Genomic DNA, 72,089 nt, shown 5'->3' on the forward strand with positions numbered 1-72,089 from the left:
CTTGAGGGAGAGAATTCTAGATAAGGCACACAGTTCTCGGTATTCTATTCATCCAGGTGCTACGAAGATGTATCGTGACCCGAGGCAGCATTATTGGTGGCGACGAATGAAGAAGTACATAGTTGAGTATGTTGCGAGGTGTCTAATGTAACGACCCGACCGGTCGTTTTGAGCCCTGGCGTGTCATTCGGCGGTTCAAGGCCTTGAGTATCTTCACATTAGGTGCTATGACTAGTACGTGTGGTCGGAATTTAATTTCGAAAAGTTCAGAGTTGGTTGGAAAGAAAATTCTAAATTTGAAAGCTTTAAGTTGGAAGAGTTGACCAAACTTTGACTTTTGAGTAAACGACCTCGGAATTGGGAGTTGAAGGTTCCAACGGGTTCGTATGATAATTTCAGACTTGGGCGTATGTTCAGATCGGGTTTCGGATGAACCGGGAGCGTTTCAGCGCCTATTGGGGAAGTTGGCATTTTGGGAAGGATTTCATAAATTTGGGTTGAAGTGTATTTAAATGTTATCGATATCCATTTGAGATTCCGAGTCTGGGGATAGCTCCGTATGGTGATTCTGGTCTTAGTCGCGCATCTGAATGTTAATTTGGAGGTCCATAGGTAATTTCGGAGTCATTTGGTGAAAGTTAGAAATTTAAAGGTTTTTAAGTAGTTTTACCAGGAGTGGACTTTTTGATATCGGGGTAGGATTCCGATTCCAGAAGTTGGGGTAGGTCTGTAATATCAATTATGACTTGTGTGCAAAATTCGAGGTCAATCGGATTTGATTTGATAGGTTTCGGCGTCGAATGTAGAAGTTTGAAGTTCTAAAGTTCATAAATCTTGAACTGTGATGCGATTCATGGTTTTGATGTTGTCTGATGTGATTTGACACCTCGATCAGGTTCGTGTTATGTATCGGGACTGGTTGGTACGATTGGGCGGGGTCCCGGGGGCCTCGGGTGTGATTCGGGGTGGTTTCGAACCAAGTTTGGGTATTTTGATGCTGCTGGTTGCTGGTTCTAGTGTTGTTCTTCGCGCGCGAGGAGCCTCTCGCGTTCTCAAAGAAGGATATTGCTACTGGGACTTTGTTCTTCACGTTCACGAAGAGGCTCTCGCGTTCGCGAAGAAGGAATTATTGTTGCCCATTGTCTGACTTCGGAAGCTTATATCTCTCAATCTATAACGAATCTCGAGATGATCCAAAAATGAAAGTTGTAGCCCTTGGTGTCTAATTTTCAGAAAGGTAAACTATTTATCATTTCGAGTTGTGTACAAATCGTTATGGTGGCTATAGTGCAGACTATCCGGGAAGTGTTTGGAAATCTCTGCTGCACAGGGCTGACATTGAAAGCTTATATCTAGCAATCTATAATGACTTGGGAGAAGATAAACATATGAAAGTTATAGTTCTTGATGTCTAGTTTCCAGATTGTCAAAACATTTGTGATTTGGAGTTTTGTACAAAGAGTTATGACCATTATACTGGAGGATGTCTGAGAAGAGTCTTAAAATGGCTTTTAAGAATTTTGTTTGTCGCGAACGTGATGGGGGGCTCGCGAACGCGAAGAAGGGTCTCCTGGACAGTGTATACATTTGCAAAAATGGGTTTGGCTCATTGCATCTCATTTCCTCCATGGGAGCCGACCTAGGAGCGATTTTGAAGCTCCATCTTCATCATCAATGTCAAGGTAAGTGATTCCTACCTATTGCAAGTTAAATACTTGGTTTATATACGAATTTAGGCATGAAAATTAATGGAAATTAGTAGAAATTTGGGATTTTGAAGAAAAAACTAGAAATTGGTATTTTTGGATTTTGACCACGAATTTGGCCATGGGATTGAGAATAAATTAGATATTTGAGTTCGTAATGCTATGGGAAATGTTTATCTTCGAAAAGTTTCGGAATTCGGGCACGTGGGCCCGAGGGTAATTTTAAAGACTTTTCGAGTGAAGATTGAAATTGTTGTAAATTGAATTATAATAAGTATTAGAGCATATATTTATGGGTTTGCACACTTATTTGACTGGTTTTGGAGCGTTATGCATCGGTTTGAGGAATAAAGAGGCTTTGGAGCCGGTTACAGAATTTCGGAGCGAGGTAAGTCTCCTTTCTAACCTTGTAAGAGAGAATTTACCCCATTGGTGAAATAATTTAATATGTGCTTATATATATGGGGGTTACGTACGTACGAGGTGACGGGAGTCCGTGAGTAGCTTCTATTATGCTTATGTCCGGGTAGTCTAGGACCCAAATCACGCTATATTTATGATGCTTGCATCCTACTTGTTAATTTAACCGTTTATGGAACTTGATAAAGGAATTTCAAAAGGTTAAATTTCACCTACTTGGGTTTCGGACGGGTCACTTGACCGTTAATGAGAATTGATATTTCTTTGAACATCAAACCTAAATAAATCTTTGATTTGGTTGTTTGAATGTGTTTATCTTTTGTGGAACGGGCCGAACGCCTAGGCAGATTAAATAGATGCATCTATGGTTCGCGCCATTCGCCCCTCCGGTAGTGCACAGTTTAATATAATATTGGATCGGGCAGCACGACCTCGGCATGATTTGCTCATGATTGAATTGATTGCTTTGGAATTTATAATAAATGATATTGCCTCTTTGGCCTGAGATAAATTGTTAAATGATGAGAAATAAATTTTGGAGATTTCTTAATTATAAAGGAATTGCTTATTTACTTCAAAATATCGAGCTTACAGCCGTTTTATATAACTCATGTTTAAACTATATCACTGGAAATTTATTTATAGCCCATAGTAAGTGTCAGAGTCGACCCCTCGTCACTACTTCTTCGAGGTTAGGCGGGATACTTACTTGGTACACGTTGATTTACGTACTCATACTACACTTGCTGCACATTTTTGTATAGGTGCATATATGTCTAGCAGCCTTGCGGTCGCAGAGGTGTGGTAAATGCGGAGACTTAGGTGAGCTGCATTTCCATCTACGATCTGCAGCCAGCAGAGTCCCCTTCAGAGTTACTTATGTATTTTCCGTCTAATTTGTATTCTGGACAGGTGTTGTATTTTATTTTATCTCCCTAGTTGATGCTCATGCACTTGTAACACTGGGTTCTGGAATGATTATGGCATATTTAGTGATGAAATTGGAAAACATTATTATGATTCTTAAAGTCCGTTTGTTACTAGTTAAATTGAAGCAAATTTATGTTTTCAGAAATACTAAAATGAGAATTTAATTAACTAATTAGTGTTGGCTTGCCTGACAGTGGAGTCCGGTGCCATCACGACCTTTAACGAATTTTGGGTCATGACATCTAAATTGCCAGCAGGTTAAGTATGAGCACCAGAGGCCAGGTGGATTACTCCAGCATATGACATGAGAGAAGATCAACATATGAAAGTTATAGCCCTTGATGTCTAGTTTTCCGAAAGTCAAACCATTTGTTATTTGGAGTTTTGTACAAACAGTTATGACCATTAAACTGGAGGCTGTCTGAGAAGAGTTTGAAAATGGCTTTTGAGAATTTTGTTCATCGCGAACGCGATAGGGGGCTCGCGAACGCGAAGAAGGGTCGCCTGGGCAGTGTATAAGTTTGCAAAAATGGATTTGGCTCATTTCATCTCATTTTCTCCATGGGAGCCGACCTAGGAGCGATTTTGGAGCTCCATCTTCATCATCTATGTCAAGGTAAGTGATTCCTACCTATTGCAAGTTAAATAATTGGTTTATATACGAATTTAGGCGTGCAAATTCATGGAAATTAGTAGAAATTTGGGATTTTGAAGAAAAACCTAGAAATTGATATTTTTGGATTTTGACCACGAATTTGGCCATGGGATCGAGAATAAATTAGATATTTGAGTTCGTAATGCTATTAGAAATGCTTATCTTTGAAAATTTTCGAAATCCGAGCACGTGGGCCTGAGGGTGATTATATCGGCTTTTCGAGCGAAGATTGAAATTGTTATAAATTGAATTATAATAAGTATTAGAGTATATATTTATGGGTTTGCACATTTATTTGACTGGTTTTGGAGCGTTATGCATCGGTTTGAGGAGTAAAGAGGCTTTGGAGCCGGTTACGGAATTTCAGAATGAGGTAAGTCTCCTTTCTAACCTTGTAAGAGGGAATTTACCCCATAGGTGAAATAATTCAATATGTGCTTCTATTTGTGGGGGCTACGTACGTACGAGGTGACGAGAGTCCGTGCGTAGCTACTATTATGCTTATGTCCGATAGTCTAGGACCTGAATCACGTTATATTTGTGATGCTTGCATCCTACTTGTTAATTTAACCGTTTATGGAACTTGATAAAGGAATTTCAAAAGGTTAAACTTCACCTACTTGGGTTTCGGACGGGTCACTTGACCGTTAATGAGAATTGATATTTCTTTGAACATCAAACCTAAATAAATCTTTGATTTGGTTATTTGAATGTGTTTATCTTTTGTTGATTTACGTACTCATACTACACTTGCTGCACATTTTTGTACAGGTGCATATATGTCTAGCAGCCTTGCGGGCGCAGAGGTGTGGTAAATGCGGAGACTTAGGTGAGCTGTATTTCCATCTACGATCCGCAGCCAGCAGAGTCCCATTCAGAGTTACTTATGTATTTTCCAGTCTAATTTGTATTCTGGATAGGTATTTTATTTTTTTTTATATTCCTAGTTGATGCTCATGCACTTGTGACACCAGGTTCTGGGATGATTATGGGATATTTAGTATTAAAATTGGAAAACATTATTATTATTCTAAAAGTTCGTTTATTACTAGTTAAATTGAAGAAAATTTATGTTTTCAAAAATACTAAAATGAGAATTTAATTAACTAATTAGTGTTGGCTTGCCTGACAGTGGAGTCCGGCGCCATCACGACCTTTAACGGATTTTGGGTCGTGACATCTAAATTGCCAGCAGGTTAAGTATGAGCATCAGAGGCCAGGTGGCTTACTCCAACATATGATTATACCTGAGTGGAAGTGGGAGCGTATTACTATGGACTTCATAGTTGGGTTGCCGCGGACCTTGCGGAAGTTTGATGCAGTGTGGGTCATTGTTGACGGACTTACCAAGTGATCACACTTCATTCCGGTTGTGACCACGTATACTTCAGAGAGGTTGGCCTAGATTAATATTCAGGAGATAGTTCAGCTACATGGTGTGCCTGTTTCCATCATATCAGATAGAGGCCCTCAGTTTACTTTGTATTTCTGGAGGGCAGTACAAAGTGAGTTGGAGACCCGGGTAGAGCTCAGTACAACATTTCATCCATAGACCGACGGGCAGTCGGAGCGGACAGTTCAGATCTTTTAGGAAATGCTCAGAGCGTGTGTGATTGACTTTGGAGGGTAGTGGGATCAATTCTTGCCATTGGCCGAGTTTGCTTACAATAACAATTATCAGTCCATCATCGAGATGGCTCCATTTGAGGCTTTATATGGTAGGCCATGTCGTTCTCCCATCAGATGGTTCGAGCCCGACGAGGCTAAATTATATGGTACTGATTTGGTGAAAGATGCCTTGGAAAAGGTAAAGTTGAATCAGGAGCGACTTCGCACCGCACAGTCCAGACAAAAGAGTTATGCGGATCAGAAGATACGTGATTTATCCTTTATGGTGGGCGAGAAGGCTCTCTTGAAAGTCTCATTGATGAAGGGGATCATGAGGTTTGAGAAGAAGGGCAAGCTGAGCCTAAGGTGTATAGGCCCATTTGAGGTGTTGAGACGAGTTGGGGAGGTTGCTTATAAGCTTGAATTACCTCTCAGTCTATATTCATCTGGTTTTTCATGTGTCTATGCTCTGGAGGGATCATGCCGATAGGTCACATGTGTTAGACTTCAGTATGATTTAGTTAGACGAGAGCCTGGGTTATGAGGAGGAGCCGATTGCCATTGTTGATAGGCAGGTTCGCTAGTTGAGGTCCAAAAGGATTTCTGCGATAAAGGTTCAGTGGAGGTGCCAACCAGTCAAGGAGGCGACTTGGGAGTCCGAGGAGGACATGCAGAGCAAATATCCACACTTATCCAGCACTTCAGGTATGATTTTAGACCCGTTCGAGGATGAACGTTTGTTTAAGAGGTGGAGAATGTAACGACCCGACCGGTCATTTTACTTTTTAGAACTCCGTTCCCCCAAATAAGACTCCTCGTACGTGCTTGTACTGTTTTATGACTTGCGGGGATGGTTAGTTCAGGATTGGGAAGAGTTCGGGTTGAAATCGGAACACTTGGTTCCATGGTTTGGCTTTAAAAGGCTAAGTTTGACTTCGGTCAACGTTTTGAGTAAATGACCCCGGAATCGGGATTTGACGGCTCTAACAGGTTCGTATGATGATTTCAAACTTGGGCATATGTTCGGATCAGGTTTTGGACAACCCGGGAGCATTTTCGCACCTAATAGTGAAAGTTGACTCTTTGAAGGTTTTAAAGTTCTTTAAATTTGGTTTGAAGTAGGATTTGGCATTATCGAGGTCCAATTGGAATTTTGAAATCGGAAATAGTTTCATATGGTGATTTAAGACTTGCACGCAAAATTTGGTATCGTTCCGAGTAGTCTAAGTATGTTTCGGCACATTCGGAGTAAGTTGGAAGAACTTGAAGTTCATAAGTTGATTCGAATTGGTATAGGGTGTGATTCTTAGTTTTGATTTTGTTTTACGTATTCCGAGGGTTCAAGCGAGTTTATTTTATGATTTCAAACTTGTTGGTATATTTGGGCGGGGCCCCGAGGGACTCGGGTGTCAATCGGATTAGGCACGGACCAAATTTGGACTTGGAAGAAGAGCTGAAATACCAGGTTTCTAGTGTAATCACACTTGCGGAGGGCTAGCCGCAGGTCCAAGCTCGCAGAAGCGAGCCATGGATTGCAGAAGCAGGGCATCCCAGGCTGCCCGTGTTCGCAGAAGCGGAAAGGTGACCGCACCTGCGGATGCGCAGGTGCGAAGAGGGGGTCGCAAAAGCGAAAGGGGTCGTAGGTACGACAAGCTCACCGCAGAAGCGATCTCCTGCCCGCAGAAGCGAAACTAGCCAGCCTTAGGCACCTCCGCAGAAGCGGACCTTGGTCCACAGAAGCGATGCCGCAGATGCGGCATAGCGACTGCAGGTGTGAAATCGTTGGAGGTAGTGTGGTTCTTTTAAAACATGACTTAGACTATTTTGAGTGCATTTATTGCACACTTGGGCGATTTTGGAGCTTCAAAAAGGGGAATTTCAACCTAGCTATTGAAAGTAAGTAATTTATATCTAATGTGAGTTTAATACATAGATTATGGGTAGATTTTGACATGCAAATTTGTGGAAAATCATGGGTTTAGATGAAAAACCTAGGTTTTTGATAAAAATAGGATTTAACCACGAAAATAGTTATGGAATTTAGAGAAAATTATATATTTGAGTTCATGAGGTTATGGGTAACAACTTTCTTCAAAGATTTCCGGAATCCGGGCACGTGTGACCGGGGGTAAATTTTAGGAATTTCTTCAATTAGGCTTGGGAAATCACTTTAATAGTTAGGATATGTACTTTTGAACATGTATTAATTATTTTATATAACATTTGAGTAATTTCGAGTCGTTTGGCACCGCGTTGAGGGTTTAAAGCATAATTGTGGATCGGAAAGTAAGCTTTGAGACGAGATAAGTCTCTTTTCTAACCTTGTAAGAGGGAATTAACCCCATAGGTGAATTGAATTAATATGTGCTTCTAATTGTGGGGGCTACGTACGCACAAGGTGACGAAAGTCTGTATGTAGCTACTAATCATGCTTATGTCCGGATAATTTAGGACCCAAATCATGTTATACTTCCGGTGTTTGCACCCTACTTATTATTTAAGTGACTAAACCATATTGGAACTTGATAAAGGAATTGTAAAAGACCGAATTTCATTTACTTGAGTTTTGGACGGGTTACTTGACCGTTAATGAGAATTTATGTTTTCTTTAAATATTAGCCTCTTAACAATCTTTGAATCGGTTGTTTATAAAGTATTTTCTCTTCTTGTAGAGCGGGTGGAACGCCTCCGTAATAGAATATATGCATCTATAGTTCGTGTCGTTCGACCCTCGGCAGTGCACAATTTATATATTTGTATGTTGGATGGGGACGTACGACCTCGGCATAATTCGTGCGCTAAAATTCTTGGAGCCCAATTGTAATTGATATTGTTTCATTGACTTAAGAGATAAATTTGTTAAATGATGGAAATTAATTTGGGATTTACTACTAGTGAAAGAATTATTTATTTATTGGTGTATTTCTATAATCCATGCTTAATTATAATTTCGGTATTTATTGTTAGCCCATAGTAAGTGTCGAAGTCGACCCCTCGTTACTACTTCTTCGAGGTTAGACTAGATACTTACTGGGTACATGTTATATATGTACTCATGCTATACTTCTACACTAATCGTGCATGATCTGAGGCAGGTGCATCTGACTATCAGTCTGGCGCGCATCCTTGATTTTTTCGAGACTTAGCGGTGAGATGCCTTCCGAGCCCGTTCTGCAGCACCCGGAGTCTTCCTTTTGTTTTTACTTTCTGTCTATTTTACTTCAGACAATAGTGTAGTATTTTTTTATATTCTACTAGTAGCTCATACACTTTTGGCACCAGGTCTTGAAAATTATGCTAGTAGACACATGATGATTTTTGGATATTTACTCATCTCATTTGCTCTTAAAATTATTTATCTCTCATTTTATTTAAACTTTTATTTTCTATTTATGCACTAAATAAAAATCAGCTATTTTTAAAATGTTAAAAGAAATAATTTACATGGTTAGTTTACTGTTGGTTTGCTTAGCTGTAACGTTGGGCGCCATCACGGCATACAGGAGGAATTGGGTCGTGACAGTTACCTTAGCAATAAGGCACATGGACATGTGCGTTGCAAAACTAAATAGCTGCTCAATTTTCTAAAAACTTCACTGTCATCGTTGATCTTTACAAACTGAAACCATACCGAACCAACAACAATAACAACAATCCAGTATAATCATACAAGTGGGGTACAGGAAAGATAGTGTGTACGCAGAACAGTGAAGCCATATCGAATCGAATCCATACCAAATTAACTTTGGTACAGACGTACAGTATTTAGTATATATAATTGATAAACCGAATACCAAATTATTGAACCGAAGTTCTTAAATATTGAACCAAAGTACAGAACGCTCATCCCTAGTATATCTATTCATTTATAGAACTATTCTTGCACATTTATTTCCTTATCTAGCCAGATAGAAAGAAAATTACAATTTAATTAGGGGTGGGATAAAGGGATTTTACGTACAACACAAAAAAAAAGGAATTGTGTCCTAATAATCACATTGTTTATCCCAAAAACGGATAACAATTGAATTTATACGCGGTTTTAAGGATACGTGATATAACTTGGCACAAATTGAGAAAATATATATATTAATGTTAAAATTAACCGTGAAAGAAATAAATGCAAATATATTAATGTTAAAATTGACTGTGAAATAAATAAATGCAAAACAAACGAATCGAATAGCCTTGACCCTCAAGTTTGATCACCCTCAAACCAAGTGAAGATTCAACTGATATAAGAACAGAGTAGCAAGATATTGAAAACTAGAAGAAGGCATTAGATTGCTTTGTATTGCATGAATGTGATGTGTCTTACAAATGATCAGACCCCCTTTATATAGTAGGGGAGTCCTACTCTTGATACAATTCTAAATACAGTAATGAATCTCATGATAGGCTAATTAATCGGCATCTTCTTGATACGTGCCGGAATTTCTGCCGTGATCCTGGCCCGATTGCGGATATTTAGGCTTTTCGTGCCGGAATTTCTGCCACTACCGGTTCTGAACAGTCACCAGTACCGCAACTTTTGCACCAAAATATTTTTAATTCTCATTCATCTGCATACTATCTTAATTCTCTTTTCTCCTGTTCTTCAATGGCGAAAACTTCTAAGACCGTACCGCAAAATTAAGTTGCTTCTTCATCACGGCCCGCCGGCGGTGAGGCTGCGGCGGAACCTCACCTCGAGGAATTCGTTCCGGCAGGGTGCCCGACTGTTATTGATTTTAGGGTCAAAAAGACCTCCTCGGTACCGGGCCGATGTGAGCCGGTCTCGAGGTACATATGCATAATCATCGAAGACCTCCTCACTAGGGTTAAACAAGACCGCAACTGGTGAATAAGCATGTGGTGGTTCCATCTCCCGAGGAATCGATCACTACTCACGTGGAGGGGTTTCTAAGTGTTTACACTTACCCCTTTACGTTGGGTCCCTTAGACCCCATCATCATTGCCTTTTGCAAGAGGTATGATGTGACCCTCGGCCAGATCCACCCCTCCTTCTGGAGAATAGTGATTCTCCTCCGATATTTTGTAAGCAAAATCGAGGGATGTTCCTTTACCCTCGACCACCTTATACGCCTCTACAGTCCCCGACTCTATCGAGGGGGCTGATCAAGCTTGCTCGCCGAGCCAGTAAGGCTCCATTATTGAGCATAGATGAAGCTCGGGACTGAGGTTGGATGGGCCAATTTGTTCGAGTAAGGACTTTGGACCTGATCCCTGCTAAAGACATGTCATTTCTCGAGAAATAGAACATGAAACCTAAGTAGTACTTCGCTTTGAAGGTTTAATCTCGTTGCTTTTCTTCTTATTTCTTTCTTCATTGATGTTTATTGGCGTCGCAGCTGTGGCCCAGATGTCAGACCCAATTTCGAAACTTGAGAAAATGGGTTGAAGGCCTCGCGTTACAGAGGCTGTACTCAGAGCGTGCTTGGATGGAGTTATCGAAGGGTCGATGAGAGGCCCGCAATCATGGTAAGTTTCTTTCTTAGAACGGTGATCGTTCAGGCTTCTTCTCGAGCTTACTCATCTTTTTTCCTTTGTAGGCCTCGGGAAGGATATTGCAATGAGGACCCCATCTGGTGAAGAAGAATTCCTTCCCCACCCACCTGCTCTGAAACAAGCCAAAGAGAAGAAGAGGAAAGGGGCTCCGAGTTCCCCGGGCTCGGAAAAGAAGAGACCGACGAGGAGGTCTCGCAAGCCTAGGGGGCACGCCGGTGCTATGTCTTCGGACTCAATCCACCGATTAAGGGATGAGTACGAATAAGAAGAGGAAGATAATTCCAAACTGGTGGCCCGCGTGCGGGCCTGTGTCACCGTACAAAAAGTTCTCGAACCGACGAGCGCTGAAGTTGAAACATCCCAACATGAGGAGGTCGGTGAGAGAGCTCTAGCTGAATCTTCCGAGCCAAAAAGGGTCGAGCCCATTCAGCCCCAAACTAGGGGGGTTGAGAGAGAGACCGGGGATGACGGTTCACGAGCTGTAGAAAGTGCCCCAATAGACAAACTTGGAGCGGTCGACATCAGTGGGTCCCCTCAGATTTCGGATGCCATGATCTGTGAGGCCGGTATGTTGATTCCTCAGGGGGTGATTGATATCCACGGCTTCTTGGATGGGGTTGAGTCTGCTACTTTGGAAGACGTCACCGGGCTTGGTGACCTGCCGGTACCAAGGAAGGAACTGTCGTCGGGTGCCACCGGGTCTTCATCGGGCCCAAAGCTGGTGGATTGATTCCCGGATCCAAGTGTTAATCCTGACCGAAGACGATCAATAGATTTTTTTATTCCAGAGGACGCCCGGGTTTTCTCTGCCCCTGTGGGAGTCGCTAGTTAACTTCGGTGTTTGGTGACCGAAGAAGATCAGGCAGTGATGGACGAGGTGGAAACCCCCTGCCTATTCAATGAAGCTCAACAAGCATTAAATCGGGTAAATTCGCGTGTCTTTTCTTTCTCATATATTCTAACTTTTAAAGTTGTAAATAACCATAACATCTTCCATTATGCTTGCAGGCTTCGGTGCTGCATCACGAGGCTTTCCTCCGATATCGGGAGGAATTAACTCATCATGAAGCCGAGGTCCGGGACCTCATTGAGAAAAGTGACACCTACAAGCTTCTCAGTGAGAAGCTTCAGGACGATTTAGTAACGGCTCAGGACGAGCATGCCAAGATGACCGAGCAGGTATTATGAGTGCTTCACGATAGTGAAGATGAATTGGAGATAGTAATTAACTATCCGATCCTGCAGGTCCGGTAGAGGCTCGAACAGATCAGGGAGCTTCAGAAATAAGTAGATACAATACAAGTCGAGGCTGAAGAATTCAAGAAGAATATGGATATCTTAGCCTCGAAAAAGGAAACCGTCCAAGCACAACTGGAGTCGGTCGAGACCCAGCTCCAAGTTACAAAAGAGAAGGCCTCGGTGTAGGTCGAGAAAATCAAGGAGCTTCAATCTCAGTTGGACTTGGCTATTTCGGATAAGGCAAACTTAGCTAATGAACTCGAAGTGGCCAGATCTGAGGTAGTCGTGGACAACACCAAAGCTGATGCTAAAACGGCCCAATTTAAGGTCGATGTCGAGGCCATCCAGGGAGGGAGTTCATGCTCAGGGCTTCGATATTATGGCTGAAATAGGGAATGCCAAAGTAGAGGAAACCAGGGCCCAGAAGTTGGCCTTCCCTGAGGAAGACTTCAACAGCTTAAGCGAGTCTGAAGACGGGGAAGATCCCGAGGATGGAGATGTTACACCCAATGAAGTCCAGGCCACTTAGGCATTTTTGAGGCCGTTTTGGCCGTTGTAAATTTTTGTATTAGGCCGATCTGGCCTTTATTATATATAAGGCTTTTCTATAAAAAGATTATTATATGTATAAGGCTTTCTTTCCCTTTCGGCTCTCAAATTTTTTCTTTGCTTTATTACTTGTATTCACAGAGGTCGAAATGCCTTAGCATGAAACAACGAGGTTGTGTTCAAGGGTTCGAACAAATCTTACTTTTATTGCCTTTCTGGGTTAAGGCGTTATTGGGGTTCTATGTTACCGAAGATTATTCCCCGAAAATATCGTAAGTTTATGATTTTGTCGAGGGCAGCCTTTAGAACTGGTTGTGAAAATTTTTCTCTTTTTCAAAGGCCTGTTTTTTGTTACGGGTTTCGGAAGTCTCTGAGCCGTGTTAAATTGGCGTAGCCTTTTAGTTTGGGAACTGCCCATTGGGCTTATTTTCCCAATTCATCCGGACTTGCCCTAGATAACAATTCCCTAGTGGGTTGGTCGTGGCCTTTAGAAATCGGGGAGTTGCCTAATAGGTCTTTTACCCCCGAGGCCCGATGACTTGGGCTGTTTGAGTTGGATGGCAGTCCCCGAGTGAGGTGGTGTTCGTTCGCATTCAGGTTATGTATTGCCCTTGGGCTTGTTATTTTCGGAAGTACGAAGCTCTTTAAGGGGATGTAAAGAGGAAAAATTTTAAAACATAAGATGATTGCAAAGAAAGTACTTCTCTTTATTCTCTATCGAAACAATCATACATGCGTATATATTTTATGCCAGGGCTCGAGAATATATATAGGCACAGTTCGTTTTGACCGTTTGGCCCTTACAATAAATCCTATCTATCGAGACCCTTCCTTTATGAAGTAATTTCCTCACTAGAGTTGATATTCGAAGATAATGCATATCCGAGGGTAGCCCCCCAGTATTCGAGGTTGATTGCAAAGGAACCTCGGATATTGTTGAATTGATCTTCGGTGCCGATTCGTAATCGGGCTTGATTCTAAGTTAGCACGATTCATTGTTGCCTCATTAAAATCTCGCCAAAAAACCCATTTGGGACAAAACCAGTCTAAGGGAAAAAGAGTGTAACACGTGCTTTCAGACCTAAAGACTTCATGCTGTTCGTCAAAATATCCATCGTCGTTTCTTGTTGACCACCTACAAGTGTTAGTCTGAAATAAAAGGGAAATGGAAAGGGGTCGTACCTTAGCAGTAATACCGTTTTAGGTGAGATATGTTCCAGTTGCTCGGTAGTTGTTCTTCATTCATCATTCCAAACGTGTAGGACCCTTTACCGGTGACCTTGAGAATTTGGTACAGTCCTTCCCAATTCGGACCCAATTTTTCTTCATTCGAATTTCGGGTGTTGAGGGTGACTTTCCTTAGCACTAAGTCCCTCACGTTAAAATATCAAAGATTGGCTATTCGATTGTAGTATCTCTCGATCCATTTCTTTTGGGCGGCCAATCAGACGAGGTCGGCTTCACGCCTTTCATCCAATAGTTCTAGACTCGTATTCATGGCCTCGTCATTTGATTCCTATGTTGCATATCGGGACCCAATACTCGGCTCTCCGACTTCGATCGGTATTAGATCTTCGGTGCCATAAACTAATGATAATGGGGTAGCCCCGGTACTGGACTTCGAGGTTGTGCGGTATGCCCAAAGAACTTCGGGCAGAATTTCCTTCCACTTTCCTTTGGCGTTGGTTAGCCTCTTCTTAAAATTTTGGATGATGGTTCTGTTGGTCAATTCGGCTTGACCGTTCCCGCTAGGATGATAAGGTGTTGATAGGATTCTTTTGATCTTATGATCTTCGAGAAATTTGATTACTTTGATGCCGATGAACTATTTCCCGTTATCACACACAATTTCGAATGGCATCCCGAATCGACATATGATGTGATCCCAAATGAAGTTGATGACTTCCTTATCCCTAAGGCCTGTGCTTAAACCCACTTAGAAAAATAGTCAGTCATAAATAAAATAAATTGAGCTTTACTTGATGCCCATAGAAGAGGGCCAACGATTTCCATTCCCCGCCTCATGAATGGCCATGGTGACAAGACCGAATGGAGTAGCTCCCCGGGTTGGTGAATCATTGGTGCATGTCTTTGGCATTTGTCACATTTTCGAACAAACTCTTTCGCATCTTTCTCCATGTCGATCTAGTAATAGCCGGCTCTGATTACCTTTTGAACCAATGATTTGACACCGGAATAATTTTCGCAAGTGCCCTTGTGAACTTCCCTCAGAACATACTCGGTGTATCTAGTCCTAGACATATCGCTAGTGGACCATCGAATATTCTTCTGAACAAGGTTCCGTCTTCGGACAACGTGAATCATGCTGCCTTCGTGCGCAGGGCCCTCGATTATTTTGGATCTGAGGGAAGCTTTCCGGTTTTCAAATACTCTATGTATTTATTTCTCCAATCAAGCTTGTGGAGTTTATCTCGGTGTGTCCTTCTTCGACCACTGACCTCATGAGTTGCACGACGGCCCCCGAATTGAGCTTGTAGTCCTCGACCAATGACCCTAAGTTTGCGAGGGCATCGACCTCACTATTCTGATCTCAAGGCACATGTTGCAAAGTCCACTCTTTAAATCGGTGTAAAGTTACTTGTAACTTATCTAGGTATCTGTACATTCGTTCTTCCCTAACCTCGAAGGTTCCGTTAACCTGATTCACCACGAGTAGGAAGCCACATTTGGCTTTGATCACCTCCGCTCCCAAGCCATTGGCTAATTCGAGACCTGCAATCATGGCCTCATATTCGGCCCTATTGTTAGTCAATTTCACAATTCTAATAGATTGTCTAACCACGTTGCCTGTGGGTGGTTTTAGTACGATGCCGAGTCTGGACCCTTTTGCGTTCGAACCACCGTCCGTAAATAGGGTCCAGATTCTCGAGGATATACCGAGTTTACCAACAACTCTCTTTCAACCTCAGGTACTAGGGCCGGCATGAAGTCAGCCACAAAGTCTGCCAAAACTTGAGATTTAATGGCTATTCGGGGTCGATATTCGATATCATACCCGCTGATTTCTTGGCCCATTTGGCCAACCTCCCCGAAAGCTCGGGTTTGTGTATGATATTTCGAAGTAGATAAGTTATTACAACACATATGGGGTGACATTGGAAGTACAGTTTTAGTTTCCTAGAGGTGTTTATCAAAGCGAGCGCCAACTTTTCTAGGTGGGGATACCTAGTTTTGGCCTCATCTAAGGTCTGGCTAACGTAATAAATTGGAAATTATGTACTTTATTCTTCCCGAACTAGGACTCCACTTACCGCTATCTCTGATACTGCCAAATATAAGTACAATTGTTCGTCTGCCCTCGGCGTGTGAAGCAGCGGCGCGCTCGATAAGTAACGTTTAAGCTCTTCCAAGGCCTGCTTGCATTTCGGGGTCCATGTGAAGTTATTTTTCTTCTTCAACAACAAGAAAAATCGATGGCTCTTATCGGAGGACCTCGAGATGAATCGTCCCAGGGCGGCTATGCGCCCGGTTAACCTCTACACGGCCTTTACGTTATCTACTATCGTGATGTCCTCGATAGCTTTGATCTTGTCGGGGTTGATCTCGATTCCTCGGTTGGATACCATGAATCCGAGAAATTTTCCTGACCCGGCCCCGAACGCGCATTTTTCCGAGTTCAGCTTCAAGTTGTATTTCCTCAATATACTGTAGGTTTCCTGCAAATGCTTCAAATGGTCCTCTGCTCACAGGGACTTAACTTATTTTTTAAACCACTCCCAAATTAGGAGGATCTATAGTGGTTCCATACTTCCCCTCCAGCGTGACTCGAACCCAGGACCTAACGGTCATGGGTGGAGGTACTTTTACTAACTAAGCAAGCCTCACTTGTCGCAGGGACTTAACTAACATATCATCAATGTACACTTCCATCGATTTTCCTATTTGTTCTTCGAACATCTGGTTTACTAGGCGTTGGTACATGGCATCAGTAGTTTTTAATCCAAACGGCATTACGTTATATCAGTATGTTCCATATTTAGTGATGAACGAGGTCTTCTCCTAATCATCCGGGTTCATTTGTATTCGGTTGTACCTGGAATAGGTATCGAGAAAGCTGAGGATCTCATGGTCGGCCGTGGCATCGATCATGCGATCGATATTAGGCAATGGAAAAGAATCCTTGGGCATGCTTTATTTAGATCTTTGTAATCTACACACATTCTAAGTTTGTTTCCTTTTTAGGGACTACCGCTACGTTTGCTAACCATTCGGTGTATTTTACTTCCCGGATGGACCCTATTTTAAGAAGCTTGGTTTCCTCGTCTTTGATGAAGGCATGCTTGATCTCGGACTGGGGTCTTCTTTTCTGCTTCACCGGATGGAACTTCGGGTCCAAGCTTAGTTTATGGGTGGTGATTTCCGGTGGGATCCTTGTCATGTCGAGATGCGACCAAGCGAAACAATCCATGTTAGCTATAAGAAATTGAATAAGTTTTTTTTTGAGCTCGGGAGTTAACCCCGTGGCCAGGTATACCTTTCGTTCCGGTAGATATTCGATTAGTATGACTTGTTCCAACTCTTCGACCGTTGATTTGGTGGCGTCGGAGTCATCGGGGATTATAAAGGATCGAGAGGCCCCATAATTATCATCTTCGTCAGTCCCCTTCTTCTCTAGTTGGGTCGAGGCCGACGACTGTGGTTTATATTTGGACTCCTATTTTTCCTTCGAATTTGACCCTTTCGTCGATGAGAGTGCCGATACCGGAATAACTTCATCAACAGCAAACATTTCCTTTGCGGCGGGTTGCTCCCCGTAGACTGTTTTGATTCCCTCTGGTGTCGAGAATTTTATAAGTTGGTGAAGGGTCGAGGGCACTGCCCTCATGTTGTGGATCCATGGTCTCCCGAACAGGGTGTTGTACCTCATGTCGCCCTCGATCACATGGAACTTCGTCTCCTGGATGGTCCCGGCCACATTCACTAGAAAAGTTATCTCGCCCTTAGTAGTTTCACATGCCATATTAAATCCGTTTAGCACTCGGGCCGCGGGCACAACTTGATCCTGTAGGCCGAGTTGTGCTATGACCCTTGACCGAATGATGTTGGCCGAACTACCTTGATCAATTAACACACGTTTAACTTGAGTCTTATTCATGAGTACAGATATTACCAGTTCATCGTTATGGGGTTGCACGATCCCTTCTGCATCCTCGTTGTTGAAGGACAAGGTTCCTTCTGGTATGTAATCTTGGGTTCGCTTCTCCCTTGTGATCGACACCTTGGTGCGTTTTAACACTAGCCCTTGGGGAACATCGACCCCTCCGACAATCATGTGAATAACGTGTTGCAGTTCTTCTTGCTCGTTTTGTCTATTGGAATCTCTATTTCTGAAATGATTCTTGGCTCGATCACTTAGAAACTCCCGAAGGTGCCCGTCGTTGAATAACCGGGCTACTTCTTCTCTGAACTATCTGTAATCTTCCGCTCTGTGGCCATGGGTGCCATGATACTTGCACATTTGGTTGGGATTTCTCTGGGTTGGATCGGTCTACAGAGGTCGAGGCCATTTAGTATCTTTGATATGTCCGATAGCCGATACGATGGCGGATGCATCGAAATTGAAGTTATATTCTAACAATCGTGGTGCTTCTTTATGTCCGGTATGCCTATCGAAACCATTCTTGCTCATGAGCCCTCGAGAGCTCTGGCCTCGATCATTTCTCCTTTTCAGGGTTGCGCCCATGTCTGTTGCTACTATGATCTCCATTATACGGCTGATATCGATCCCTGTTCAACCTTGGTTCTCAATCAATGTCCCTTTTGATCCTGTCAATGGGCCTGATAGGATAAACGGACCCGGAAGGAGCCCCCAGCTGTTCGTCTTCGATTCTAATCTTCGATTGATACCGATTATGCGCATCGGCCCAGGTAACAACCAGGTACTCAATCAAGTTCTGCTTCAACTGCTGTGAAGCCATTGAGCTTCGTACATTTAGTCCTTGAGTGAAAGCTTGAACGACTCAATCATCGGCGACCGGTGGTAGATCCATTCATTCCATTTGTAACCGAGACTTAAACTCTCTGAGCATCTCGTTATCTTTCTGCTTTACCTTGAAAAGGTCCAACTTCCTAGTCTCGACGTTTATGGCTCCGGCGTGTGCTTTTACAAAATAATCAATAGAGTTAGGCGGTAAATTATGTTACCATATCATCGCTCCCTTTGACAAGGTCTCCCAGAATTTCTTTAGTAACACGAATTCAATCTCGTCGTCCTCTAAATCATTCCCTTTAATTGCACATATGTAAGAGGTGACATGCTCGTTCGGATCGGTCGTTCCATTATACTTAGGAATCTTGGGCATGCGGAACTTTTTGGGGATCGATTTGGGAGCCGTGCTCGGGGGGAAGGGCTTTTGTACGAATTTTTTTGAATCCAAACCCTTCAATATTGGTGGTGCCCCCGAGATCTGATCAACCCTGGAGTTATAGGTTTCCACCTTCTTGTCGTTTGCTTCAATCTTCTTTTCCCCGATTCAACTTACTTCGTTAGTTCCTCGAGCATCTTCATGATTGCAGGATCGTTCCCCGATTCATTTCCATTCGATTTTTTTGACACCGATTCGACCCTGTGAATAACTTCCTGGGATGGCTCGAGCTCGATCCTGCTTGGTGCATGGTTCTGGTTTTGGAACTGTGTTATCGCAGCTTGTTGAGCTTGCAACATTTCGAAGATCATTCATTGGTTGATCCCGTCTCCTTCAACGTTTTGTGTGTTCCGAGTCACTGATCTGGCTCCACCACGAATGTTATTTTCGAGGTCGGTAGGTAAATTTGCATCGACAGCCACATGCGAATTAGCGTCGATCGGATCTGCGATCGGAATTCTAGCGGGATCAGCATGCGGTATCTCGTTACTAGACGCTATGTTGTTATTTTCACCTTGGTGACCGGACTCGTTGTCAACATGTAGAGGTGTTGATTGAGAGTTTGACATTTTTGTATTTTAGCCTGGAATCAAAGATACTCACAAGAACAAGTGTAAAATAGTGTGTGTTATAAAAGTTAGTACCAGGCAATCACTATTATAACAAATCAAAAACGGATAATAATTGAATTTATATGCGGTTTTAAGGATACGTGATATAACTTGGCATAAATTAAGAAAATATATATATTAATATTGAAATTGACTGTGAAAGAAATGAATGCAAACCAAACGAATCGAATAGCCTTGGCCCTCGAGTTTGATCATTCTCAAACCAAATAAAGATTCAACTGATATAAGAACAGAGTAACAAGATATTGAAAGCTATAATAATGCAGTATATTGCTTTGTATTGCGTAAATGTGATGTGTCTTACAAATGATCAGACCCCCTTTATATAGTAGGGGAGTCCTTCTCTTGATACAATTCTAAATACAGTAAGGAATCTCATGATAGGCTAATTAATCGGCATCTTCTTGATATGTGCCGGGAGTTCTGCCGCGATCCTCGCCCGATTGCGGATATTTTGACTTTCCGTTATTTGGCTCGATAAGCTTCTCTCGGTCTCACTCGATCTCTATCTTGCTCTGTCTCGATCTTGGCCGATCTCGATCTTGATTGGTCTCTGGGTCACGACGCAACCTAACTCCGCACCATGGTTAGATATAATACGAGGTTGAACCTTGACCTATCATGTTCTAGTTTCGATTAGTCATACGAAGGGCAAATCCGATTTTAACAGTATATAATTCTATTCTAATCATCCAATAGGGACATAATATCGTTCATATGCATGTGCAGCTTGCTATTGATATTGACATATTGATAGGCAAAGGAGATAGGGCACGTAGCCAACAATTACTTGGACAAAAATGGTTATTATGTGCAAAGACGTTGACATAGAGAGCATCCAACTATTTTCTCTTCAAACAAATAAGTAGGCACAGAAATAGGGGCAACACGTGTTTTGGGCAAGAGAAGTACTTTTCACATGCTGGAAAGCAATGCTGATTTTGTCAGGGTTTGCCCTGATATTATGGCATAATTAAAATTATTTTTCTTGATGGAAAAGAAAAAAAAATTGCTCGAAAAGGACTCTTCTATATGTATTCTTTTGTTGGAGGGAAAATTTTGTCGAGGACCTGTCAGAAACAGTCTTTTTATCTTTTTAAAGGTAAGGGTTAAGGTCTGCGTACACACTATTTATGTTTGTTATTGTTATTGTTGTTGTTTTTGGAGGGAAATTTTGCACTTTTATAAATTGAGGCTTCCTTCTCACAAAACACAATATCATCTCGTCTTTAAGTCTTAGTTAGGAGGAGAATTTATTCTCTCGTAATTTTTTCTATTTTATATTAGTAGATTGATGTAGGTTACTTGACTAAACTATATTAAAATGTTATGCATTTTATACTCCCTCCGTTTTAATTTATATGAACATGTTTGACTGTGCACGAAGTTTAAGAAAAAATAAAGAATTTTAGAATTTGTGGTTCTAAACAAGTCAAAAAGAGATTCAAAGTATTTGTGTGCTTATAAAAATTTCTCATTAAAGGTAGAATTGAAAGTTTAAGCTAAATTGTTTTCAAATTTATAAAGGGGTCATTCTTTTTGGAACATACCAAAAAGGAAATATGTTCACATAAACTGGAACAGAGAGAGTAGTATAATTCTCTTTGTTGCTTGATTTACGATGTTAAAAATTTGTTTTGATGGCTTTTTCGCATGACGCTTTGTTATCTCGATCTCATTAGATTTATTAATGTTCCTCTTATTTAATTGGCTTTGTTATGTCCTTGGGTAGGACTTCTTATAAGGAAAGGAAATTCCCTAAAGAGCAGCAAATATCTCTCAAAGATATGGCGTAAAAGAGTTATGTTTAACATAGTTAACAAAGAAATAAAGAGAACAGAAGTGGACAATAAATTAGAAGATCACTATATTCCAACTCGTAAAACTGTGATTTATATTATAACCTCTTGACTAACGAATTGAGATTATGTTTAGATTGTGTAAAACAAATATTCACATAAACCATTAACCATCTTTCGACAACACTCAACAAGACAAAGATTCAAATATAATAAACCATTTAACCATTTTTAGACAACATCCCATAAGATAAATATTCAAATAAACCATTTAACTATATTTTTAGTTTCAACCATTGGGATGATGCCCCATTCCAGGACTTATACGAGTTCTTGTCCATATTAATATTTAAAAATGAAAAGACAACCAGATAAATTATTTAGAAAAATATATTTGCTAGAAGAAAGAAAAGAGAACATAAACGATAAAGACAAAGGGCTTTGACAAACTTCTTAAGCACTTATTTATTTTGATACAAGAGTGTGAAAAAGCTGAGAATTGGACAATAGGATTTTAAAGTTACAGAGAAATATGATTATTTGCAATTTGGTATTTTGAATTGACAATCTCAATCTAAACTTTTACACAAAGTATATAATCATTAAAAGGACGAAAACGTCGTTCTTAAGAATCAGCATATTTTCGTTAATTTCGGTAACAAGGTAAACATACCAAGGGTAATCTTGTCACCTAATGCTTTATTATTTTGGAAAGAGTTGGTCATGTAAGTTAAAAAAGTATTTCAATATTTTCTTTTTAGGTATAAGCTTTTTTCTATTTCCAAAAACTTCAGTTTTTATTTTTAAAATTGAAAATAAAAATTAAATCAAACACAACTGCAGAAAAACATAATCACGTGCTAATTTGTTCCATGTCTCTTTCTTTTTCCAAACGAAATATAAGTGTGCTTTGGGCACTTTTGCGGGGTATTATCACTTTTAACCGGTGACATAATCTATTTACATATGATAGTTAAAAAATATATAAATGTGTATAATTTTTATATATAACATACGGAATATATATATATATATATATATGCTATATATTTTTCTGCTATTATTTTTACAGCGGCTATATAGTGTTATTTTTTCTTTTTGTTGTCTACTCGATATGGGCTTGGCCGATAAGGTGATTTGCGCGCATAGGAGCATTCGGTGTCGCCGTTTAAATTTTGATCCCGATAATAACATTATTAGGAAAATAGATAATTACCAGTTTTTTTCATATAGTGATCATCAGAATTTGTCACGAAATATATCAACCGTTAGAGTTTTTTCTATGGGAAAATTTCAATCGCCAGGAGTACACTTTCCAAAATTTTGCCGGAGACTATTTTTGTCAATATTTATTTTATCGGATTCAAAATTTTAATGGTGGTTCTAAAAAGGTCCACCCACTTGTACAAGCCATCAGAAAAGCCCTTATTAAAATCTAAATGGACGCGGCCAGACGTGGAATACTCTTCAACCTATACCACATACTATCTATTATTTTATTTTATTTTTATATCATAAACAATTACACTATATGAATAAAAATATAATGCTTTTTTCATGGTTCTGATGATGCTTTTTCCGTGCATGATTCATGCTAATAACATTCAAAAATTTGAGAAATGCTAATAATACGATCTTATCCTTAGGATATAGGGGGTTTCTTCTTTTTCCTCAATTCTTCAACTAAGAAGTTCTCCTTAATTTCTTTTACAGCAGTAGATACTGGAGTATAGTAATATTTATTACTTCTTTGCAACTTGAGCTTCATTAATACGACTATTGTGATTCGTAATTTTATTCAAGCTTTTAATTAATTTAACGTTTCTTAGAATTTGACTCCACCTTTCATTGTAGTTCTAGAGAAAATAAAAGCCTCTATTTTCTTGTAAAATCTTAACACAGTTACCTTTTGGATATTTGCATTTAACACAAAGGATGAAGAATGTAATTTTACGGAATAAATGATAGAATTTTATTTGCTTTAAAACAAACTAAATAAACAAGAAAAAATAAATAAAAAATGAAAATACAAAGCTCCGTGAGTTCCGGCCAGATAATTGGAAATCACGTGCTGTTACACTGTCCAAGTAAAGCCGTTCACATATCCCAAATACAAAAGCGTACACGAAGTGTTTTACGTATACTTAGTATGTACGTGTATACCTCAACAATAATTATAAATAGCTTGACAACCTGAATACTGAAAATAAAAAAATAATAGAGTTTCGTCTCGTATATTCTAGATCCGCCTCTGAGTATATTATTATTTTTTTGAAAAGAAACGGAAGTTTTAAAATTAAGTTCCAAGCCAGCTCAACTATGCTAAATAAATTCGGACATAACAATTATATCGAGGCCAGAATTATGCGAACACTTATTTTCTGGATGATTTGAGATTGTTATCTATCATTGTTTTTCTGGAAAAAACCAAATTAATGAGTTGTAAACGTACTTATGCTGCTCTAGTCCTTGGTCTTCCCCTGTTTCCTCTATAGTCTCTACAGTGACTTCATATATTTCTGCTTCTTGTCAATTCCATTTTACTTACCTCGTTTTCTACAATTATTAAGTTGATACAAACAGCCGAAGATCTTTCCACTTGATTTTCCACCTTGTTTGTCGTTTCATTATAGTTTCTCATTCAAGGTTCATTTTCCACCACAGCTTTTGCCACCTAAGACCCTTTACCTTAACTTTTTGCTATAAAATATCATTTCTTAACCATACTACTTAACTACAAATCCGTTTCTACATTTTTATTCTTTAGTTTTGAATCTTTTTAGTACTCTCCGATGGGTGGAATATGCCCAAGATATTCTTGTTTTTAGTCTGCAAGGATATCTGCAGGTTTTTTCACAAAACGTTTCCAGATTTTGAGATCACAGATGATATAATAATTTTTGGGTATTTATTGAGTAAAAACAGTTGGTTTTTCAGTGGACTGAGCTCTCTGGAATTAGTTTAAACGACAAGAAAAAGGCTTTGTTTTTGTAGTGTGTAAAGAATGGAGTTGGAATTGGTTAATTCCAAGTTCTTGTCTTTATCTAAGTTAGTTGGTAGAGAGGTGAAGAAATCAAGCTCATTTCTTGATACAAAGCTAATGTTTGGTCTCAATGGGACTCACAAGTTCTGTTCTTGCAGAGGTAATTTTCTAATGTGGGAAAATGAGAAGTTTTAAACATGGGGTTTTTGTTGTTTTCATTTTTATTTTCTCTTTAGATTTTGGATTTCCTTAGTTTTTTCCGTAGTTTAATCAGAAGATCATTAGGCCAGCCCCATGTTCTTCTTTTCCTTTTCTAATCCCCCAACCTGCAGTTCAACAGTCTTATGAGCTAATTTGCACTAAAGATGGTTAAACAAATGCAGACATTTTTCTTGCTGCCTTGCATTTGTCCTTTTAGTGTCTTGTACTATGTTGCTAAACTCTTCAAAAACGTTGCCGGGTGTGATCCTTCAAAGTTGCATTATTTGAGGATCTGACTCGGGCACGGTTAGATTTTTGGAGAAAATCTTATGCTTGTGTTATACCAAGCCTTTTTCATTTTTGGGTTGTTTTTGCCCTTTTGAGGTTTTATTACTATCTTTTGTAGCAGCAGAAAATGTAGAGAACTTCTAATGCTAGAGATACTACTATCTTTTTCTTATTATTTGTTATTACATATAATAATGGACTTATACCTCAAGGGATTGAGGGGTAGTTGTTGTTAGGCTCCAGGTCATTAAAGTAGAACAATCTACCATGAGGCAGTACAAAGTATCATTAGACAAGAAATAGAAGGCAGTGGCTACATCTGAGATGATAACATAGTAATGCTAAAAGTAGATGATATATGTTCGATATTTCTTCTGACATTCATATTGGCTTTTGGCTGTTTTACATCTAGGTGTTGTACTCAAGGCTTCTTATGATGCTGCAAGCTCTATTAGCAAAGAGAATCTTGTAGTAGACACTTTTTCTTGTCAGATAAATGGTACAGGACTGTATCTTAGAGATGTAAGAATGCTTGATGCTTCTGATGATGAATATGGAGGAGTAGTCATTAATCCTCAAACACTCCCATCCAATCCCAATATATTTGCATCTGTACTTCGCGCATCTCTCTCCCACTGGAAAATGAAGGTACTTCCATTGCATTTTCACTTTTCGCTTGTTCTATTGCGGAGATGCTTGTGATTGTAGAACAACGCACGTGCCACCAGTCTGAGTGTTTCTTCAGATATAAATATATTACTACAATTTATGGAACACCTAGTTTCTAATTGATGTTGCACACTGCAGGGGAAGAAGGGAATTTGGCTTAAATTACCTGTAGAGAAATGTGATCTTGTTCCTGTAGCAGTAAAGGTATTGAATATCATCGGTACTAAACTTTTTTCTTCAAATAATTTTGGTTTTAGTATCTGAAGAATAAAGTATATAGCATGATCCTATAGTGCAAAGTCAAACTCTAAAGTAACTTATTTCATAGGAAGGATTTCAATACCATCACGCGGAAAGAGGATATATCATGATGACATATTGGCTTCCCGATGATCCGTGCATGCTTCCTTCTAATGCATCTCATCAAGTTGGAGTTGGGGGTTTTGTGGTCAATGACAAAAATGAGGTACATATATCTGTTAAAAAGACACTCCTAGCTACTATATATAGCATGCCATAATATTACATGTATATCTTCTGTAGTCCCTTGACCTCAAGAAATGACTGCTTTAGGTGCTTGTTGTACAAGAGAAACATTCTGCGCCCGCTCTTTCAGGTCTATGGAAAATACCAACTGGCTTCATTCTTGAGGTATGTTCTGGTTACAGTTTTGTGCAAACATGAAATCTTCACTTCAATCACTAAACTCATTCTAACTTTTAATGCCAATATCAGTCGGAGGAGATCTTTACAGGAGTCGTGAGAGAAGTGAAGGAGGAGACTGGGGTAAGATGTTCATAGGAACATATTTCCCCTATAAATATGCAATCTAGAGCTGCCATAACATAACATTCGTTTCTAATCTTTCCAGATCGATACTGAATTTGAGGAGGTTATTGCTTTCAGGTGAGAAAATGTTTGTCTCTTCAAATGTCGATGGATTCTATCTTTATGAAAAGTGGCTACTTTTTGTGTTTCTACCAGATAGCAGAAAAGAAGTAGAAAGAACAAAAAACATAAAAGCTAAATTATCCAAGCAAAAGATTTGGTCCAATACATAGCATCTTCGGAACTTCATTCACCGTCCATTTCACTTCTTGCTTCTGGTGAGGCATTTGTGGAAAGGATGTGAATCTGATACAGACATTTTGTTAGAAAAGCTATAGAACTATCCTTGATAATGAATTTGGCTTTTAGCTCTCTGATATGTTATTTAAGTGACACATTATAGCATGTGAACATGGTGATTGCATTCAACACTATTTGTTCATTTTACCATCTCCCAAGTAGAGACCATTATTCAATTTACCATCTGTTCTTCTTCAGGCATGCTCACAATGTAGCTTTTGAAAAGTCCGATTTATTCTTCGTCTGCCTTTTAAGACCCCTGTCAACAAGGATCATGGTTGATGATCTGGAAATTCAGGCAGCCAAGGTAAGCATGTTGAAAAAGAAACCTGTCATTTATTTTCCTACAATAGACGACATGTTAAAAGGTTTCCCTCTTCCCATCTCAGATTCTCAGTGGTCATACGACCCATATTATATACTTGTCTCTCCATTATCTGTACCTCTGGAGTAAAGATATGAAAAACTTCAATAATATTGAGAAAGAAAATATGAGCTTACACCGAAATGTTTCTGTGATTTTGACATCTTATAGGGCAGGCTCCAGTTTCAGGGAATTGGTTGCGTTTCATTACTGTCTGAAGCCTTTAGTTAAGGGAGTAGGGGAGGGGTTACAGCCGTGAATGCACAAATAGGCAATGGGATTGAATTAATTGACAAGCACGGAATAGTAGACAAACTTAGAGGCAATGAGAAAATAAGGACTTGAAACGAAGTCTTACTTAAGCTGCCTGTCTTTATAATGCAGTGGATGCCTCTCGTCAAGTTCGTTGAGCAGCCATTAGTCCAAGCAGATAGCATGTTTAAAAAGATCATAGACATTTGCATTGCTCGGCTGGGAAAGCGTTACTGTGGATTATCTGTCCATCAACTAGTCTCTACATTTGATGGTAAACTATCCTCCTTGTACTTCAACACAGTAGAAGATTCAAATTCCAACTGTCAAGCCAACTAGCATCGCGATCAGCATTTTCAATGCATTTTTAGATCTCGACTTCCCTTCGATGAAGATAGATCATCTTCCACTATGGATTAGTGACCTGTAATAAGAAAGTTATCTCAGAGTTTCCGATGGAGCAAAAAACAAAGGAAAAGAAAAAAGTTAATACAGTGTATATATCTTCTCCTTTGGACATGGACTCTGTAAATATGTGACATTTATGTTTCTTATGACTAATTTAACTTTCAGTATTTTTTGCCACTCCACTAATATCTTTCCTTGCCCTTTTTTATCCCCATCATAACCTTAGTTGTTGTATGAAGTATGAACTTATTGTGGGTAGGTGACTTTCACAGAAGTTTGGCTTATGGTGCTTGAATATAGTTAGGGGTGTCAATGGTTCGGTTCGACCAGTTATTTTATAAAATATGTACCATACCAATTTTTTCGGTTATTCTCTTTTGCATAACCAAAATAAGACTTTTCGAAACCTGCTCAATTATCTCGGTTTATCTTTGATATCGATACGGTTCGGTTATTTTTTTGTATTTTTCTTTAAATGGCATTTAAGAGTCGCTAATAGAAGTTAGAATGCGATAAGATACGTACGTACTTAGGACTTCGCAAAACTCTAGAAGATACGTACTTATCTGAACTGTCCTGACCCCACTTCAATACAGTGGATGTCTCTACAGATGAAGATGTTTCTTGTGCACGTTCAGAATAGTTAAACAATCTTGTCCTGTCCACTTCTGGAGTTTTTTCTTTTGGTTCCTCACAGTCACTACACTTATTGACAGAACCTGATCCATCCAATGACTTCTCCTTTCCTGAAGACAAACCCTTGCACCGGGCAGAAACTTCAGTTTTTGGGTCAACTTGCCTGCTATCAAATGCCTGCATATCAACACCTTTATCTCCACCGTTCAGGAAATCAGGTCTCTTACAACATTTCCTGTAACTGTGTCCCGGGAACCAAGAACATGAAATGAATCCTCAGACCCACAGCCCTTCTTAGGGTCCTGAAACAAGTTCTGGTAGGCGCACCTGGGGCTATCTAGTTCAAAAATCATTGGTTCAGACATAAAACATGAGGAAGCATGTTCACCAGGATATTTGATAGACCCTTTGAGGTTCGGTTGGTCAATGTGTAACTTAGGCTCCTGGTCACCAAGGGCATCTCCAATCGATAAGTCTGAACAAGTGCATACATGTCTTTTGGACCCTGAAGTTTGGAAGAAATATCTGGATCTTGAATTTGGCTCTCCTGGATCACGTCTAGCCTCCCTCAATCCATCATTGTTCAGGTCTAACCTCTTCTCATAGAAAGCAGGATGGTAATCAGCTGCCTTTGCACTTGGTTGGTTCAGTGGCCGTGATAACTTCGTTGGCTCATCCATTTCTTTCCCTTACTGAATATCATTCCTGTTCAGTTTCTTCCATCAGCAAATAACTTCTCGTCTCCTTGCTCCAATCGGATATATCCTGGCTTCTCCTTTTATTATTTGAGTTCATCTTTTGTTGTCTGTCTAAGTCAACCACCACTGGATGAGAGAAAAAAAAAACTGATTATATTGCTCAAGTCAATAAGGCAATAAGTACAAACGACATTGACCTGCAGTGGACGAAGATGATTCTTCGCTGAAGAGAAGTCAGTATGTCCATGAGAATAAACTGAATCAGTTCATTAGCAATTGAAAGGCTCAGAAGAGAGACCAGTAAACTGAAAGAACTTCAAATGGCAACCTCAATAAACTTGAATTGTTCCTTGCATCTTCATTTGCAAACCGCGTCCCCTCAGCATGGTCTATATAATCCATAAAATGAGGATTTGTACATCCCATGGAAAACCTGCCAGTCAGAAATAAAAGAGTTTTAACCAACCAAAGAACCCCCCTCACACATAGAAGCCAGAAAAGATGAGGAGAAGACATTAAGGACCCTACCATTCCAAATTGTGTTTGAACTCTCCTTGCTTTTGGCGAAGATTTCTTCATTCTCAAAAGTGTACAGATCAGTGAAATTGTTATCACTAGAGGAGAACCATTTGGTATCTAGTAACTCCTGTTCCGCGCTGCCACGTAAATCTGCTGGAGCAAGAGAATCTGTTTAAAGGTCTCGTACAAAAAGGTAGTTCTACGTCCACCATCATGCTATCCTGTTGTGCGTCCACACAACCAATTAGGGCTGGTATAACGGAAGGACATCTGCATTGCCAGAAGCCCAGAACACTGCTACAAATAACCAACTGCTTTTTTTTTTTTTTCTTTTCATACGGTGAGGGGTTTATTTAAAAGAAAAAAGAAAAACAAAAGCATGCCTATATTGAAAAGATGATGGAATGGAATAGAATAAAGGCATTTCCTCATTTTCAAGATCAAGAGCATAAAATAGCTGTACATATCAAGTGAAGCAATAAACACGAAATCTGTAGAATTTAAGATACAGCTGAGGCATGCCCACCATTTAAAAACCAGACATACTGAAACTAAAAGGAAACATAAAGTTGTTGGAAGCCTGGAACTTGGTTTACTCAACCATCGGTAAAGCCTACACCCGTTTGATACCATAAGGTATAATAGATGAAGAGGGTGTGTTTGGTGTGGCATAATTATTATAGAACCTTGAAAATTATTTCCTAAATCATTTATATGTTTGGTTGGATATGAAGATACGTGAGATATGATAGTGATAGAAATTGGAGATAGGGCATGGGTGCGGTGTTTCAAAACAGGTTGATATGATGGTTACATATTGGTTTAAGCATAGACACTGGAGTGAGAGTTTATATAATTGTAGACAAATAGGCATATGCTCATAAAAGCCAAATTCCTGCTTTTTCATCAAGAAAACATTTATCCTAACTACACACACCAGACAAAAAGTGAAGCTAGAAAGAAATACAGCAGTAAGCTTACAATTATGGGAAATGAAGTAATAGAAGCACTAAGATTTCTACAGGTAATGGTCCAGCATCCCATGGAAAGGAGAGACTAATAAAGATAGAAGGTGATAAACTCAGAGAGGAAGTGTTAGTCATAAAACATGCAGCGAGCTAGCAACCCTAACTGAATGAAAGTAGCATCAGGAAGTGCTCTCACCAATTCACGTTCAATGCCATTTGTCCCTCTGTTAAGGTAGTCAAATGAAAGAGCTTTTCTCCTAGCCCTTGGGGGTGAGGACCTACCACACGATAAGGGTCTGCAGTCATGCAACATAAAAGCAGCATTTAGCAGGAGCAACTTCAAAGATTTCCATGCAACTCTGTGTGGTGATAGCGATAAAGCATAAAATGTGTCCATAATCAGCTTATTGAAGCATGAAAGTATGCCAATTTAAGGTCCTATGTAAGATTGAATTTTCCATTGAAAGTTGGTGAGCATCCAAATACTGCAACCTGAGAATCAATCAGGTGTCTAGTACTTGCAAAGAATCCTCTCTAGTATTCCAAAATGTAATATAAGCATGAGGCGTGCATGCATTGATTGAACATATATCTATGGCTTTGATTTTAAAATACACCCTTAAGCACACTGTGCATCCCATAGAGGTAACTCAGAGCACTTTCCAGTGGCTAGATTACCTCAACTTACCAAGTGAGCATTATCAAGGATTTGGGTGGTTATCTGTGACTGTATTACTTATTTGCTTATCTGGAAATACTTAAGAACCTCTACTGAATTTGGAGTTCCTTCTTGCTGGATGCAACATTACAACAAACTACATTCCCATAACATTAATGCCTCATCTTCTGTTTACGAAAGCTTTATGTCAGTGGCAAAGGGGACTTAGTTCAAGCATACAATTTTATCATCTATGATGATCTGCTAACAGCCAGATGATCTTTTCAAAACCTGGGAAATGTAATGCATGGCTCTCCAAATGTGCAGATGTTGTTTTCAGTCAATAAAACTGGTAGAGGCAGCTTTCACGGCCGGTTTTAATTTTGAAACCTATCCATAATCTTGACTTCCAAAGTTAGTCCTAACTACTACTTATTCAGGAGGAATCCATTTATCCCTTTTTGGTTGTCATAAAATCTCGTAAAGATGGTATTTGCAAAATTATCATTCATGTTCTGTTATTCTTGATGCATAAAGTACAATTACCTGCGAGGTACCTGCGGTGAATGGAATGGCGGAGACATTTCAACTTTATCTAAACCTAGCAGACAAAAAGGCATTTGATCAAATATCCATTCTAAAAGAACTGAAGGCACGTATAAAGAAAGATAGTTCGTCACTCCTTTTCCCTGCAAACTAGAAATGATCCGTATAGAGCATAAAGTAGAAAGCAAAATGAAGAAATAATGATAGGGGTAGCGGACAATGATATAATTAGAATTAGAATTGTGATGAGAAAAATTATATACAAATATAATTATAATTAGAATTGTGATGAGAAAAATTATATATATACATATAACTAAAACCATAATAAACAAAGAGTCATAAAGGAAGAATATTAAAAATAAAAAAAAAATTCCAAACGATAGTGTTAAAATGTATATATTAATTAAATTTCTCATATTAAGAAATTTTAGTTATTAAATAAAACTCATAATTTTATATTGAAAAATAACAAAAAATAAAGATAACATTAGGATATTTATACATAAGATAAGGATATTATTTATATAACACAAAATAATAATTATTAAAAATATTGGTAGATTTTTTACAAAAATAATAGAAGGCTTATCTCTTCATACGTTTGATGAATTCAAAATTATAATTTAGTAAAAAAAATACTACAGTATTTTAGTTATAAGTAAAATATAAAATAAAAAAACTAATCAAGTATTACAGTAGAAAAGAATGTATAGGTGGTGTAAAGATAATCTTAGGATATTTATGCTTTGAATTAATTATTTTTTTTAAAAAGTAAAAGGTAAGTAAATAACACTTTAATATTTTTGATAAATTTAGATAATTGAAGAATTTTTAACAATATAACATAAGTTTAAAAATAATAAAAATATTTTCAGAGTAATAAAATATATATCTATGTTATATTAAAAGAAAAATAGTGACAAAATATTAACCAAATTGACAAGTTAATAAAAAGTTACATTAGTAAATGTATAATACTAAGTACTTTCTAATTTAATAAAGAATAAAATATGGAACAAATAATTTAATTGATTATGATATAATGTGTATCCTTTAAATTTATATGAATTTTGTTATATTTTCGCACATCGTATTAATGTCACGACCCAATTTCACCTATAGGTCGTGATGGCGCCCAACACTACAGTTAGACAAGTCAACTAATAAATTAAACATATATCGATAAAATTTAAATCCAAAAAAAATAATAAGACACCAAATTCTACCAATGTGTGGGCCAAGACCTGGTGTCATAAGTGTATGAGCATCTAGTAGATTATACAAAACTTCAAATACTATCTGAAATGAAAAATAGACAGAATTAAAAATACAAGAAAAGGCACTGGTAGCTACAGGACGGCTCAGAAAGGCAGCTCACCACTACGCCCCTAGATAACGAGGATGTGCGATGATAGGTCCTCCACTAGTATCTGTCTCAGATCCTGCACAAAAAGTGTAGTAAGTGTAGCATGAGTACGTAAAACAACGTGTACCCAGTGGTAGAGACGAGATGGCCGTCTTTGACACTCACTAAGGGTCAACAATAATAAATAGAATAAATTATAATTATTCAAATCAGCATGATTCACAGAGTTAACAATAATTTTATTCAATTAGCAGAAATAATAAAAATTCTTCAAATGCAACAATTCCCAATCTATTAATTAAATCCTTCAATTTCAATAAAAATTCTAATTTATCAAATAGCTTTACAAGCTGCAATTCAATTTCAATAAAAATTCTAATTTATCAAATAGCTTTACAAGCTGCAATTTAATTTCATTAAATTTCTAATTTATCAAATAGCTTTACAAGCTACAATTCAATTGTCCAAAAATCGTGTAATTATTATTATTATCAAGAACGATTTCTGCCGATGTCGTACGGCCCGATCCAGAGTTTCGTGTACACTGCCGAGGGACGTGCGACACGATCCATAGATGCATCTATCCTCCCGAGGCGTTCGGCCCGCTCCACAAGAAAGGAGGACATTTTCTTATGTACCTCCGGAATGAGAGTATATTTATTATAAGATAAATTCATGAGGAAGAACAATTTCTCTTAACAATTAATTAATTCCATCCTTTAATATTTTTATCTAACAATTCACAATATATATATATATATATATGTATATATCAAATAATATTAATTAAATAAAGAATACAATTTACACAAGTAATTCATGCTTTGAGTTCTAAACTACCCGGACTTTAGCATTAATAGTAGCTACACACGGACTCTCGTCATCTCGTGTGTACGTAGCCCCCACAATTAGCAACAATTATTTAATTTTAATCACCTATGAGGTAATTTTCCCCTTACAAGATTAGACAAGAGACTTACCTCGTCTTGCTCCAATTTAATCCACTAGTAGGCCTTTTCCTCGATTATCCAACTTCAATTGGCTCGAATCTAACCAAAAAGTAATTCGATACAATCACTAAAATTTATAGGTGTCACACCTCATTTTTCCCTAGGGATAGGGAAGAAGGGAGTTTTTTCAATTTAAGTGACATTAATCGAAATGGGATTATTTATTAGATTCAGAGTCGCCACTTGGGATAATTTCTGGTGTCCCAAGTCACCGGTTTATTTTAAATCCCAAATCGAGAAAATTTGACTCTATTTTACGGTCCACGAACACAGAAGAGGGGGTAAGGAATTCTGTTAACCCGAGAGAAGGTGTGAGGCACTCTCGGATAACGTGGTTTTAGCACGGTCGCTTTAATCATACCTTGCTTAATTAAATTATTTAATTACTCATTTTAGAACCTATGTATATTTACCTTTTTACCGCTTTAATTGCTTGATTATTCGTAATTATGAAATTATCTTGAAACGAATCACGCGTACGTGTATTCGTTTTGTTTGGTGTGTCAAGAATCATGTCACGCATACGTATACACAATTAATAACACTTTATTATTTTTAAGATTGTTTTGTCAAAGTCACGTGAACGCATACTTTGCCTTTAATTTTGAAAATCATAACCATGTCACGCGAACGTGTACATATTCATGATAATTGATTGGTTTACACGCGCCTAAAGCATACTATTGTATTCAGAGTATTTCATTTATTTATCTTTTCAGATCTGAAATATTTATTTGTATATTTTTATTATTTGGTTTAATTTTTTTTTTTGAGTTAATGTACATTGTTTCTTTAGTCATGAAAGGAAATGGGACAACTTTGGTTTTGATTAGTATTAGGCCAGTAGGAAATAAATTCATTTGGCCCAAATTATGTGCTTTATCTTCAAAGAATTGTATTTAACCTTATGTACTATCATTAATATGGAACAGAATAAATAATTTTGTAAGCTAAGGCATTAAACGTTCACTAAAAGAAATATGAAGAGCTTTGATCCAAAATCATCAGAGGAAAAGAAATATATTCAATAATAAGTATTTAAAGTTTTAACTAATCTTACCAATTAATTGACTTTCATGTATTAACTTTTTGGCAGAAACTACACTTAAAGCTATACCTAAAGAGCCAAAGAATTGTTAAACTCAAATCGTTAAAAGAATTAATAGGCTTTCAATATAAAGACTAGATATATTAAAATCTTAAGAAAAATACTACAGATACTCTTAAGTTAAATATACTAACGGAATGACTTTTAGGAATAAAGAACCTGTAATTTCTTTAAATTTGTAGACTATCGGGTATATACCCAATATGAATTTTGAATAATAATAATAATAAATATTTCTTTAACTTAATGCTCTACTGCATATCCTGAACTTAAAATAAGTAAAACCAAAATTATGCACCGAAACTATTTTAACTCACTTAACAAAATACTACTTATTATATTATCACAAAAAAAAATTAAGAGTCAAATTTAACTAAAACAATAGACAGAATAGGCTCTAAAACACATCAAATTGCAGATTCAAACAGTAGGCAAATAAAATCAAAATGAATAACAAAGTAAGTGTAGATGAACCTTAGTTAAGCTTTCCAATGTCGAAATATAAATTCCAGCAACTATAATAAATGAACGAAAATTGTAACTGCGAACCGTATCTTGAAACTGGACTCATGAACTTTCATTTTCTCCAAATAAAATTCTTCCTCCTTTAAAATCTCCTAAGGATGATGTTTCTGCGCATGTAATCTTTTCCTTTTTTTGTTAGATGGACGAATTTTTTTTTTTTGGCTCCGTATTGTCTATCCCTACTCCTCTCTTTTGTATCCTTTTATATATGAAAATGGGATTATGCATTCAGAGATATGAGGGTGAGATCGTGTGTGTATGTGATGTTGTGGGTGTGTGATCATGGGGTAATAGAGGGAAGAGGTTAGAGTGAGATGTGCTAGAGTCATGGATAAGTTAAATCTCTTTTGAAGTTGAATTTTGTTACCAAACTTCTAAAATCATGTGAATACTTGCTTCTTCTCTTTATTTTTTCTTTTATAAGTAGAATTGAATTAAATATTAAGACAACAAAATATTAATTAACTAACTCTAGACTAACAATATATATATATATATATATATATATATATATATATATATATATATATACATATACATTCAGTAATACTAAGAAAAACACCATAGCTTACTTATTAAAATTCTAATTAAAAGAAATCATATATTTTTTGTAAATTTTTTATTTTCTCTTTACAAAATAAAATATGTACCATAATTATTTATATATATTTAATTTTTCTCAATACTTTGTATTCTAAAAGTGTGAATATTTTTGTATTTTTATAAACTCTACTAAAAGTGAGATAAAGTTTTAAAATATCAAGATTAGACCTAAAAGAAATATTTACACTAAAATAGTATAGAATTTGGGTGTGGTCAAAAATTAGTTGTTCACAGCATGCCCCTCTTTGCTTGGAAACATGTTGAGTTTTCAGGCAAAGAAAAATGAACAAGGTGACTGATTTTTGACCTCACTATTATTTAAAAAGGAAATGAAGAGGTTGCGACTGAGCCTTGGCTTTAGGCAGCCTACATATCCCGGTTTGTAAGGGAATCAGGTCACATGTAGTTCAAGTGGAAGAAGAATAATAGAGTATGTTTAGATGGAGAGTCCAGTAAAGTTATGTCGAGGTTGCGATCCGCGGTACCTACTATTTCATCAAAATGCAGAGAAAATTACATACTCTTGAAATCTAAGAATTACAAAATTCCTATCTAAATGTCATCTGGAATCTTGTCTTGATTCTTAACTTGCTTCTCCCATTGACTTTAGACTGAAACTTGATGCTCTCGATGCAACCGACTATGAAATATTCTCAATGGCTTGTTTCATGATCAGATAATGAGAAGATGGATCTTGAGACCCTATGTCTTCGCATGTCGAAGTTGGTTGCAGCTGGTATTGAGATCAAAGGTTCCACTTTCTTTTGGCAAGAGCTGGAATCTTATTTTTGCACATCCAATCCGTGTTTTGCAGAAAAACCTACAAGCCATCACAAACAAATAAAACGAACAAAAATTTTCTGCCCCAGTTTGCACTAGAAAATTTTTATGAGTTATTGAAAATACATTAAACTATCTTTGTTATTGCAGAATAAAGAATTGAAAAAGATATTTTTTTTTATAATAGGGAATGTCGTACCCTATGTTAATAAGATGGATAGCAACCAAGGGATGTAGTATGTTGGCAATAAGATGAGGCTCATGGAACTCTGAGATGCAACTAGGGAATGTCGTACCCTATATTGGCAAAAAGTAATGTAGTCAGGGGTATAGTACCCTGTGTTGGCGATAAGATGAGGCGCGTGGAACTCTAAGAAGCTACTAGGGAATGTCGTACCCTATGTTGGCACTAAAATATAACCCGGGGATGTAGTACCCTGTGTTTGGAAATAAGATGAGGTTCATGGCTCTCTGAGATGCTACTAGGGAATGTCGTACCCTATGTTGGCACTAAAATGCAACCAGGGGATGCAGTACCCTGTGTTTGGCAGTAAGATGAGGCTCGTGGCTCTCTGAGATGCTACTAGGGAATGTCGTACCATATGTTGGCAATAAAATGAGGCTCTTGGCACTCTGAGATGCTACTATGGAATGTCGTACCCTATGTTAGCAATGAGAAATGCAACCAGGGGATGTAGTACCATGTGTTGGCAATAAGATGAGGCCCGTGGCACTCTGAGATGCTACTAGGGAATGTCGTACCCTATGTTGGCACTAAAATATAACCAGGGGATGTAGTACCCTGTGTTTGGCAGTAAGATGAGGCTCGTGGCTCTCTAAGATGCTACTAGGGAATGTCGTACCCTATGTTAGCAATAAAATGAGGCTCTTGGTACTCTGAGATGCTACTATGGAATGTCGTACCCTATGTTAGCAATGAGAAATGCAACCAGGTTATGTAGTACCATGTTCTGGCAATAAGATGAGGCTCGTGGTGCTTTAAGATACTTCCAGGGAATGTCGTACCCTATGTTGGCAATAAGTAATGCAGCTAGGGGATGTAGTACCCTACGTTGGCAATAAGATGAGATGTGTGGTGCTCTAAGATGCTACTAGGGAATGTCGTACCCCATGTTGGCAGTAAGAAATACAACCAGGGGATGTAGTACCCTGTATTGAAGATAGGGAAACTAAAAATAACATGTCTACATGTATATTGGAAGAAAATCAAGAAGTTGTGAACTTCACTTGGTGGTGTTCGTCTTTTCCTGAACTATTTCCTAAAATTATTTTGTTCCTGTTTGGAACAAATAAATATTCGTTAGTTTTAAAATGGAGGTCAGTTTGTGGCCTTGATTATTTCAGTCTCTTGATCTCGGCTCATCTTCTTTAATGATTTCAACTGCAACTGGTTATTTCTTGAATACCAACTGCATTTCTGACCATGGAGAACCTTTGGCTTGTCCAAATTTTTCCATGATGGTTGGTCGCATGGGACTTAATCCTTTTCAACTTTATTTTACCTTTGTGGGAATTTCACTTTTGACTTCTTTCAAAGTTTCCATTTCAAAGCATCGGCCAATCATGGCTAGTCGGGGAACTTTTGGCTTTTCAAACTTTGCCAATGATTGTTGGTCACGTGTGGCTTAACTTTTCAGCTTTATTTAACCCTTGCTGGCGCTTCAATTTTATTTTCTTCTTCCAAGTTTTCAATTTCAAAGCATTAGCCAAGCATGGCCAATCGGGGTCGACTTGATGCCCTTACCGAGGCTTGGCGGCTTTTGAATATATCAGCTCACTTCAAACGAGAACCTTGTAAATCAGTCTTGTCGTCTTTTCTTTGCCTTATTTTCTAATCAAATTTAGACCGAAAGGGATTCAAAGAAAAACAAATAATAGAATTGAGTATGAGTGTAAAACAAGAGGTGTTCCTTTCGGGGAACAGAAAGACGGACTTATCTGGGAGTACATGCAGACTTCAATGAACATGACATGCCTTTTGGACTAGATGCTTGATCTGTGTAAATTGTCCGACTCTTAGAAACTCATCACAACTTTTGACTTAAAACAGAGAAATCTTGCTCAGGACCGTGTTGATGTCATGGATGCGTGGATCCTCTTTTCGATTAACAGTACCCTTTGCGGGTTTTCACTAGCTGGCCTCTCTCATTTCTCTTCTCGCCATCGCCTTATAGTGCCCTTTGCAGGTTTTCACTAACAAGACTCTCTCATTTTTATTTTCTCTACTCGCCACCGCCCTACAGTGCCCATGAGGGTTTTCACCAATAGGACTCTCTCATTTTATTTCTCTAATTTGGTTGCATTTGATCCTAGTAATCGTATCCTCGAACTCTTGAACCTTCTCGCCAATTGATCAGAAGGACTTGAAAGGATTTGGGTAAAAAGAATTTGGATTGAATTACAACTTTGGAACCTTTTGGGCTAAATCATCGCCGAACCATTGTAACATCTGCCCCAGTTTTCACTTTTAGGGGAATGTGAATTTTTATTTTGGTGTGACCGAATCCCAGAATGAAGCTGTCTACGTATCCTTTCAGAATCAGGTCGAACGTAGTTCAATTAACTTGAACTTGTTTTGATTTTTGTTTTATTTTTTTCTGTTTTGTTTTCTTTTGCATCTTTTTCTTTTTTCTCCTTTTTTACTTTTTTTTTCTTCTCTTTTTTTCCCCTTTCTCATTACATACAAGGTTCCAAAGAGGGTGGCCAAGGAAAAAGTATCTGGCTCAAAGGGTTAGCAAAGGTTTAATAGTATTTGGGTAGTGAGAATGAAAGCCTTCATCATCCCAATCAGAGAGCATTAAAGCTGCATAAAGGTTCATACACAGTACCTTTTGACCGCGTCTGCATTGACAGTTGTATCGGAAACATTTCCTTCAATGTCTCCCAAATACAGTACTCCCTTTTGGCAGCACTCTTGTTACAATATATGGACCTTCCAATTCGGGACAAATTTTCCTTAAGCTTCCTCGTGATACGGAAGAATACGCCTCAGAACGAGTTTCCCTACTTCAAATTTCTTGGGCCGCACTTTCTTGTTATAGGCACGGGCCATTCTTTGTTGGTACAACTGCCTGTGGCAAACTGCAGCCAATCGCTTTTTATCAACCAAAGTCAATTTCTTCAATCGGGTCTTGACCCAATCTTCTTCCTCAAACTCGATTTCAACATTGATCCAAAGAGAGGGAATTTCAACTTCTACTGATATCACGACTTCAGTGCCATAAACCAATCAAGTAAGGGCAGTTTTTGTTTGGACTTGGTTTAGACTTGTTGTCCTAATTCTCTGTTAATTTTCTTACAAGCCTTATCTTCAGCACATTCTACTTATTGATTCATTATTTCAAGGTCTAACATTGTTTTAGGATCTGGGCATGAAGTCCGCAAGCATGTCATGTTATTAAAATCTGCATTTACAGAACTAGAAAGAAAGTAAGAAAAGTGACAAGAGTAAGAAAAGAGACATTCATGGATGATGAAACATTGATTTCATTTATTTGAATTTTATATGTAAAAAAAAATATAAGGGTTTACATCAGAAAGTAAGATAGTAAAGTAAAAGAATTCGGATTACACCCTGAAATAACCCGAAATACAGAAAAGATAGCAAGACCGGCTACCGAGATTCCCGTCTAATAGGGAAAGTTTCAGGTTTGGCGCCCATTTTTAGGTTTCTTTTCTATTACGTCAATGGCTACAATGGCTTTCAAAGCCGAATCAAATTCTTCAATTGTCCTTTTGAGGGTCCAACAGTCATCTGTATCATGTCCTACTGCTACAGAGTGGTATTCACATCTAACATCAGCTTGGTGCGAGGGGGACTCGGGATTTGGCCGGTTCAGGATCACTGGCTGCAACAGACCTAGCCCGATTAGCTTTTGAAACAAACTTGAATATGATTCACCTATAAGAGTGAACTGATTCCTTCCGAGGAGCTCTCTTGGGCGAAGATTGTATTGGGAAATATTTGGTTGGGGATTATATGGAGCTTGGTAGAGACGGGCATTTCTGGAAGGTGGAGCTCGGTTTTGTGTATAATGTCATGGCCGCGTGTAAGGTTGCGCGTTTATCACCGCATAAAGAGGCAGTGCCACGGCATAAACAATATCTTGATGGGGATAATATTGTTGTGGGACCTTAGAAAGCATATATGATTGGTTGAATGACCTGCGAGCCCCCTTCGAGCTCAAAGACATCATGGCTCCCTCTTCCCTCCTGTTTCTGTTCATCAAACTCCCCGAACCATTCTCAACGGTCTGTGATGTGGCCTTAAAGGCAGCATGACTCAAGATTTGGCCCTTTTTAAACCACTTTCGACCATCTCTCCAATTTTGATAGCCTCCCGAACGGATTACCCATAACGGACATCATGTTTTGGAAGTAGTCCGCTTCTTTGGCCTGTAGGAAGACCGTAACTATTTCTGCTTCATCCATTGGATGCTTTACCCTGGCGGCTTGCTTGCGCCATTTGACAGTATTCACGGAAATTTTCCGCAGTTTTCTTTTTCAAATTGGACAAAGAGTTCTCTTTTTGTATTTTTTTCACTTATGCTTTCTTTTTTTTTTGGTTGTTTTTCGCTCTTTGTTTTCCTTTGTTATTTTTGTCACTCATTTCTTTCTTTTTCTTTCTTCTCTCCTTTTTTTTCACTCAGTTTATTTGATGGCAATGATCGAATCCGATGGGGATTGCCTACGTTTCATGACGCCGCATGAATCAGATCTTGCGTAGTTCGGGAATACCGAAAACAAAGTACATAAGCTAGCTCTTATTTTTTCTTTGGAAATTTTTGGAAAGACTTCTTAAAGGAGAAAGATTTTTTTTTTTTTTTTTGGGATTTTGATTGATCTTGCTTTGAATTTTTGTAAGAAAGACTTCTAAAGAAGGAAAAAATATATTTTTGGATTTTGATTTGCAAATTATTATTTTTTTCAAATGAAAGACTTCGAAAAAAAGAAAAATATAATTGGATTTAATGATTTTTTTTTTGGAATTTTCTAAGGAAAGAATTCTAAGAAAGAATTAAGGAAAGGAAAAATATTTTTGGATTTTTTGAAAATGGAGGCCGGAACCGATGAGGTTTGCCTACGTATCTCACATCCCGTGAGAATCAGACCCGCGTAGTTCAGTAAAAAGCGGAGAATATTTTAAAATCTCAGTCTATTTTTTAACATCCTTTGAGTAAAATTTTGACACAGCTTGATTTTTAAATAGAGGGATTTTATGAGAACCGACTAAATTTCACTCTTTTATTTTCTTCCTCCTAGTTTTTCTTAAATTTTTTCCCCCTATTTTAGCAGCCAGTTAACATGCAAACCAGATCAAATATACGCACAAGTAGCACGTAAGATGCATCAGGATGGTCTTGTAATTTCGGGTACACCTGTCCTAGATGGACCCAACCCCTGTGTTGAGTCCCCAAAGTCAAATACACGTGATACAAACAAACGTACCTACTAGGGATCCGGCATGAGGCTATGTTATTCTAGGTTTAAATCCTGGGGAGTGTTTTAGACCTGGCTTACCCAAGCGGACAGCTCGAGCCGAGGTGGGAGCAACGTACCAGGAGCACGAAAGTCTACCCGGCCTAGTTACTGATCCAGCCTCGTTCTAATTGGTATGACCTCTAACAGAAAAGTGGGCCACGCGCACGTGTGCACCATATATTTAGAAGACTCGGAAAGGAGGCATAAGAAGACAATTTAATACAGTTCAAATAGTATCAAAGCGGTAAATAAGCAACAATTAGCACATTAGGCCCACAAACACAATAATATCATACAATCAATAAAGCCAAGTATAAATCACATTACAAGCTCAAATTCTGAACCCTGAACCAAAAGTTCTGGGTTCTTGTCCCCAACAGAGTCGCCAGAGCTGTCACACCTCCTTTTTCCAGGGAGAATGGTGCCAAAAGAGTTTTTCCAATTTAAGTGACATTATTCGAAATGGAATTATTTATTTAATCAGAGTCGCCACTTGGGATAATTTCTGGTGTCCCAAGTCACCGGTTTATTTGAAATCCCAAATCGAGGAAGTTTTGACTCCGAATTACGGTCCGCGAACACAGAAGACCGGGTAAGAAATTCTGTTAACCCGAGAAAAGGTGTGAGGCACTCTCGGATTCCGTAATTTTAGCACGGTCGCTTTAATCATACCTTGCTTAATTAAATTGTTTAATTACTCATTTTAGAACCTATGTACATTTACCTTTTTACCGCTTTAATTGCTTGATTATTCGTAATTATGAAATTATCTTGAAACGAATCATGCGTACGTGTATTCGTTTTGTTTGGTGTGTCAAGAATCATGTCACGCGTACGTATACACAATTAATAACACATTATTATTTTTAAGATTGTTTTGTCAAAGTCACGTGAACGCATACTTTGCCTTTAATTTTGAAAATCATAACCATGTCACGCGAACGTGTACATATTCATGATAATTGATTGGTTTACACGCGCCTAAAGCATACTATTGTATTCAGAGTATTTCATTTATTTATCTTTTCAGATCTGAGATATTTATTTGTATATTTTTATTATTTGGTTTAATTTTTTTTTTTGAGTTAATGTACATTGTTTCTTTAGTCATGAAAGGAAATGGGACAACTTTGGTTTTGATTAGTATTAGGCCAGTAGGAAATAAATTCATTTGGCCCAAATTATGTGCTTTATCTTCAAAGAATTGTATTTAACCTTATGTACTATCATTAATATGGAACAGAATAAATAATTTTGTAAGCTAAGGCATTAAACGTTCACTAAAAGAAATATGAAGAGCTTTGATCCAAAATCATCAGAGGAAAAGAAATATATTCAATAATAAGCATTTAAAGTTTTAACTAATCTTACTAATTAATTAACTTTCATGTATTAACTTTTCGGCAGAAACTACACTTAAAGCTATACCTAAAGAGCCAAAGAACTGTTAAACTCAAATCGTTAAAAGAATTAATAGGCTTTCAATATAAAGACTAGATATATTAAAATCTTAAGAAAAATACTACAGATACTCTTAAGTTAAATATACTAACGGAATGACTTTTAGGAATAAAGAACCTGTAATTTCTTTAAATTTGTAGACTATCGGGTATATACCCAATATGAATTTTGAATAATAATAATAAATATATTTCTTTAACTTAATGCTCTACTGCATATCCTGAACTTAAAATAAGTAAAACCAAAATTATGCTCCGAAACTATTTTAACTCACTTAACAAAATACTACTTATTATATTATCACAAAAAAAAAATTAAGAGTCAAATTTAACTAAAACAATAGACAGAATAGGCTCTAAAACACATCAAATTGCAGATTCAAACAGTAGGCAAATAAAATCAAAATGAATAACAAAGTAAGTGTAGATGAACCTTAGTTAAGCTTTCCAATGTCGAAATATAAATTCCAGCAACTATAATAAATGAACGAAAATTATAACTGCGAACCGTATCTTGAAACTGGACTCATGAACTTTCATTTTCTCCAAATAAAATTCTTCCACCTTTAAAATCTCCTAAGGATGATGTTTCTGCGCATGTAATCTTTTTCTTTTTTTGTTAGATGGACGAATTTTTTTTTTTTTGGCTCCGTATTGTCTATCCCTACTCCTCCCTTTTGTATCCTTTTATATATGAAAATGGGATTATGCATTCAGAGATATGAGGGTGAGATCGTGTGTGTATGTGATGTTGTGGGTGTGTGATCATGGAGTAATAGAGGGAAGAGGTTAGAGTGAGATGTACTAGAGTCATGGATAAGTTAAATCTCTTTTGAAGTTGAATTTTGTTACCAAACTTCTAAAATCACGTGAATACTTGCTTCTTCTTCTTTATTTTTTCTTTTATAAGTAGAATTGAATTAAATATTAAGACAATAAAATATTAATTAACTAACTCTAGACTAACAATATATATATATATATATATATATATATATATATATATATATATATATATATATATATATATATATATATATATATATATATATATACATACATACATACTTAAATTATACAAAGAAAAATATAATAGTTTACTTATTAAAATTCTAATTAAAAGAAATCATATATTTTTTGTAAATTTTTATTTTCTCTTTACAAATAGAAATAAAATATGTTCTATAAGTATTTATATATATTTAATGTTCAAATAAAATTATATATATATATATATATATATATATATATATATATATATATATATATATATATATATACCTAAATAAAATATTTACACTAAAATAGTATAGAATTTGGGTGTGGTCAAAAATTAGTTGTTTACAATAGGAATCAATTCTATAATGAAATACTACATTTTCAATAAAAATTCCGAAATTAATTAAAAATTCGTCCGTGGAGCCCACATCTCGGAATCCGGCGAAAGTTACGAAATCCGATAACCCATTTAATTACAAGTCCAACCATACCAGTTTCACTCAAATCCGACTCCGAATCGATACCGAAATCTCAAAAATTTGTTTCTAAAAATTTTTCAAATTTCAATCTCAAAACACTAATTAAATGGTGAAAACAATGATATATTTGTGTATATAGACCAAATCCGAATTAGAATCACTTACCACAATATCTTTCCTTGAAAATCTGTCCAAAATCGCCTCTGCTCAAGCTCCAATTTGTTAAAAATGGCGAATGGGACGAATGCCCTCTTTTATAATTCTGCCCAGGCAGCCTTCGGAACTGTGCCTCGATCGTGGCCCTCGAGCCTGGGCTTCGGTCATGGCCTCGATCATGGCATCAAGCCTGTGCTTTCGATTGTGACCCTCGATCTTGGGTCTCGATCCTGGCCCTCGAGCCTTGCCTTCGATCATGGCCCTCGAGCTGGACCTTCGATCGTGGCTTCGATCACAAGCTCGAGCCTGAGCCTCGTCAACCCTGGGCTCGATATCTGGGCTCGATACCTGGGCTCGATATCTGGGCTCGATCACAGCCCAGCATATCTAACAGAAGAGGAAAAATTGCAGCAGTTTTTAAGTCAAACTTTTGATCTGTTAACCATTTGAAACTCACCTGATGCCCTCGGGACCTAAACCAAATATACCAACAAGTCCTAAAACATCATACGAACTTATTTGAAACCTCAAATCACATAAAACGACGTTAAAATCACGAATCATGTTCCAATTCAAGTTTGATGAAACTTAAAATTTTCAACTTCTACATTCGATGTCGAAACCTATCAAATCAAATCCGATTGACCTCAAATTTTGCGCACAAGTCATAAATGACATAACGGAGCTATAAAAATTTTCAGAACTGGATTCCGACTCCGGTATCAAAAAGTCACCCCGGTCAAACTTCCAAACTTAAATTCTTGTTTTAGCCATTTCAAGCCGAATTTTACTACGGACTTCCAAATAAAATTCTGATCACGCTCCTAAGTCCAAAATCATCATACCGACCTGTTGGAATCATCAAAAATTCTATTCCGAGGTCGTTTGCACATAATTCGACATCTGGTCACTATTTGAACTTAAACTTTTAATTTTTCATAAAAATTCCATATCTCGGGTGCGGAATTTGATTCCGGGCATACGCCCAAGTCCTAAATCATGATACGGACCTACCGGAAATGTCAAAAACACTAATCCGAGTCTGTTTGCTCAAAATGTTGACCAAAGTCAACTCAGCTGAGTTTTAAAGCTCTAATTCATATTTTAATCCATTTTTCACATAAAAACTTTTCGAAAAATTTTACAGACTGCGCACACAAGTCGAGGAATGATAAATAGTACTTTTCGAGGTCTTAGAACACAGAATTAATTATTAAATTTAAAGATGACATTTTGGGTCATCACATTCTCCACCTTTAAAACAAAACGTTCGTCCTCGAACGGGTTTAGAATTATACCTGAAGTGCTGAATAAATGTGGATATCTGCTCCGCATGTTTTTCTCGGCCTCCCAAGTCGCTTCTTCGACTGGTTGGCCCCTCCACTAGACTTTTACTGCAGAAATCATCTTGGACCTCAACTGGCGAACATGTTTATCAACAATGGCAACTGGCTCCTCTTCATAACCCAAGCTATTATCTAGCTGAACTGTGCTGAAGTCTAACACATGTGATAGGTCGGCATGATACTTCCGGAGCATAGATACATGGAAAACCGGATGAACTCCCAATAAACTGGGTGGCAATGCAAGCTCATAAGCAACCTCCCCTACTCGTCTCAACACCTCAAATGGGCCTATAAAACTTGGGCTCAATTTCCCCTTTTCCCCAAATCTCATGATTCCCTTCATCGGCGAAACTTTCAAAAGAACTTTTTCACCTACCATAAATGATAAATCACGCGCTTTCTAATCCGCGTAACTCTTCTGTCTGGGCTGCGCTGCACGAAGTAGCTCCTGAATCAACTTTACCTTTTCCAAGGCATCCTTCACCAAATCAGTACCATATAACTTAGCCTCACCGGGCTCAAACCACCCGATGGGCGAACGACATCGCCGACCATATAAAACCTCAAATGGAGCCATCTCGATGCTGGATTGGTAACTGTTATTATAAGCAAACTCGGCCAAAGGCAAGAAACGATCCCACTGACCTCCAAAGTCAATCACACATGCCCTGAGCATATCCTCCAAAATCTGAATTGTCCGCTCTGACTGCCCGTCGGTCTACGAATGAAAGGCTGTGCTGAGCTCTACACGGGTCCCCAATTCACTCTGTACTGCTCTCCAGAAATGTGAAGTAAACTGAGGGCCTCTATCTGATATGATGGAAATTGGCACGCCGTGCAACCAAACTATCTCCTGAATATATATCTGGGCCAACCTCTCTGAAGTATACGTAGTCACAACAGGAATAAAGTGTGCCGACTTGGTCAACCTGTCGACAATGACCCAAACTGCATTAAACTTCCTCAAGGTCCGCGGCAACCTAACTACAAAGTCCATAGTGATGCGTTCCCATTTCCACTCTGGTATAGTCATCTACTGAAGTAAGCCGCCTGGTCTCTGGTGCTCATATTTAACTTGCTGACAATTTAGACACCTAGCTACATACTCAACTATGTCCTTTTTCATTCGTCTCCACCAATAATGCTGCCTCAAATCACGATACATCTTCGTAGCACTTGGATGAATAGAATACCGGGAACTGTGTGCTTCCTCTAGGATCTTTTTCCTCAGTCCATCCACATTAGGAACACATAGACGATCCTGAAGTCGCAGAACACCATCCGCGCCAATAGTAACTTCCTTGGCACCACCCCGTAGTACTGTTTCTCGAAGAATCATTAAGTGTGGATCATCATACTGGCGAGCCTTGATCTGTTCAAATAGTGAAGACTGAGCTACAACACATGCAAGAACTCGGCTGGGCTCTGAAATGTCCAACCTCACAAGTCGGTTAGCCAAGGATTGAATATCCAAAGCTAATGGCCTCTCCTCTGCTGAAATGAAGCCAAACTACCCATACTCTCCGCTTTTCTACTCAAGGCGTCTGCAACCACATTGGGATGCACAATTAAAAAATAAAATAGCAATTACAATTTATTGAAACAATGTGATATATCCGTTTATAATTTCATAAGATTAACATTCTTTAAAATTATCCGTGCATCGCGCGGCTTCTAACACTGTATCCATCCTAGAAGAACTGAAGGCACAGATAAAGAAAGATCACTCCTTTTCCCTGCAAACTAGAAATGATCCCTATAAAGAGCATAAAGTAGAAAGAAAAATGAAGAAATAATTAGCTACTCTATGATATTTGTAAAATGATTCCTATAAAGAGCATAAAGTAGATAGCCCTTCAATCGAAAATACAACATGGCCTTCATGAGTTGAACATTCCAACTCGCAGAGCTCGGTCCATCATCACCAAGTATTTCAATGATAGATAGCCCTGCAGAATTAGATGAGATGACAGTTTAGTATATGGGAATCATTTTTTCAGCTCTGGCATTTCAAACCAGAGAATTCTCTTAGGAAGTGCTTTTTGGAGTACGCCATTTTATTTGCAGTTGATAAACTTCTATCACGTATAGTCAAAAGGATACCTTGATTTAATATTTTGAATTTGTACTTCCAAGTTCCAATTCTATTAACAAATTGAAATTGAAAAGGAAGTGTCACCAATCAGAATGTTTTTACCCTATTGCTTAATATATTTTGACAAGCCATTTCAACAAGTTTTCTCTGTACACGTTATTACTACAAGCTTACAGGCAAACACTTCTATACAGTATTCATTTATAGTACTCACGCATGCCTGTAGAGCTCGTCAGTGGATTTAGTTTGTCATCAGTGTTGTACAAAGCTTTCGCATGACATCCAGGTGCTCCAACTGATGTACTGAGCAACATCAATGATTAATTGAACTTTTTTCAGCAAAAATGATTATTTCCGAGACATTACAACCAAACATGTGAAATACTAAAAGAATGCAATTCATGGAGATTCTAGGCATCCAAACAAGTTGCTAGCATCTAAGTCAGGCATGAACTCGAAGCTTCTTTATCTGCACTTGTTTGGCAGCCTTTCATTCAAAATAATTTACTCAAGCAAGATTCCTTAAGGAGTTCTTTTCTTTTAAATATTTATGCAATCTGACAAGGATAAACCTATGAGAATTTTTATTTTTATGCAATTCAATATGGATAATCCACTCAACGTAAGCATACTTACTTCTTTGGGCAGGTAGCATAATCTTGGGAGCTTGGTGAAGTTCCTATTAGGACAATGGATCACAATACGTCCGAATGACAAGAATAAACAATTATACTCCTCAGCAAACTAGCTTTTGCCAGAATGCAAGTATAGTAGTATACTACCTTCTTTATGTTGAAGAGAGCCAACAGAGATGACTTCATTGGTTTGAATCACCGAAGAACGCTGTAGCATCTGATTGTGTGGAGTAAAGGCATTTCCCTCATAACTATGCCTTGCTTACATAGTGATGCAAAAGAAAATTAGGCCACAAAAGGGGGATTATGAATCGCTGTGCAGTTGAAGGGAAGAGGTATGACTCATCACATAAGGAAAATAGACAAAATGCAATTTAACATGTTCACATTGCATCTGATTGTGTGGAGTAAAGGCATTTCCCTCATAACTATGCCTTGCTTACATAGTGATGCAAAAGAAAATTAGGCCACAGAAGGGGGATTATGAATTGCTGTGCAGTTGAAGGGAAGAGGTACGACTCATCACATAAGGAAAATAGACAAAATGCAATTTAACATGTTCACATTGCACAATCAAATTTTGAGTCAAACCCATATTGAAATCTCTAATTGATAAAACATGTATATTAGGTTGTTTGATATCACTGAAAGACTTATGAATGGTAGTAAAGACACTCATGAAAGAAGAATTCTAACAGTACCTGATAAAATTAATTGCTCAAAGACATTAAATGCTAATGAAGCTGCATACTTTTGCAACTAGTTCAGAAGTTTACTTTGAGTTTTGAAGAAAGTGAAAATGCACATCATTCATTTTGATTTTCAATAATTTAAGGGATTTTAACTCCAAAGGCTGAACAGATTGAGATACAAACTTCTTTGAGAAGTAAGATATCTCACGTAATATCTCTGTACCATTCCAAGTTTATCGGATGCCCCAAAAGGGACAATCGCTTACATAATATCTCTGAGCTAACTCGTAAGAAGAAACATGAACAAGCATCAAATGCTATTGCCAATCACCCTAAAACACACATAAGGATTTATTATATGCTTAAAGTTTTTGGAGAGATGAAAAATTGAGGTCAATGTACCTGAGTGGACATTTGACTTATGTTCCCCAGAACCTGTAGATAAGTTTAGTAAACTCCGAATATCCAGTGAACGACTACTCTTTTCTTGCTGATTACATCGGATTTTCTCCTCAAAGAAGCTCTCTCTGGCATCTTTTTTCTGCTGCTCTTGCCGTTTTCTTTGCTCAAAGTATTGTTGTTGCCTATAAGATAGACCAACTACATCTTAGTCTAAATCCCTGTATATTGAGTTAGACAACATTCTCTAAGAATCTTTACCAGTGTTGATGTTGAGGAAAGCTAAAACTATTATCAGAACAAATAAAGACAGTTGTGTGATGTTTCAATACCTTTTCTGCGTTGACCTTCTTGACTAATATTTTTCCATCCCGCGAAATAATAACACAAATCAATAGAGAAAGCATCAATATGAGAACATTTCCCAAAGCAATAAGATTAATAACTTACTGAGAATGATGGAAACAAATCAAACTTGCAAAAGAACAAGCTGATACCCTTCAAGGAAAGATGAATATTTTTTTTCTTATATCTTTTTCCTTTTTAATTTTGGGGGGTGGTTTGAGTTGACCATTATCACAACAAATCTGCAACCTGGCTTGTACACCATTAAACTCACGTAAAGGAAGTGTAAGAGGTTATCTTTTTCGAAAGAAGAGTTCTGCCAGGACTAAATGGATTAACGATATTTTAATTCTTTTAAGAGTATGTTTGAGCTCTAATCTTTAAAGGGTGATCTTCATCTTTCAATAATACATTATATAACTCCTCATTTGAACTGTACTAACCACACTTTTACGTTAAAATCCATTACCAACTCCAGAGAGATGCGCTACTAAAGATCAACTAACAAACCACACTAATGAGCATTGAGCTGCAGTTCTACCTAACTGCAATTTGCTCAATTGTGCTTCCAAAGTACCCCATGAAAGAAATAATTTATTTCCGTAAAAGAAAAAAGAAAGAAACAATTTATTTTCCAAATTCAGAAATATGCAGGTATATCTACAGGATAACAAGTTATTTCCTTTGACACTTACAGTATCGACTTTCCTCCTTGACCCACACATCCATTGTAACATTGTGGCAGAAATCTTCCTTGCAGCCTCCACTAAATCGTGAAGAGATAATTACAGAAGGACCAGAGGGGAAAAAGAAGGAAATGATTCCCATATACTAAGTGAAACAATCTCTCAGGTAGGTCAAAATCATATGAGTTTTACAGGCTAGTAATAATAAGTTAAAATATACAATGGCTAATCTCTGCCTCCAAAATTTAACATGCTAGATGATTATAAAGTGGAGAAAATGTCATAAATATTCTTCTATTATTACTTACTTAATGATGAGTTTCACTATAAGTTTTAATCAGAAACTCGAAAACAGATATAATCATCTTATCGACATATACAAGAAAGCTAATGAAATTACAAACTTTTGATGTACTCCTATAAAAAGATCACTCAATACCTAGCCAATGACACATGGAAACTAGATTGCCTCCACAAAATGCCATAGCATCAGTCAAATCACATAATCCAAGTTTTACCTTCCAATTACCAAAAGACATGCTCACCTACTGCAAACCAGCAACTGTTCTAGGATACCATTCAAATAGAAGATGCATTTCGAATTTTGATGTCAAGTCCATAATTATCCCAACAACAACAACATACCCAATATTATCCCACACCGTGGGGTCTGGGTAGGGTAGTGTGTACGCAAACCTTACCCCTACCTTGTGAGGATAGAGAGGTTGTTTCCAACCTACCTTGGGAGGATAGAGAGGCTATTTCCAATAGACCGTCGGCTCAGGAAAGCATAAGCACCACATTAATGAAAATATAGACAAGAAGGGACAGCACCAAAAAGCCATATAAAAGCAGAATAAAAACAACAAGATAGTAAGGTGATCAACAATGAAAGAAAACAACGGTTAGTCATAAAAACCTACTACCAACAGAAAGCGAGACTACGTACCAAAACTACTTCTATGAACACTCTAGACTACCTACCCTACTACCCTAATCCTCGACCTCCACACCTTCCTATCAAGGGTCATGTCCTCGGTCAGCTGAAGCTGCGCCATGTCTTGCCTAATCACCTCTCCTTCGGCCTATCTCTACCTCTCCGTAGGCCCTCCAATGTCAACCTGTCACACCTGCTCACCGGGGTGCATGTGCTCCTCCTCCTCACATGACCAAACCACCTAAGCCGCGCTTCCCGCATCTTATCCTCAATAGGGACCACTCCCATCTTGTCGCTAATAAACTCATTCATAATCCTATATACCCGGTGTGTCCGCACATCCATCTCAACATACTCATCTCTGCTGCCTTCATCTTCTGGACATGAGCGATCTTGACTGACCAACACTCAGCCCCATACAACATAATCGGTCTGGCCACCACTTTGTAGAACTTACCTAAGTCCATAATTATCCCATATATAACAAATCAGGACAATTAGAAGAAACGGAGATGGACTTTACCAGTATTATTAACTGAATCCTAGATAATTCCAAGTGAAAAAAAATAACAATAAACAAATTTCAAGTTAAAAGGAGTGATTACTCGGTTTACAAATTAATTGAGGATAAGCACTTAAATGACTAATAGAAAACGAGATCTGACATACTAATGCATTTATGAATCAAAATGAAGGGAAAATATGTGGGTGTTACCTCTCAACAACGATTTCTGAGAGGTATTTGCACAAATATGCAGATCAATGCCTTGAGGATTTTGCAGTTAGTGTCAAGCTTTGCAGTTCTCGTAATGGACCTTCTAAAGAATGAAAAAAGGAGATTCATAGGCCTTTCGTTCCTAAACAATACGTTTCAAACTCAAGCCAGTAAATTTTCCAAAAGGAAAATGCATCAATATCCGAATTCCGGTATTATATGGACTGAAATGTACTGAGACTCTGTGTGTATGTGTATCGATAGAGAGAAAAGACGAACGGAGATGTATTTTCCAGAGCGTACGTATATGTATATAAAGACGAAAATATGAAGAGAGATGTATATATGTATATATACACTGAACAAGAGCGTACGTATAACAATTAAGAGCGTACGTATAACAATTAAATTTGTACGTGATTTTAAGGATATGTGAATTGATTCAACACAAGTAATCAAGAATGTAAGATAAGCGAAGTAAAAACAAGATAAATAACCAAACCAGTTTACGTTGAGTCGGGGCTAGGATTTAGGCTTAACAGTAGTTTCCCCCTCAACCAGACCCTCAATTCGAAGCCAAATATATATGAAGAGCTATGGTTCAAATAAGAACTTTTAAATAATTAAGAAGCATAGAAACAAGTTTGTATTGCCTTGATATGTGTGTTACAGTGTCCATTGAATAAGAAATTTTCCCTTTATATAGTAGGGGGTTTTACCCTTACTACAATTCTAAAAAAGGTAAAAATACTCCTTGTACATCAATTACTCATACGCTACCGACATCGGGCGAGATTCGCGCCCTAATATCTGGTTGGGTGCGGATATCAGCCTTGATATCCGGTTGGGTGCGGATATCACAACCCTTTGTTAGTCGTGTGCAACCGTTTTGTAGCGCTTTCCGAGGTCATGGGGCTCGTACCGGGTTCGGGGGGTATTGTCTCATCGGGACCGGTGGCGAGCACTCCGTTCGGGCCTTAGTACGAGAAGTTCCCAACTTCGATTCCGATCCCACGTAGTCGTATTTTTACTTCGTTTGTCCCGCCGGGAAATCAGGGTGCTCATTTGCCCCGGTTTTACCCGTATACAAATAGCTATCAGAATAAAATGAATGACCTAATTGAATTGGAATATAATTTATGATCGTTATCCGGCCAACGGAATACAAACAAATTTTCACTTAATTACTCATATGTTAAAACTATAGTGTTATCTCTCTCCTAAAATAAATTTTCTTTTTGCAACTGAGAAATAAAGATAGAAAACAAAATCACTATAATTGGCTACTAGGTAGAGGGGAAAATAGAAGCTCCATTGGATGCAGCTGAAAGAATCAACATTACCGTTACACAAATTTTCAAGTCATAAAAGAATATCAAGATTACCGTTAGACAAATTTTCAAGTTTTATAAGAATATTTGATACACTTAAATTAGTAAAAAGACATTCATAACCTAAAAGCTCAGTTCCAAGGATAGCAGGAAAAAAGACAGTTTGATCGAATACTTAGTCAAGTCCACGGTATCAGAATTTATGACATACTTCACTTATAAACAAGACGTTCATTAAAGGGCATGCCAGTAAAATAAAAAATTTCAGTCTCAAACAAGTTGCTCATTATTCTGATGCCAGTAAAAATAAAACAGGTTAATATTAGTTACATCAGACAAAAATAGGTGAGTCTGTCAAATCAATAATTTCAAGACAAGCCGTAGAAAGTCTTCTTTTCTTGCTGTCTCCACTTACCTTGTAGCATGGAGGAGTAAAAACATCAATAACCTCAACTCCACTAGACAAACCAGCATTCATGCTCTGCTGACAAAGTTTACCACCAAATTCTTCGTTCAATTCGAATTTGTCCCTTATGTTGTCTGTTATACCATAGCAACCACTTTGAATTGAGGATGGTGCATTCACCGGCGAGTCAATGATAATATATGTCTGCTCGGGATCCTCTCTATGGGTTGTGCTATATTCTTCAGCATGTTCGTAAAGTTCTTCTCTCCAATCAAGATGTTCATCGATATTTTCTGCAGCGCTACTAGCAGAACTATCAGAAGTTGTGGATCCTGCAGATCCTCCGTCTGTTAACTTTTCACTGCTCCCCACATAATCGTCACTGTTTTCCCAATCATTGGTTATATACTCATTCTTGTCAATTCCTGTATAACAGGGAAGTTCGTCCAGCGCACAAACTTGGACTCTCATGTGCTCTGGAATATTAGGGCAACCGGCTGAATGCATCTTGTATTTTGTGGAGAAGAAATTTACGGTGAGATTTAGGCTGAACATAGAAAACAAAACTAATGAGACAAAATTCATTACGGCTTGTAAGTCCACCTCAGGAAAGCTGAGCAATAAATTTCATACCTTTGCCACTCAGGGAGAGTAAGCATTGTATATGCCAATTTAATCTTGTTAGCAACTCCTCCAAGAGATTTGAACGATGCTGCTGCCTGTCTAACGGCACGGGATTCTACTGGATGCTGCCACGCCCACTCAAACTGCAACATTCAATTAAGAAAACAATTAAATTGATATCTCCTACCAGCTTCAGTTGGTCTATCCTTAAAAAATTCAGGTTACAAAGGGAATTTGCATAATGTAAAGTTTCAAAAAATGAACCTTTTTGTAACATCTAAAACCTCCTGAAATTCCAACAGTTTGCGCTATTTCTCAATTGGTTCACTTGAAGTTAAGTTGAAAATTTCCCCTTTGTTTATTTCACATGAGAATTAAGCCAACAACAAACATTGGGGAAGTTAGATTTTTGCATTAAGAGATTCAATGTGAGCGAGCAGAGGTAACCAACTAAATTCATGATTATGAAAACAGTTTGTAGCGTTTGGATTTATTTTCAGCTTTCTTTTAAAAGTATTATGGTCTAGGGATTGGTTTCTCGAGAACTATGTGCATGTTTGGATTTGGGTTCTGAAAATTGGTTTCTCGAAGACAATGTGTATGTATATTTGTGTATAGATTTGATGGAAAAGTACGCTTTTTAAAAATTTTAATTAAGATATATTTTTGCTTTAAGTTTCCACAAATTAATCTTAGTTTCATTTTTCCAGGTAGTGTAACTAAACAATAATACTCTACAGCTATTCAGGACCTGATTGACTTTTTTTTATCTAAAGATTATTTCAAAACTATACATCACAAATATTTCTAAAACAACAAAAATGTATTTCAGAGCTGTTACCTAAGGCCAATTTTGAAAAACCAAATCCAAACATGTATTATGCACATAGCTAAAGAACACGGGAGAGAGAGGTACCTGGAGGGCAGATACGTTTGTGGAGAAGCCATAAATGCATAAAACCATCTCCCAAGGACGCTTCTTCTTTGTCCTGAAAGCACCCATCCTCACTTCTCCATTGTGTTGTCGTATTCTACGGCGAGGATTCACTGTAAATCTGCACCAACGATGGATTACAATCCTGCTCTATTCATGGATAATCCATTATGTTCGAGAGGAAAATAAATTTTTATTTATTACTTGAATTTAGGACTTCAAATATAAATTAAAGGATATCAACCTGCAGACAACAATAATGTTCAAGAAAAATAACCTGGTTGCAGAAAACAATTTAAAAAAGATTCAAATTTTCATAAACCTCTCAAAGAACAATTTTTCTATGGCAATGTAGATGATTATCATTTCAAATTAGGCAATCTGATAAAAACTGTGCGAGGAAAAAAAAATAAACAAGGTTTGCCAAGTGTTAGCTTTAATTAAATTTGGATCTAGGAAAATAAAAAAGAGAAAGAAAATGAAATGAAATGAAATGAAATGAAAGGGGATAAGATGTAACGAAGTAACCAAAGCTCCCCAATCGGAACCCTAATCTGATGGATTTCATTATCAGTAGCTGTGTGCCAATGATTAGAACTAATTAACGAGAAAGATAAAGGAAGAAGAGGAAACGAACCCGATGTAAGTGTGGCCCTTGAACCTGGGGCACATAGACGTTAGCAAATAGCAGGCGAAGAATCTGCTTTCTGCTCCTGCTCCTGCTTCAACTTGTTCACTCAAATTCACTTCTTTTCCCTCACATCTTCCAACTTTCTTCTGCTCTCTCCCCTTCCGTTTCCCCATCTCTCTCTCTCTCCTTTCTCTTTCTCTTTCTCTGTGAGAATGTGTGCAAACAGCGGAGCGTTTGGATTCCTTCTGATCACGCGAAATTCGACCGTTGTGATGCGGGTTTCAATTTTCCCGTTCCTTATGTTACGGCCTTGTGGGCCTCGTGACATGATAATTCGGGTGATTGAATGTTTATAAAATTAGTGGTATTTAGAAAATTGACACAGCCGAATGTTTATAAAATTAGTGGTATTTAGAAAATAGTCCCGACCAGCATACAATTATTGCTCTTGAGTGATTTTTTTACCGGATTGGCAGAATTTATATTATATTTACTCTAATTACCGAATTGATAGAGTTTATGCAATATTTATTCTACCTATCTGTTTAATTTTTCATCGAAATTTACCCCGATTGGTATATTTTGTAGTATTTGAGCCTCGTTCCCCTATTTGATGCTTCCCGTATATGTGTTTGTAGTTTTGTGACTTGAGGGTTGATTGATTTGGCTTCGGAAAGGTGCGGGAGTGATTTGGAATACTGTGTTATTGTGGGAAGTTTAAGTTGTGAGAGTTGACCGAGATTTGACTTTTGTGTAAACGACCTCGGAATGGTATTTTGAATGTTCCAATATGTTTGTATGGTGATTTTGAATTTAAGCGTATGTTCAGAAAAGGATTTGGAAGTTCTTAGTACGTTTTGGTGCTATTTACCAAAAGTTGGCAATTCGTAGGAATAGAGAGTTCATAAGTTTGACCGGGAGATTGACTTTGGGGTTATCATATTCGAATTTTGGTTCTGAAAGTTTGAATAGGTTTGTTTAGTCATTTGGGATTTGTGTGCAATGTTTGAGTTCGTTCCAGATTGTATAGGCTTGAATCGAACGTTTGATTGAAAGTCGGCAATTATGAACTTAAGAGATTGATCTTGATCGACAATTCGTGGTTTTAATGTTAATTTCAGTATTTTGATCTTTTGGATTGATTATGGAGATTTTGTATCAAACCACCACTATTATCCTTAGCTCTACGGTGGGCGCCAAACTGTTTACTCTTAAAACGGATAACAATTGAATTTGTACGCGGTTTTAAGGATATGTGGATTGATTCATCACAAGTAATCAAGAATGTTAGATAAACGAATTAAAGATAAAATGAACAAACAAACCAGTTGTGACGTTAAGGCCGGGCTCGAATTTGAGCTAAACAATGGTTTTGTCCTCGACCGGGCCCTCAATTCGAAGCCAAATGTATATAAATAACAATGATTAAATTAAGAACTTTTCAATAGCTAGAAAATAAAAAAATAAGGCTGTAATGCCTTGATATGCGTGTTACAATGTGTTCATTTAATAAAAAGTTTCTCATTTATATAGTAGAAGAGTTTCATCCCTAGTACAATTCTAAAAAGGGTAAAAATCCTCATTTCTCGTCAATTACTGATACACTACCGACATCGGGCGAGATCCGCATCGTGATATTCGATTGACTAAGATTATATCACGGCCCTCTGTTAGTCGTGTGAAACTGTTTGTAGTGCTCTCCGAGGTCTTGGAGCTCGTTTTGGGTTCGGGGAGTATTGTCTTGTCATGCCCGGTGGCGAGTCCCCCGTCGCAGCCTCGATCCAAAGAGTTCCCAGCTTCGGTCTCGATCTCATATATTCATACTCTTACTTCGTTTGACTTATCGGGAAGTCGGGCGTGCACTAACCCCGAGATCACCCGTATACAGAGTTAAAATCATTTCAGATTAACCTTATATTTATCTTTTTAAAAGTTGTCAATGATACTCCACTTATATTGCGATCTCATTCACTGGATCCATATTGACTTTGAATATATCAACAAGTAATATCTATTCTCAAATTTGTGATAATCCGCATTCTACAAGTAAGGTTTTTAAATCACATATAGATTCTGAATCATAGCTTCGGTTCTCGCAAATGATTTAATTTTTACAAAATATATGACTAATGTTTCCATTCAAAAAAACTAAACACACGTTTTTAGTAAGGTTTGTTGGGGATTAAATCTGAGTTTTACTGCAACTTGTACAACTCAAATTCAACCCTCAACAAGGTTAAAGAGAGTATGATTCACGGAATATTTGATGTGCAACAGACTAACAACACACAAAACCAGAAATCGTCTCAAAGAAAAAAAATTACAACCTTTAACCTATTTGTTTTTTTTCCTTCTCAATTAAGAAATATTCTCTATGTTTACACTTCGAATCGGATAACAATTGAATTTATACATGGGTTTAAAGATACGTGATATAACTTGGTACAAATTAAGAGAATAGATTAATATTGAAATTGACAATAAAGGAATAAATGCAAACTACACGAATCGAACAGCCTTGGCCCTCGAGTTCGATCACCCTTGAACCAACTGATGTTTCAACTGATGTATGAACATAGTAACAAGATGATGAAAGCTAGAAAATGACAATGTATTGCTTTATGTTACGTAATGCGATGCTTTTTACAAATGATCAGACCCCCTTTATATAGTAGGGGAGTCCTACTCTTGATACAATTCTATATGAGGTAAGAAATCTCATGATTAGCTAATTAATTGGCCTATCCTTGATACATGCCGAGATTTCCGCTGTGATCTACAACTGATTGTGAATATTTTGTCCTTTTGTTATTCGGTTTGGCAAATTTTCCTTGATCTCGCCTAACCTCGATTTTTTTAAGTATTTATACCTACCCCTTTACATTGAGTCCCTTAGACCCGATAATTATTGCCTTCTGCAAGAGGTACGATGTGACTCTTGGCCAAATTCACCCTTAATTTTGGATAATAGTGATTCTCCTTCGATTCTTCGTAAACAAAACTGAGGGGTGTCCCTTCACCCTCGATCACCTTATGCGTCTCTACAGTCCCCGACTCTATCGAGAGGGGCTAATCAAGCTTGCTCGCCGAGCCAGTAGGGCCATGTTCTCGAGTATAGATGAGGCTCAGGACAGAGGTTGGATGGGCCATTTTATTTGAATAAAGAGTTCATATTTGATCCCTGCCGAGGACATTCCTTTTCCCGAGAAATGGAACATGAAACGTAAGTATTACTTTGCCTTGAAGATTTAATCTATTGTTTCTCCTCTTATCTCCTTTCTTATGGGTGTTTTTGGTATTGCAGTTGTGGCCCAGATGCCGGATGTGGTTCCTCAACTCAAGGAATGGGTCAAGGATCTTGTGTCACAGAGACCATACTCCGAGCATGCTTGGATGGAATTATTGAAGGGTCGGTGGGAGGCCCGTAATCATGGTAAGTTTACTTTTCTGGTTCGATAAGGTTTTGACTTTCTCGTTGTGTTGTCGAATTCTTATCGGCTCTATTTTCTTTTGTAGGTCTCCCAAGGACGTTGCTATGAGGCCTCCCTCCGAAGGTGGAGATGTGCCTCTCGAGTCCCCTGCTTCAAAGCAAGGTGACGAGAAGAAGAGAAAAAGGGCCCCGAGCTCTCTAGACTCGGAGAAGAAAAAACCAAAGAAGAGGCTGGTGCGTAAAGCCAAGGAAAGTACCAGCGCCCTCCCATTAGACTCGATCCGCCGACTGAGGGATGAGTCTAAAGAAGAAGAATAAGATAACTCTGAGTTAGTGGCTCGAGTGCGGACCGCTTTGCCCCGAACTGAGGAGGTTGTTGAGAAGGCATTGGCCGGTACCTGCGAACCGGAACGGGATAAGGCTGCCTTGCCCAGGCTAGGGAGGTCGAGAGAGAGACCGGGGCTGACACTTCTCGGGCAGAGGGAGGTACCTTGAGGGACGATCTTGGGGCGATCGACCTTACCGGGTCCCCTCAGATCTCAGACGCCATGATACACGAGGCTGGTATGCTAGAAAGTCGTTCTTACGAGGGGCCTTAGGGGACGACTGATATCCACAGCTTCTTGGCTGGGTTAGAGTCCGCTACCTCAGAAGATATCACTGGGCTTGGTGACTTGCCGGTGCCAAGGAAGGTACCATTATCGGATGCCAGTGGGTCTTCATCGAGCCCAAAGCTAGTGGATCGGTTCCCGGCCCCGAGTGTTAACCCTGACCGCAGGTGGTCGATAGTTTTCTCTGTCCCGGAGGATGCCCGGGTTTTCTCTGCCCCCGTGGGGGTTTCTAGCTACCTCAGTTGCTTGGTGACCGAAGAAGACCAAGTCGTGATGGACGTGGTGGAAGTGTCTTGCCTATTTAATGATGCCCAACACGCTTTGAATCGGGTAACTTCGAGTGTTACTTCATTATAAATTTGAAGTTGCAAATAATCCTAACACCTTTCCTTACGCTTGCAGGCCTCGGTATTGCACCATGAGGATTTTCTCTAAATTCAAGGGGAGTTAACCCGTCACATGGCTGACATTCGGGAGCTCACCAAGAAGAGAGATACTTATAAGCTTCTGAGTGAGAAGCTTCAGACCAAGTTAGATACGGCTCGGAAAGAGCATACCGAGTGGGCCAAGCAGGTAAATCGAGTACTTGAAGATAGTGATGACGAACTGGACTTAGTGGCTAACTATCTGATCTTGCAGGTTCGACAAAGGCTTGAACAAATCGGGCAGCTCCAAGCACAGGTATACGCGATACAAACTGAGGCCAAGGAGTTCAAGAAAAACATGGACCTCGTAACCTTGCAAAAGGAAATTGTCCAAGCACAACTGGCGTCGGCCGAGGCTCAGCTTCGGGCTGTAAAGGAGAAGACCTCGGTGCAGGCCAAGAAGATCGAGGAGCTCCAATCTGAGCTTAAGTAGGCTATTTCTGGCCACGGAGCTCGAGGCGGCCAAATCTGAGGTGGCCGAGGTCAATATTAAGGCTGATGCTAAAGTGGCCCAATTCTAGGTTGACGTCGAGGCTATTCAAGCACAGGCCAAGAGTATGGTGAATCATGAAAGGTGGGAAGCTCGAAGGGAAGCCCTCGAGGGAGTTCATGCTCAGGGCTTTGATATACTGGCGGAAATCGAGAATGCCAAGGTAGAATAAGCTAGGGCCCGGAAGCTGGCTTTTCCCGAGGAAGGCTCCGAGAGCTTATCTGAGTCTAAAGGTGGGGGAGACCCCGAGGATGAGGACGCTGCCTCCGATGAGGATCAGGCCACTTAGGTCTTTAGATGCTTTTATGTTTTGCTTCTTGCATCGTTTTTAGGCCGATTTGGCCATTGTACATTCCTATATCGGGCCATTCTGGCTTTTGTAAAAAAATTATATATACAAGGCTTTCTTTCCCTTTTGGCTTTCAAATTTCCCCTTTGTTTGTTTACTTGTATTCATAAGGGTCGGAATGCCTTAACATAAAATAATTTAGGCTATGTCCGAAAGTTCGAACAAACCTTGTCTTTACTTTACTTTGTTTTAAGGCGTCTTGGAGGGTTCCGTGTTATTGAAACCTTTTCCCCAAGTAGATAGCCGAGATTGTAGTTTGCCGAGGGTAGACTTTAGAACCGGTTGTGAAAATTTTTCTTTTTCGGAGGCCTAACTTTTGTTACGGGTTTCGGACGTCTCCGAGCCGTGTTAATTCGGCCGAAGCCTTTTAGTTCGGGAGCTGCCCGTTGGACTTGTTTTCCCAAGCTATCTGGGCTTGCCCGAGATAACAGTCCCCAAGTGGGGGTGGCCGTGGCCTTTAAAAGTCGGGGAGTTGCCTAATAGGTCTTATACCCTCGAGGCCTAGTGACTTGGGTTGTTCGAGTTTTTCGGACAATAGTCCCCGAGTGAGGGAGTGGTCATTCGTATTCCGGTTGTGGATTGCTCTTGGGCTTGTTATTTTCAAGAGATCGGAAGTACAAAACTCTTGAAGGGATGTAACAATTTTTTTTTAAAAAAACATAAGATGATCGCAAGGAAAGTACTTCTCTTCATTCTTGTGCAAAACAGTCATACATGCATACATATTTTATGCCAGGGCTCGAGCAATCTATGTGGGCACAGTTCATTTGACCGTTTGGCCCTTACAATAAATCCTACCTATATAGACCCTTCATTTACGAAGTAATTTCCTCGCTAAAGTTGATATCCGAAGGTAATGTATATCCGAGGGTAATACACATCCCCCATCAATATTCGATATTGATTGTAGAGGAACCTCGGATATTGTTGAATTGATCTTCGGTACCGATTCATTGTATCATGATCCATTGTTGCCTCGTTAAAAACCTTGCAGAAAAAACCCATTTGGGACAAAATCGGTCTAAGGAAAAAAGAGTGCAATGCATGCTTTCAGACCTAAAGACTTCGTGTCGCTTCTTGTTGATCACCTGCAAGTGTTAGTCCAAAATAAAAAAGAAATGAAATGGGGTCGTACCTTAGTAGTAATACCGTTTTAGGTGAGATATATTCCAATTTCTCGGTAGTTGTTCTGTATTCATTCATTCCGAGCTTGTAGGACCCTTTCCCGGTGACCTCTAGAATCTGGTACGATCATTTCTAATTTGGACCCAATTTCCCTTCGTTCGGATTCCAGGTGTTTAGAGTGACTTTCCTTAGCACTAAGTCCCCGACATTAAATTATCGAAGGTTGGCTCTTCGATTGTAGTACCTCTCGATTCGTTATTTTTGGGCAGCCAACCAAACAAGGGAGGTTTCACACTTTTCATCCAATAGCTCCAAGCTCGTATTCATGGCCTCATCGATTGACTCCTTTGTTACATATCGGTATCTGATGCTTGGCTCCCCGACTTTGACCGAAATTAGGGCTTTGGTGCCATAAACCAATAAGAACGGAGTAGCCCCGGTACTGGTCTTTGCAGTCGTGCGGTATGCCCGAAGGACTTCGGGTAGAATCTCCTTCCATTTCCCTTTGGCGTTGGTTAACCTCTTCTTAAGGTTTTGGATGATGGTTTTGTTGGTCGATTCGGGTTACCCATTTCCTCTAGGGTGATAAGGTGTCGATAAGATTCTTTTGATCTTATGATCTTCGAGAAACTTGGTCACCTTGCTGCCGATGAACTGTTTCCCCGTTGTCACAAACAATTTCGGATGGCATCCCGAACCGACATATGATGTGGTCCCAAATGAAGTCGATGACTTTCTTCTCCCTAACCTTCTCGTATGCATATGCTTCAACCCACTTAGAAAAATAATCAGTCATAAATAAGATAAATTGAGCCTTACCTGGTGCCCATGGAAGAGGGCCAATGATGTCCATTCCCCACTTCATGAATAGTCATGGAGACAAGACTGAATGCAGCAGTTCCCCGGGTTGGTGAATCATTAGAGCATATCTTTGGCATTTGTCACATTTTGGATCAAACTCTTTCGTATCTTTTTCCATGTCGATCCAATAATAACCGGCTCTGATTACCTTTTGAACCAATGATTCGGCGCCTGAATGATTTCCCAAGTGCCATCGTGAACTTCTCTCAGAACATACTCGGTATCTCCCGGCCCCAAACATATTTCTAGTGGGCCATTGAACATTCTTCTGAACAAGGTTCCGTCTTCGGACAAGGTGAATCGGGTTGCCTTTGTGCGCAAGGCCCTCGATTCTTTTGGATCTGAGGGAAGTTTCCCGGTCTTCAAATACTCTACGTATTTGTTTCTCCAATCCCAGGTTAAGCTCGTGGAGTTTATCTCGGCGTGACCTTCTTCGACTACTAACCTCATGAGTTGCACGACGACCCTTGAGTTGAGCTTGTCATCCCCGACCGATGACCCTAAATTTGCGAGGGCATCGTCCTCACTATTTTGATCTCGAGGTACGTGTTGTAAAGTCCATTCTTTAAATCAATGTAAAGTTACTTGTAATTTGATTGCAGGTTTCGAACTAGCCAAAAGCTTGGGGCAGAGGTGATTGAAGCTAAGTGTGACTCCCTCCTTGTGGTAAATCAGGTTAACGAAACGTTCAAAGTCAGAGAAGAACGAATGCAAAGTGGCCTCATATTTGGCCTTGTTGTTAGTCAATTTCATAGTTCTAATAGATTATCTAACCACGTTGCCCGTGGGCGGCTTTAGTACTATGCCAAGTCTGGACCCCTTTACGTTCGATGCACCGTCCCTAAAGAGGGTCCAGATTCCCAAGGACGTCCCCGAGTTTACCAATAACTCTCTTTCGACCTCAGGTATTAGGGCCGGCATGAAGTCAGCCACGAAGTCTGCCAAAATTTGAGACTTAATGGCTGTTCGCGATCGATACTCAATATCATACCCGCTGATCTCTACGACACACTTGGCCAATCGCCCCGAAAGCTCGGGTTTATGCATTATATTTTGCAATGGTTAAGTTGTCACAACACATATAGGGTGACATTGAAAGTACGGTTTCAGTTTCCTAGAGGCGCTTAACAAAGCGAGCGCCATTTTTTCTAGGTGGGAATATCTAGTTTCGGCCTCACCCAAGGTCCGACTAACATAATAAATCAGAAATTGTGTACTTTGTTCTTCTCGAACTAGGACTCCACTTACCACTATCTCTGATACTGTCATATATAAGTACAGCTATTCGTCTGCCCTCAGCATGTGAAGCAGCGGCGGGCTCGACAAGTATCGTTTAAGTTCTACCAAGGCCCGTTGGCCTTCCGGAGTCCATGTGAAGTTATTTTTCTTTTTCAGCAGCGAGAAAAATCGATGACTCTTATCGGAGGACCTCGAGATGAACCGCCCCAGGGCGGCTATGCACCCAGTTAGCCTCTGCACGACCTTCACGTTGTCTACTACCGTGATATCCTCGATTGCTTTGATCTCTTCGGGGTTGATCTCGATTCCCCGATTGGATACCATGAATCCAAGAAATTTACCTGACCCGACTCCGAACGCGCATTTTTCGGATTCAACTTCATGTTGTACTTCTTCAATATACTGAAGGTTTTCTGCAAATGCTTCAAATGGTCCTCTGCTCGCAGGGACTTAACTAACATATCATCAATGTAAACTTCCATAGATTTCTCTATTTGTTCTTCGAACATCCGGTTTACTAGGCGTTGGTAAGTGGCACCAGCATTTTTTAATCCGAATGGCATTACGTTATAGCAGTATTTGCCATACTTATAGCCTGTTTGGCCAAGCTTCTAAAATCAGCTTATTTTGAGAAGTGCTTTTCTCAAAAGTACTTTTTAAAAAAGTGATTTTGGTGAGAAGCAGTTTGTATTTGGCTAATTAATTTGAAAAGCACTTTTGAACAGTAATTAGTGTTTGGCCAAGCTTTTGAAAACTACTTCTAATTGTATTTTTCTCAAAAGTGCTTCTCAGAAAAATACTTTTGGAGAGAAGCTACTTTTTTCTGCTTCTCAAAAACTGCTTCTGCTTCTCCTCAAAAGTATTTTTTTCCTTCCAAAAGCTTGGCCAAACACCTCAATTTTTGGCCAAAAGTGTTTTTGGCTAAAAAAAAAAAGCCCTTTTGGCCCAAAAATAAGCTTGGCCAAAGAGGCTATTAATGATGAACGAGGTCTTTTCCTGATCATCCGGGTTCATTTGAATTTGGTTGTACCCGGAATAGGCATCAATAAAATTGAGGATCTCGTGGCCGGTCGTGGCATCGATCATGCGATCGATGTTAGGCAAAGGAAAAGAGTCCTTGGGGCATGCTTTATTTAAATTCTAGTAATCCACACACATTCTTAGTTTGTTCCCCTTCTTAGGGAGCAGTTTGTGTTTGGCTAATTAATTTGAAAAGCACTTTTGAACAGTAATTAGTGTTTGGCCAAGCTTTTAAAAACTGCTTCTAAGTGTATTTTTCTCAAAAGTGCTTCTCAGAAAAGTGCTTTTGGAGAGAAGCTACTTTTTTCTGCTTTTCAAAAACTGCTTCTGCTTCTCCTCAAAAGCATTTTTTTCCTTCCAAAAGCTTGGCCAAATACCTCAATTTTTGGCCAAAAGTGCTTTTGGCTAAAAAAAAAAAAGCCCTTTTGGCCCAAAAATAAGCTTGGCCAAAGAGGCTATTAGTGATGAACGAGGTCTTTTCTTGATCATCTGGGTTCATTTGAATTTGGTTGTACCCGGAATAGGCATCAATAAAATTGAGGATCTCATGGTCGGTCATGGCATCGATCATGCGATCGATGTTAGGCAAAGGAAAAGAGTCCTTGGGGCATGCTTTATTTAAATCCTAGTAATCCACACACATTCTTAGTTCGTTCCCCTTCTTAGGGACTACTACTATGTTTGCTAGCCATTCGGGGTATTTGACTTCCCGGATGGACCTTATTTTAAGAAGCTTAGTTACCTTGTCTTTGATGAAGGCATGCTTGATCTCAGATGGGGGTCTTCTTTTATGCTTCACCGGATGAAATTTCGGGTCCAAGCTCAGTTTATGGGTGGTGATCTCTGGTGGGATACTTGTCATGTCGAGATGGGACCAAGCAAAACAATCCATGTTAGCTATAAGAAATTGAATGAGTTTTTTCCTAAGTTCGGGAGTTAACCTCGTGCCCAGGTATACCTTTCGATTGGGTAGATGTTCGATCAGTATGACCTGCTCTAGATTTTTGATTGTTGATTTGGTAGCGTCAGAATCATCGGGGACTATGAAGGATCGAGGAACCCCATAATCATCGTCTTCGTCAGTCCCCTGCTTATCTAGTCAGGTCGACGCCGGCGTTTGTGATTGCTATTTGGCTTCCTGTTTTCTTCTGAATCTGACTCATTTGTCGATGAGAGTGTTGATACTGGAATCACTTCATCAATGGCAAACATTTCTTTCACGGTGGGCTGCTCCCCGTAGATTGTTTTGATCCCCTCTGGTGTTGGGAATTTTAACACCTGGTGTAGGGTCGAGGGCACAACCTTCATGTTGTGGATCCATGGTCTCCCGAACAGGGAGTTATATCTCATATCCCATTCGATCACATAAAACTTGGTCTCCTGGATGGTCCCGGTTGTGTTTACTGGCAACGTTATTTCCCCCTTAGTAGTTTCACAGGCCATATTGAATCCGTTTAGCACTCGGGTCGTGGGCACGATTTGGTCTTGTAGGCCGAGCTGTTTTACGACCCTTGATCGAATGATGTTGGCCGAACTACCTGGATCAATTAACACGCGTTTAACTCACGTTTTATACATGAGTACAGATGTATGACATGCTAAGGTTCTTCTTGCTCGTTTTGTTTATTGGAATCCCTGTTTCTGAAATGATTCTTGGCTCGATCACTTAGAAACTCCCGAAGGTCTCCGTCGTTGAATAACCGGGCTACTTCTTCTCTCAACTGTCGACAATCTTTCGTTATGTGGCCGTGGGTGCCATATTTTTTGCACATTTGGTTGGGATTTCTCTGGGCTGGATCGGTCTGCGAAGGTCAAGGCCATTTGGTATCTTTGATGCGTCCGATAGCCGATACGATGGTGGCTGCGTCAACATTAAAGTTATATTCTAACAATCGTGATGCTTCTTTAGGTCCGATAGGCTTGTCGAAGCCATTCTTGCTCATGAGTCCTCGAGAGCTCTGACCTCGGTCATTTCTCCTTTCATTTCGTACAGGATTTCGCCCAGATCTGCTGTTCTTACGATCTCCATTGTATGGCTGGTACCGATCTCCGTTCAACCTCGATTCTCGATCAATGTCCCTCTTGATTCTATCAACGGGCCTGATAAGATAAACAGACCTGGAAGGAGGCTCAAGTTGGTCTTCTTCGACCCTGATCTTTGATTGATACCGATTATGCACATCGACTCAAGTAACAGTCGGGTATTCTATCAAATTCTGCTTCAACTGCTGCGAAGCCACTGAGATTCGTACATTGAGTCCTTGGGTGAAAGCTTGAACAGCCCAATCATCGGCGATCGGTGGCAGATCCATTCGTTCCATTTGGAATCGAGACACGAATTCTCTGAGCATTTCGTTGTCCTTCTTCCTTACCTTGAAAAGGTCCAATTTCCTAGTTTCGACCTTGATGGCCCCAACGTGCGCCTTTACAAAGGAATCTGCAAGCATAGCAAATGAATCAATAGAATTAGGCGGTAAATTGTGGTACTATATCATAGCTCCCTTTGACAAGGTCTCCCCGAATTTCTTTAGCAAGACAGATTCGATCTCGTCATCCTCTAGATCATTCCCTTAATAGCACATGTGTAAGAGACAGCATGATCGTTCGGGTTGGTAGTTCTATTGTATTTAGGAATCTCGGGCATGCGAAACTTCTTGGGAATCGGTTTGGGAGCAGCGCACGGGGGGAAGGGTTTTTGCACGAACTTTTTGGAATCCAGACCCTTCAATATTGGTGGTGCCCCCGAGATTTGATCGACCCTAGAGTTGTAAGTTTCCACTTTCTTGTCGTTTTCCTCGATCTTCTTTTCTCCCGACTCAACTCATTTTGTTAGTTCTTCGAGCATCTTCATGATTGCAGGATCCACCCTCGATTCATTCCCGTTCGATTTCCTTGAAACTGATTCGACGCCCTGTGGGCAACTTCTTGGGACGGCTCGGGCTCGATTCTACTTGGTGGGTGATTCTGGTTTTGGAGCTGGGCTATTGCTTCTTATTGAGCCTGCAACATTTCGAATATCACACGAAGGCTGCTCCCGCCCTCTTCGCCGCCATGTGTGCTTTGAGCGGCTGATCGAACTTCCCTACGGATGCTGCTCTCGGGATCGACGGCCAAATTTGCATTGATGGCTGTATGCGAGCTGACGTCGATTGGACCTACAACCGGAACTCCATCGAGGCCAATTGGAGGTACGTCGTTCCCTAGTGCTATGTTATCATTTTTGTCGTGGTGACCGAAATGATTATCCACGTGTACGGGTGCTGACTGAGAGTTCGACATTTTGGTCCTGGAATCAAAGATACTTAAAAGAACAAGTGTAAAATAGTGTGTGTTATGAAAGCTTGTACCAGGTAATCACTATTATCCTTATCCCTATGGTGGGCGCCAAACTATTTACCCTTCGAATCGGATAACAATTGAATTTATACGTGGGTTTAAGGATACGTGATATAACTTAATACAAATCAAGAGAATAGATTAATATTGAAATTGACAATAAAGGAATAAATACAAACCACACGAATCGAACAGCCTTGGCCCTCGAGTTCGATCACCCTTGAACCAACTGATGTTTCAACTGATGTATGAACATAGTAACAAGATGATGAAAGCTAGAAAATGACAATGTATTGCTTTATGTTATGTAATGCGATGCCTTTTACAAATGATCAGACCCCCTTTATATAGTAGGGGAGTCCTACTCTTGATACAATTCTATATGAGGTAAGAAATCTCATGATTAGCTAATTAATTGGCCTATCCTTGATACGTGCCGAGATTTCCGCTGTAATCTACAACCGATTGCGGATATTTCATCCTTCTGTTATTCGGTTTGGCAAATTTCCCTCGATCTCGCCTGACCTCGATTTTGTTTGGTCCCGGGGTATCGAACTTAACGATATAACCTCGCACCTCGGTTCGATATAATTCAAGGTCGAATCTTAACCTTTCATATTCCTGTCTCGATTAGTCACATAAGGGGCGAGCCTGGTTTTGACCGTATACACTCTATATAAATAAATGTCATGTATATGTTGAACAGAGTTAAACATGGGTAAATATAGCTATATGCATCGAGTGTTTATACTAACCCAATCAATACATATTTTCACAAATATTATTATTACTTAATTATAATTTTACCTTTATTTATATTTAATTATAAATTAATATAATTCGATATAAATAATTTTTACACGTAAACTTGTGTGAAAATAAGTTAGTTCTTGTCACATGTGACAAAAAATAGAAGGTAGATTTTTGTGACAAATGGATTTATAATACTCCTCTTTCCCACAGATCTCTTTCCTCGCTCCTAATGTTGCTACCTTTGCCATCGTATCCCATTGACCTAAAAAGATCATGAAATATCCGTGATCTCGATTTTGTCACCATTTCTTACGTTCTTTTCATATTTGCGCATTTGCACCCACACAAACATCTCCACTTGTATTTATGCCAGACTGCACATCGTTCTCTTTTTGTTCCTCAGAGATATCTCACAAACCCATATACTGACAAATTGTACCTTCACAAAATTCGCCCTAGAATATTTAGGGTAATATAGCATCAAGGAAAGAGTCAGCCGAGGTCGGCCAGGGAGCATCAAGATTCGTGGTCGAGATGTCAATAATGACTGAGGTCGAGCACCGTAGACAGAGCAGTAACGACTAGTTTTTGAAATAGGATATTAAAGAATTCACTTGTGCTATTAGGGTTTGCTAGAGACATGTCTCAAATAAATAATGAAATAGAGAAGGAAAACGACATGTAAGATTCACTTGATAAGAACACTTTTCAGAAGAAGATTCTCTCTCTTGTAGAGATACAAAGACTACCTTTTTATCAAGATTCTTGCCCATATTATTCCACACTTTTACACCAGATCCGAGAATAGTTCGAACAAATCTTGGATTTATTTGTCATTCATCATTGCCAGGAGGAACATTCGTCCAATCCATCCTTTCTTGGGTAAATCATTCCTTCTATTTACTTAAATGCCAGTTATTGCTAGTTACATCT

The 72,089-nt window shown here is 38.8% G+C and overlaps 2 protein-coding genes across 3 annotated transcripts; one reads left to right on the plus strand and one right to left on the minus strand.

Moving 5' to 3' along the window:
• Positions 1-24,164: 24,164 nt before the first annotated feature.
• On the plus strand, positions 24,165-27,902 carry LOC107810897 (nudix hydrolase 8-like). The gene is made up of 9 exons (XM_016635731.2): positions 24,165-24,575; positions 25,317-25,552; positions 25,712-25,777; positions 25,902-26,039; positions 26,147-26,224; positions 26,309-26,359; positions 26,445-26,479; positions 26,900-27,008; positions 27,450-27,902. The coding sequence occupies exons 1-9, from the start codon at positions 24,437-24,439 to the stop codon at positions 27,654-27,656; spliced, it is 1,059 nt and encodes a 352-aa protein (XP_016491217.1). The 5' UTR covers positions 24,165-24,436; the 3' UTR covers positions 27,657-27,902.
• Positions 27,903-46,942: 19,040 nt separating this feature from the next.
• On the minus strand, positions 46,943-57,851 carry LOC107791600 (uncharacterized). Of its 2 annotated transcripts, XR_012705978.1 has the most exons (8): positions 57,524-57,851; positions 56,869-57,007; positions 55,962-56,095; positions 55,338-55,875; positions 50,912-51,093; positions 49,819-50,255; positions 49,397-49,485; positions 46,943-49,036 (listed from the first exon to the last, which is right to left on the minus strand). XR_012705978.1 is itself a non-coding variant. In XM_016613681.2 (4 exons), exons 1-4 carry the CDS (start codon positions 57,688-57,690, stop codon positions 55,254-55,256), a joined length of 1,062 nt encoding a protein of 353 aa, XP_016469167.1. In that variant the 5' UTR covers positions 57,691-57,851; the 3' UTR covers positions 55,155-55,253. The 2 variants fall into 2 exon arrangements, 1 of the variants encoding a protein (XP_016469167.1); XM_016613681.2 differs by lacking the exons at positions 46,943-49,036; positions 49,397-49,485; positions 49,819-50,255; positions 50,912-51,093 and having other exon boundaries at positions 55,155-55,875.
• Between the last annotated feature and the right edge of the window lie 14,238 nt (positions 57,852-72,089).

This window comes from Nicotiana tabacum, chromosome 23, assembly GCF_000715075.1.
Source record: "Nicotiana tabacum cultivar K326 chromosome 23, ASM71507v2, whole genome shotgun sequence".
Classification (NCBI taxonomy): Eukaryota; Viridiplantae; Streptophyta; class Magnoliopsida; order Solanales; family Solanaceae; genus Nicotiana; species Nicotiana tabacum.

Excerpts from the sequence above, each read along its gene's own strand:
- LOC107810897 (XM_016635731.2), top strand. The coding sequence starts at position 24,437 with ATGGAGTTGGAATTGGTTAATTCCAAGTTCTTGTCTTTATCTAAGTTA. Across the intron at positions 25,553-25,711 it reads TCTCCCACTGGAAAATGAAG|GGGAAGAAGGGAATTTGGCT; the intron begins GTACTTCCATTG and ends TGCACACTGCAG. Across the intron at positions 27,009-27,449 it reads TGGAAATTCAGGCAGCCAAG|TGGATGCCTCTCGTCAAGTT; the intron begins GTAAGCATGTTG and ends TTTATAATGCAG.
- LOC107791600 (XM_016613681.2), bottom strand. The coding sequence starts at position 57,690 with ATGGGGAAACGGAAGGGGAGAGAGCAGAAGAAAGTTGGAAGATGTGAG. Across the intron at positions 57,008-57,523 it reads AAGGGCCACACTTACATCGG|ATTTACAGTGAATCCTCGCC; the intron begins GTTCGTTTCCTC and ends TCGTTGGTGCAG. Across the intron at positions 55,876-55,961 it reads ACTCTCCCTGAGTGGCAAAG|CCTAAATCTCACCGTAAATT; the intron begins GTATGAAATTTA and ends TTCTATGTTCAG.